The sequence below is a fragment of the Lacerta agilis genome, chromosome 11, assembly GCF_009819535.1.
Source record: "Lacerta agilis isolate rLacAgi1 chromosome 11, rLacAgi1.pri, whole genome shotgun sequence".
Taxonomy (NCBI): Eukaryota; Metazoa; Chordata; class Lepidosauria; order Squamata; family Lacertidae; genus Lacerta; species Lacerta agilis.
The window spans coordinates 54,949,813-55,021,901 of NC_046322.1; the positions used below are offsets into that span (position 1 = coordinate 54,949,813).

At 43.6% G+C, this 72,089-nt stretch overlaps 1 pseudogene; it reads right to left on the reverse strand.

Moving 5' to 3' along the window:
• Nucleotides 1-40,137: 40,137 nt before the first annotated feature.
• Nucleotides 40,138-43,287, reverse strand: LOC117054753 (annotated as a pseudogene).
• Nucleotides 43,288-72,089: the final 28,802 nt, after the last annotated feature.

Below are 72,089 nucleotides of genomic sequence, written 5' to 3' on the forward strand. Positions count from 1 at the left end.
CCCTCTTTATAGCTCCTTTATGGCTTGATTTTGTGGCCTGTTGCATTGGCAACAAAGCCTGTAGACCCAGGAATCATAGTCATTTGCTAATCCAGGACCTAGGGCAGTTCTCCAGTTCCCACTCAGTGCATGTAATCCATGCGTGACGCGAGAAGTGGGGCTCTGCCTCCTGCTCCCATCCCAGTGTTCACATGCCACAGACATCCATGTCAAACAGAATGTGGGAAGGGGGTACCCATGTGTATACAAGTGTATATATTCAGGCTGTGCACACCATCCAGAATCTTGCATGATCAGGATTCCTCAAGGCACAGGTGGTCGATGTGTGCAGAAACTTCTTTCTGATATTCTGCCCATCACTTGGATGTCAGGGTTGAGAGTTCTCCCATACCAAGGGTGAAGTTGGCAGGCGTGGTTCTCCTTTTCCCTCACCCTGTTGGGTATATGTCAGGGGTGGGGGGACATAAGCAAGCCCAGCGTGTGGCTTTGAACCAGTGGCAGAAGCAGAGGTAACCCTCTCCAGTATGTGGCATCAATGCTGATGTGAAAAATGTACTCCAAATAGTTGAGTGGTGTCATGAGGTCACTTGTGTAGGCCACATCCTCACCATGCATGGTTGGTTAAAGGTGCTGGGAACTGTAGCTCTGCAAGAGGTTTCCTAACAACTCTCAGCACCCTTCACAAATTACAGTTCCCAGTTCACAAATTACAGAGCCAGAATGTGGTGCACCACCTTTTGAGGCTAGGATAAAACTTTGGTTCCAGTAGCTCTGATATCTGACCTTCCACAATCACTTCACAGCCCAGTAATATTTCTTTGGTGTCGTTAGGGATGTTCCTAATTAAAGTTGTTTCCGGTATAGAAACAGTACAATGACCACTGGAGTATCTGTCTACAGCCGGCTTCTAGTTTTAGTGCTTAGAAATTAATACAAGCAACACCCCATTTATGCGTGTATACACTCATCACGCCAAACCCGGAAGTGACCCGGAAACGTCATAAAAGATGTCACTAAAAGGGCAGAATGGGGCGTGGCATTCTCAGGCTTTTTCAATTAAATGCATAAAAAGGTAAAGGTACCCCTGACCATTAGGTCCAGTCGCGGACGACTCTGGGGTTGCGGTGCTCATCTCGCATTACTGGCCGAGGGAGCCGGTAAACAGCTTCCGGGTCATGTGGCCACCATGAATAAGCTGCTTCTGACAAACCAGAGCAGCGCCCGGAAACGCCGTTTACCTTCCCGCCGGAGCAGTACCTATTTATCTACTTGCACTTTGAGGTGCTTTCGAACTGCTAGGTGGGCAGGAGCAGGGACTGAACAACAGGAGCTCACCTAGACTCTGTAGTTGAGACACTGTGAGACCAGGTGGAGCTGTGGAGTCCTGTGTTTCCCAACCGGAAAAACAACACATTTTTTTACAACACGTTTAAATGAAACGCTTCATTGATGTGTCTAGATCCAACCACAGAGGGGTTTAAAAAATACAATAAAGATAAAGCCAGTTAAAGCTAACCATAAAATCAGATAAATTACTTCAGATGCCTGCTAAAATAAAAAGGTCTTCAGTTGGCATAGGAAGTTCAAGGGGGTGTGTGGATCTTAATCTGGGAGGAAGTTCCACAGAACTGGGCCCCCAATACTGAACAACTCCTGCTACGGCCATGGCAGACCACTAACAGTGACTCCCCCGGAGGCCACAGTGAGGGGACAGTGCTATAAGAAGTCAGTTGGTTCCTTATATATTTTCCATTTTCCTTTTAATTGGATGGACAAATGGAATTTGTATGCAGATATTTCTGCTTTAGATTCCTTTTAATTAATTAGGTACAAAAAACTACTGGTTATATTTTCTTTTTCTTTATTATAATTTCATTTATAATTTTCATTTATATATATTTCAATAGTTTAACAATAGTTCTAACACTGCAAACCTCGACTTCCTTCTTCCTCTTTCTGCAGTTCCTTAAATTCTTTTATTCATCTGTTTTGATTATATATTCTTTTGAAACTGCAGGTTATTACAACAATCCTGCCAATGTCTTTATCTGTTGTAGATAGTCAATAAACCATTCCATTCTTTTATATGGACATCCGCGCATCAATAGGTAATTGTCCGACTTCAAGGCGGACAGCCGTGTTAAATACACAGGGAGGGATTCCCAAAAGGGAATGATAAAATTTGGTTTGGAATGCCTCCATAGGTGCAAGATTTTTGAAACTGCAGATCTGGGATCCATAAGTAAGTTGCGGTAGTATTTTTACGGCAAAAACCTGAGAGGCTGCCGGAACGTATTGGCCCCCTTTCCCGTAATAAAATCTTATTAGGGCTTTGTTAGCCCTTCCTGCGTTGGCAATGGCAATATTCATCTGGTGAAGCCATGAGCCCCTTTCCTGAAAAGTTATTCCCAAATATTTGAAAGTTGCTACCTGATCAATAGGTTGGCTATCCATTCTCCATTTGTGTTTTCTTCTCTTTTTTGAGAACACCATGATTTTGGATTTGCTGTGGTTTAATGCTAGTTGTTCGGCTTGACAGTAATTGGAGAGTGATCTCAAAAGTTTCCTTAGGCCAACGCAGGAGAAAGAGAGTAGGACGGCGTCATCCGCATATAGAAGCACCGGGAGGGGCACATCTGCCAATTTAGGTGGATGAGCATTTTCTTTCACCATATTTTCTACTAGAGAATCCCAATTTCTTTTAGTGGTAGCTACGTGTGATTGTTTCCTATAAACATTTCTCAGTATTCTTTTAAAAATAAATTCCCAAACTGGGACAGCTATATAATGAAATTGTTATAAGAATTTTAAGGCCACATATATAAAAAATTAAATGTTCGTAACTGTATATATAAACCACATGTCTGAAATCCCACAGAAAAGGTCCTGAACAAACTGACCTCAAATATTTCTCTGCAAGGTCAAAGTGGGAAACCTGCGCATTGTCTCTTTCCTCACAAATCCTGTCTGAAGGGCACACAGTGGCGGAGCTTCATGCTCCGGGACCAGGGGCGGGAAGCAGGCAGGGGCGGGGCTGGCGCGCATTCTGGGGGGGCGTGATGCGCCACCCGCAGAGGCATGGCGCGCATTCTGGGGGCGGGGCACACTGCCCGCAGGGACGGGGCGCACATTCTGGGGGCGGGGCACATGTTCTGGGGGCAGGGCGTGCAGCATGGGGGGGCAGCAGAGATGGAACCCTACCGGGATCACGCTGCCCGGGGCACCCCCACCCCCTACACCCTGCCCTTCCTACGCCAGTGAGGGCACATTCAAGATAAGAACAGGGTGTGAACCTGTGACCTGTGACCTAGATTCAGGAATTAGTTATCATAACAAAAGAGTCGAAACAAAATAAAAAATTCTTCCCAGTAGCACCTTAGAGACCAACTGAGTTTGTTCTTGATATGAGCTTTCGTGTGCATGCACACGAAAGCTCATACCAAGAACAAACTCAGTTGGTCTCTAAGGTGCTACTGGAAATAATTTTTTTATTTTGTTTTGACTATGGCAGACCAACACGGCTACCCACCTGTAACTATAACAAAAGAGTGGCCAGGATGCCATTTAATCCAATCAGCTAACCTGCCAGACAGGAAGAAACAACACACCCAGATTTCTGCTCCTTCTCTGGTGTATTAAGGGAGCTGGTCTGGGCTACACCCCTTCCCTGATGTATTCTGTGATGTATTTATGATGCTTCTGGGGGTGGTCTTGAGCTCCAGGGCAGGGAATTTCAAAATGTCTATATAAAGGCAGGCACACCTTTGTTCTGGGTCCTCCTCCTCTCTCCTGCATGTGAGGGGAGCACCCTGTTGCAACAGCTTTAATACAGATCAGGCTTACTAGCTGCCTTGCTTCTCAATATTCTCTGGTTGGCCTCTGTTACTTTCTCCTACCGATAGAGAACCTAAAAAGAGGACTCTATATGGGCTCTTGGGTACCCCATAAGGGAAAAAGAGCAGGGTTTTTTTTTCTTATAACAAGATATAGGATGCAATTAAACAAATTAAGAATTAGAAACCCTGAATCTGCCATTTTGGCAGAAGGAACTATCATATATTCCAGAACCAACATTAGTGAAAGGCACGAAAAGTGTTGGCGTGCCCATCTTTTTTCCTTGCTTTGCAAGGATACCATACTTCTTGTATGTGATATTATAATGAAAGGGTTAATGAGAGAGAGAGAGAGAGAGAGAGAGAGAGAGAGAGAGAGAGAACCCAAAATACTTGCACAGAACTGGATCCAAATTCATAACTCCATCTGAAGGGTGTTGGTGGGGATCATGGAAAGAGGGGAGGGAGTGGGTTAGATGTTCACACCTTGTTTGCTTGGAAACATCATGCTCTTTCAGAAAGCACATTTCAGCTGGTAAACAAGCATTAGAATTCTCAGCAGATCTTCATAGCTTGCAGGAACAAAACCTCTCCCTGCAGCAGCAGCAGCCTTCTTCCAGCAGATGGGAGTTAATAATCACCTTTCTTCTGTGGGTTTTGTGTGCAACTGAAAAAAGCAGGACAACCCTTACTTTCATTAAACCTCCCCTGAGCAAGAGCCCAAGTGCAAGCCTTGGATTGGAGCACTAAAATGCAAAGTGTCTATTGTGGAACTAAGGCTGTGATAGATGCGATAGATATCTGCCAAATGCTTAAATGCTAATCAATGAAGCACCCGTTCCTCAAATGCCTCCCTGTGGTTATTTATTTACTCACGCAACCCTTTTTTTTGGCAGGATTTTAAAAACAACCCTGTTGTTTGATCCCACAGCCTCTGTAATTACAGATGACTTTAACTCTGAGGTCCCTCCTGCCTGTCTCCTCTGCTGCGCCTGCTGGCATTCACTGTGTGTGGCTTTGCTGCAGAGTCCCCTTTGATGTCTGAAAAGGATGTCCTAAGACAGACACATGGGAATTCAGCTTGAAAAGAACAGTGATGCGCAATGGATGTGGCGTATCTTTAAGGTTCAGTAAACTCCTGCGAGCACACTTTGTCCCTTCTCCAAAATTGAAGGGACTGTTCTGTCATTCTCTGGCATTTGCCGAAGATAAGGAATTTGGTGACTTCGCAATGCATGGAGAGCTCATTGGAGACTGTGATACACTGCACAGTATTCACCGCCCTCTAGTGTTTTCTAAGCCACATTTTCTGGCACTAACAGTTGCTCATCTGTGCTGTCTCAGATGTTACCGTCTAGGTAAAATGAAATGTTCCTTCATTTTGGGAGTAGGAATTACCTGCTGTTTCTACTGGCTGGGTGACATATCAGTTTTTCTGAAGCTAAAATCTGTCTTTCAACTAATCAGTAGTAATTTGAAAAGGTTTTTTTTAAAACCGATTACATTCTGCTGTGCTATGTAATGTGTGTTTGCCAGTATCACAGTATTGGGGTTATCCCATTTCCCCCTTAACTCTTCCTCTGTGCCATTGCTGCCACCTGCCACTGGGTGCCTGTGAACATGAATCAAGGCAGCAGACAAGGAGAAATAATAATGTTATGAGTTTGTGGGTGCTAGACCACTATAATCTCCGGATCAAGCAAAGGTTAGAATTTAATCAATGCTTGGAGTGTTAAGACTGGGTGTAAGACACGTATGCATTAAGCCAGACCTGTGCATATTAAACTTTGTGTTAGACAATGCTAATATCCTGGAATCAACAAAATATCCAGATCTAATTAAGCAAGGCTAACTTCCTCATGGTGTGATAGCCATCAAAGCAACACAACAGATCAAAATGGTGTTTCCTGCTTGGCAGGGGGTTGGACTGGATGGCCCTTGTGGTCTCTTCCAACTCTATGATTCTATGAAAAGAACTCTGCATGTGTCAGAATCTCCCCAGAGGGTTGTTCATGAGTAATGACAGAGCCTTCTTTTGCTAAGACTATTTATTGTGCATAGCTATTTACAGTGTGGAGCTAGCTCAAAACATGACTGCTCAGTCACTTACAGAATCCGGAAGTGCCCCTCTCTTAGTTCCCGCCCAACACCACAGTTTCGGCACCCTAAAACGATGTCTGTGGCACCTCCTGACACCCCCCCCCATGCTGTGCAGGCGCCGGAAGTGGCAGTTCTTCCTCAGATCCTCTCTGGCTGGCGGTGCTGGGCCTTTGCCCAGAGTCTCCAAACCTCTGCAGCTCTTCCTCCCTTGGAGAGAGCTCAGGCGAGAGGCTAGAAGAGGAGGAGTCCATCAACAGAAGCGGCTGGGGTTCCCTGTAAGGTAGAGAGCCCTCCTCTTGTGAAGAGCTGCTCTCCCACTCCTCCTCCTGAGGAGGACTTCTTTCCCTGCCCTCCTCCTGAGCAGGTCCTCCAACCAGCCCTTCCTCTCAAGTAGTCCTCCTGTCCCCCTCCTCCTCAAGAGGAGGCTCTCTCACCCCTCGCTCCTCACAAGGAATACCTTTGCCCCGGCTCTCCTCCCGAGTAGGACCTCCCCTCGCCCTCTCCTCGCGAGGAGCCAGGCAATCCCTGACAGCATGTGATGGCAAATGGAGGGGGTGGCTTCGCTTTACAGAAAAAGGCAAGGTTTAGGGGTGAGAATTTAAAAGCAATGTGAGCTAGAGAAGCTTAGAGAATTAGAGATGTAATGTGGAAGTAAGGTAGCAAGCTGGATAGTGAGTCAGAGAGCACAATGGCTGGTGTCAGTTTGAATCCAGGGCTGCAGCTATAGGGAAAGAAAGACCCTCTTGGGGTATAATGCATGGAACCTCTCCATTGTAGGCTCAGGTTGTATATATGTGCAAATAAACCATAGATCATAAAGACACCACTGTGCCTCATTTCCAAGGAAACCCAGACCCTAGGTAAACATGGCTGGGACCCCTGAAATCTCACACCACTCACAGACTGGGGTGGTGTGCAACAATATTTACCTAGGAGGAAGTCCCTTTTGCACTCAGTGAGACTTATGTCTGAGTAGGAATGCCTGAGACTGAGTTGTTAGTTGTGTTAGGAATGACTGCAGGCTGGATTTTCCTTTATTCACTGGGTTGTGGGTGTGTGCTACTGTGAGTGAGCGACAGAAACCCGCCCCCAAAACGCATAATGTGCTATTCCTCCATCCACGGCCATGTGTTGCAATCTGGCAAAAGCTTTACCACCATAAAGCAGCTGATGGCAGAGCCACTGGTGCCTGCATCTGTCACTGCAAGGGACCGTGGCAGGGCAAATGGAAGTGTGGATAAGTTTGAGTGGATTTGCCTTTGCCACACTGCTTTTCCCTTGGGAAATTCAGTTTTTAGCGCTGAATTGGAACATCCCTTAGATTGGCCAAGCCTGGCTTCAATACAAGGGGCCCAGCCTTCTGGTCTTGCTTGGTCCTTTCGTCTGCCAGGGTGATCAATTACATGTCACAAAAAAAGAGGACAACAGAAGTCGGAGATTTGCACAAGCACTGCATGTGTTAATATGGGTAGATGTCAAGTTGGAAATAATAGCTGTAAATCTAAATGGAAATACGATGCATCTCACCATAGTAGGGAAGACTGCGCCCTGGTGACCTGAATGTCTTGTTCAGTCAGCTGTCCTGGAGCTAACTCTTGCTGGACAGCTTCAAGGGCCCTGCTCTCCCTATTAATGCATTTTTTTATTCTTTAAATCAGACTTGGACTGGACAGCTCCTCAGTAGATGATTGCCTGCTGGTTAGTTGCAGCTAACCGCAATGGAGCTGGGGTAGTACAGGACAGTAGTGAGGGTGGGCTGCATGAATGTACCCAGGGGATCAACCGATTGGCCAATCCCAGTTTTGTGGAAGCATGAGCACCAATGAACATTTAATGGAAATATAAACCACATAACGATTCAGTGCCCTGACTGTTAAACCTGTATGACAGAACAAGATTGTGGAAAGAAGGTGTAACTTAGTGGTGGAGCCAGGGGTGCCATCTTGAATAAAATATTGGGGGGGGGGAGGCAGATAAGTCCCATCCCACATAATTTATCACAAGATGTGCGCGTGCACACACACACACACACACACTGTTTGAATGGCTGGCCCCCTCAAATATTTTATTGGGGTGCCCAAAGGCACCTTGGTCCCTAGGAGTTGGCACATTTTTTACATGGAGAAGATCTCAGTTTCAGCCCTGGGCATTTACAGGTAGGGCTAAGAAAGATCCTTGTCTGAAACACCGGAGAGCTGTTAACACTTGCCAGTCATAGCAGACAATCGTAGTAGATTGACCATCGGTCTGTGCCATTAAAAGGTTGCTTTGTACATTCATAATAATTGGTCAAAATGCATATTGTTGTAGAAATTCCTAGAGTGAAAATTCTGCAACCTAAGAAGGATGGCAAAGGAAAAAAATGCTTGCAACTATAAAGCAGAGAAAAGTGAATTTGGTGTGTGTGTTATCCCTATATACGAGGCATGGTGCCAAGACAGCAGTAAAAAATATATATGCTTCATCTCTTTTACATGGTACAAAACGCTGTAGAAAGAAGAAAACATGGGATTCATTTACTATTTTTAATATCCATGAAATGTATTCTGTTTCTAAAGAGCACCAGTGGGTGTAGAGATGGATCTGAAGTTGATGCTCATACACTAAAAATTCCAGATGATAAACAGCAGAACAAAGAATGCAATCTACAGGAATTATATAGAGCAAAACAGGGTATTATTAATTGTGGCAATTTTGCCTTTCAAAGGAGAGCTGGAAGCTAGTGGGAACAAAAATATACTCTCTCTAGCTTTATTAAAGGATTTCATAAACAAAATCTCATTAGACGGGAACTCTGCTGCAGTTCATCATTCTGTTAATATCCAGCAGAAACAAACGGTTTGGCCTACTATCCAAGAAGATTGTGACTAGGGAAACCTTCCCTGTTTGGAATAGGGTGGCCACTTATATTTCCTCACCAAAGTAGGACAAAATAGGACACCATTTTCTGTCAGCTTTGCACAGCGTGATATTTCTAGAAAAAGGGGTGCTGGAACTCTTCTGATTCTTTCTCTTTAAACTGGACTTGGAGCAGACAGCACTCCAAATAGAGGACTTCCCTCTGTAAAGGAGCCATCTTACTTTGGAGGGACATTTCCCCTGCTTAGCTGAGGAGCAGAGGATCCCACTTCTAATCCCTGCCTAAACTAAGGTTACCAGATTTTTTTCCCAATGAATCCAATTACACTTTTCCACTTCAATGGATTTTGTATTGGGACTGATTTGTAAATCTGGGGACTGTCCCTGGGAAACAGGGGCATCTGGTAACCTTAGCCTAAGCCCCCAGACAGCTGCTGCTAGTTAGTGTGGACCATACTGAGCTAGATCAGAGGTCGGCAACCTAAGGCCCATGGGCCAGAAGCAGCCCATGAGGGTTGCTTAACCTGCCCCCGAACCGAGCCGCCCGCTTGGCAAGTTCACGCGTGGCGCAGGGACTCTCTTCCGCGGCTCTGGAAATCGTTTCTGTACATGCCCAGACGCCGAAAATCACATCTGCACATGTCCGTGGGAGTGATCTGGCTCATGCCCAGTAAGCCTTGCCGACCCCTGAGGTAGATGGACCAATGATCAGACTCAGCATAAAGCGATTTCCTGTTATGTTTAAGCAGCGTGTAGGGCCTGCTTTTTAAAGACACTCACACTGACAGATCACTTGAGGCCTTTGTTGGTTTGGTTCATATGGGATGTTGTTGTTGTTCAGTCGTTCAGTCGTGTCCGACTCTTCGTGACCCCATGGACCAGAGCACGCCAGGCACGCCTATCCTTCACTGCCTCTCGCAGTTTGGCCAAACTCATGTTAGTAGCTTCGAGAACACTGTCCAACCATCTCATCCTTTGTCGTCCCCTTCTCCTTGTGCCCTCCATCTTTCCCAACATCAGGGTCTTTTCTAGGGAGTCTTCTCTTCTCATGAGGTGGCCAAAGTACTGGAGCCTCAACTTCAGGATCTGTCCTTCTAGTGAGCACTCAGGGCTGATTTCTTTAAGAATGGATAGGTTTGATCTTCTTGCAGTCCATGGGACTCTCAAGAGTCTCCTCCAGCACCATAATTCAAAAGCATCAATTCTTTGGCGATCAGCCTTCTTGATGGTCCAGCTCTCACTTCCGTACATTACTATGGTCATTTCTAGTAAAACTGTAGGAAAAATTAACTGCCTGGCAACTAAAAAACATAGCTTTAAAAAAAATGTTTTGTTCATTTTTAATTAAAAAGGCATGGAAGAAGTGTGTTTTGGGAACCATGTGGGACGGTGGGGATGGGTGTGAGATGATCGCCCCCCACCCTGCCCAGACTATATTAGATCAAATATTGAAATAAAAGCTCCAGTCCTGCCAAGAGCACCTCACAGGAATTTTCCATGGCAGCGTCTTTTTCCTTTATGTGAGAGGCAATCTGTTTGACCAAGTGAAATGCTTAATTGGTCCTGGGAAATTGTCTTAAAATAATCTATACTGTTAAGATGTGCTAATGTTCTACATCCTTCCTTGCTGAACATGTCATATCTTATATAAAAAGGCACTGGGTCATATTTACATGGGACCTTAATCTCATTACCCTTAAAACAGAAAAGTGGCTTTATACTTGTGTACAATTTGATAAGTGAGAGAAAACAGTCTTCCTGATTTCATATAATGATGCTTTGTTTATAATCCTTTGGCCTTTTATTTCTCATTTATCTTTCTCCCTTTCTTTTCTGGCAATTTGTTTTGCATGTTTTTCTGGTTTTCCTCTCCGTCTTCCACAGCTCACATTTAATTACTGGAGTCGAATCCAGTTTATGTCTTTGCCAGTACAGTTTCCTTTTGTTTTCATTTCCCACATCATTACATCACAACTTGCTTGCGCTTTCTTGTGGGTGTTTTAACTCTACGCAGATGTAAAAGGAAAAGCTGTTTCAGAATTATCACGTTAAAAGAGTTTAGAAATCAAATCCATTCTCATCAATTGGATCGGTGACAGAAGAGAATAGAGGTTAATTACACCCAGAACAATTTGTAATAAATCATAATGACTTGTATGGAAAGCATGAGTAGATTTCTGAATGGAGTCACGAACCCAGGTTCTGCTCCCAGCTTTTGCAGTTATTTTGAGAGCTAACTAACACCTTGCACTCCAAAAGGCATAACAGAGGCATGGCTCATCTTTAAATCAACCAGTTAGGATAATAAGTTGTTCTTTAGAGGGTGGTAGATGCCCCCTGAATTAAAGCAGATATCTATCTGCCTAAGCTGTAACATCATCATTATTATTATTATTATTATTATTATTATTATTATTATTTTTACAAAATGCAAACCCCAATTTTAAACAAATATTCAACCTTTCCTTTTTAGGGAGGGCGAATGTGCAACTTCATTCATTTCTGGATGAAACAACCTCCCCAAAATTCTTTTCAGCCTAGGTCCTGACCTGGTTATGGGATTGAGATAGATGGCCCAGATGAATAATCTGACTCTCCTCAGGGCTGATAGGGAAATGTTTCCCTGTTGATATGGTTAAACCTCTCTGTAGCTTTTGACATTGTAGAACTGTGGTGGTTAACCTCTGACCTGCAGGCCTGAGTGAGCCCAAGCTGCAAATTTCCCTTCAAGATCTCACTGATTTTTGGCAGCAACAGCAAAAAGAAGGGGAGGGGGTGTGAAGCGGACACAGCACTGGGGTACACTGAGAAGTTTAAATCTTCCCACCTAGCCCTGCACTCTGATGGAGATGCAAATCACCCCTTCCCTGGTTGTCAGATCACTTATTTGATGAATGGTTTCTCAGCTCATCTGCATGGATCAGATAGGGGTGGGTGGGTGGGTTTGGGCATCCTGTGTGTGCATGCAAGAATGTGGGGTGGCCGTACCCACTGGTGGCCACTCTTCCAACTCCCATGTGGACCCTGGAGACCAACAAAAAGATCAGCCACTCTCTATTGTGGAAAATAACCTTCGTTTAGACTGACTTCAGCAACCGATTACCCCAATCAGGCCTGATGCCCCATACATAGCGGTCAACTTTCCCTTTTTTTGTGGGAAATTCCCTTATTCCAGCACTGTTTCCCATTGCAAAAAAAGAGGAAGGTTGAGAGCTCTGGCCCCATATGCATCTATAATTTCTATTTGTGAAGTTAGTTCTGCAAAAGAAGGATTGACACTTAATGGCTTCTTGCCAATGTTGTTTAACATCTGTATGACATCATTGTGAGGGAGCATCTGGATCTTGGGACTTGGGTCTCATCAATAATATGGCCAAATTTGCCCTAAATCAGAGTTTGGAAGTCCTGACAAGTGAATGAAGCTGAACAAATTGGAGTTGAACGAAGGCATGATGACTGCAATGCTAGTAAGTAACCCCAATGTTACCGAGGGAGTTCTCATGCTTGCTTTAGAAGCTGGAAAGGTACTCAAACTAAACTAATGTTGGTGCATTGATGTTTTCTTAAAATTTTAAATTTCCTAAAATTAAAATGTTTTCCTAAAATCCCTTTGCTTCTGGAGAAACAGGTTGTGGCAGCATCCAAAAGTTTATCACCAGCTACAGACGTTCTGGCCCTTTTGAGGGTCCTTATCCAAGTGAGGATTGATTTTATAAAACCGTATGTGGGAATGAAACGGAAATTGACAGATTTGCACACCCCTAGTGGTCAGGGTAGGCAGAGGAGAAGGTGAGATGTTCCCCCATATCTTTCCAAGGCTACCGAATTACATGTTTCCTAAACAGAGGAAAACTAACTGTTTTTCACTTTAAAATTGCTAATCACCTTCAAGCAAGCAAATGGCTATACATATATAAGCTTGCCTCTTGCCTAGCTCTGAAAAGAACTAAAAAACACCCAGCCCACATGGCCAAAAATATATATTTGAAATGTTTATACTGGCACTTCTACCATAGCTAGATCTTCCCCAGATTTTGCTGTGTTTCTCTCCTCTAATGACCCTTCCTTCCTTCCTTCCTTCCTTCCTTCCTTCCTTCCTTCCTTCCTTTCCTCTTGCACCCCTATTCTCTGGCCACCTTCTTTCCCCTGGAAGTGCCTTTTCTTGCACCCCCGCAACTCAACAGGAAGTGTCACCCACTTCACCTTATTTTTGTCTCTTGAGGTGTGGGCAGGCCTACCTGTCCCTTGCTTTAGATAGCTCAGCACAGCATCACTAAGTAATCACTTTTGTTATCCAATCTTTTTAAAGCTGTTTTAAAAGAGAGAGAGAGAGAGAGAGAGAGAGAGAGAGAGAGAGAGAGAGAAGGGGAGGGGGGAAGAGAGGGAGGATGGAAGGAAAGAAAAACATACACACTCTGAATCCTGAATAGCTGTGTTTCTATCATCTGTTGTCATGACACAGATGACGTGGGAGCATTCCTCAGCAACAAGGCTCGATTGTGAGATGGGTTTAATTTTGGTTCAGAATTCTAATAGGAAAGGATGTCAAAAATATATCTGGGTGGGAGAGAAGCAGGTGGGCCCCTGGCTCAGCGAACAAAGGAAACAGAAGTAGCTGGTTAATTGCCAGATTTTGCCAGTGAATAATTACATATTCATTAGTCCTTTGGTTCCTTCTATGCTTAGTGAGCGAGTAGAGAGATTTATGATACTCTATTGGTTTTCCTCCTCCTAGTTTCTTAGCTGGAGAAGCTTCTTATGGACCACACTGTGTAATGAAAGGAGGGGACAGAGCCATTTTGTCTGTATTCCCATTCAGGTGTCTGGCTGCATGAAGAAATGACATCTGCGTGGACACAGTGAATGCAGATGTTCCCATCCTAAAAAGGGAAAGCAATATATTCTCACCCAGCCCACCAAAGGGGGCTGATCATTTTCCCCATCCCCAGGATTAACCCCTCTTTTGTAGAGAACAGGCCTGTTTCCTTTTAGAAGCTTTTTGAACAATCAGCACTTTGGCTCATTTCCAGCATTTTTTTTTCCAGAATGGGTTGAGTAGGCCCCTGAATTTATTTATATTTTATAATTTAGATTTGTATCTCGCCCGTGTATATGAATGCTGCTAAGCCAGCTAACAACAATTAAAAAAAATATACAGAATAAAAAAACACACAATGAGCCCTGTTGTTACATCTCCCTGTCTTGTAGCCAGTGAGTATTGTTTTTTGTAGCATTCCAAAAGGGCAGGATGAGGTTGGAAAGATGATGGTGTAATGTTGCTATGGCTGGCCACAGATAAACATAAGGGGAGCCCTCCTTGACCAGACCAAAGGCCCATAGATAGATAGATATTTATTATTACGGCCATTGGCCCATCGCGCACGATTTTTCAAACAACATATATATACTTAGCCTTTCTACTTAGAACTTCGAAAGGACTTTAAGGTAACAGACTAAGCAGTAAATTTACAACATAAAACATCACCCCCTATTTATAAAATTATAAAAAACATCAATTAAGGTAACACATAATTACATCCTGAGTCATGATTTAAAAGGAATGTCCAATCCGCCCAGAAGTCCGTTTTTCTTCTTTTGGGATAGGACGGTGATCAGAAATCTGGCAACCGTAAGTGATCTTGAAGGGTCTTCATCATTCAGTAGGTATCTCAGTTTGGCTTCATTCGAGTCATCGGCAATTCCCTTTACATATGGAGCAAGAAACTTACTCCTGGACGATGAGTGAAGAGCACAATCAAAGATTATGTGATACAACGATTCTGGTGCTCTGCAATTACAGTCACATAAGAGCGATATTTGTCCATTGGAGAAGCTATTTCCCAACACGAGACCAAAGGCCCATCCAGCACAGTATTCTGACCACACAGTGACCAACCTGGGAAGCCTGCAAGCAAGACATGAATACAAACCAATATGCACCTCAACAATTAGCTCTGGTCTGTCAAGCAAGTTATGAAAGGCATGCACACAGCAACCCAATTGTAGTGGGATAGCATAGGCTGTACATGATGGACTTGGGTAGGTTTTAGATTCAACCCTAGAGCTCAGTTAGAGCTCAAGATCTGCATGGAAAAGATACTGGGTTCAATTCCTGGCATGCCCAGTTAAAAGGATCTCAGGAGGCTGGGAAAGACTTTGGCTGCAGCAGAACTGCTGTAGACATGCGCTAAGAGCTAGGTGGGCGTGAAAGTCACATTTCTTCTAGAGGCTTTCAACATGGATGATGAGCTGTATCATCTTCAGAATGTAAATACTGAAATATGTTCATAAACCACTTTCTAGCACATGTTTGAACACAGTTCCTTGAGGAAAAGTTTCTAGTTTACTGGGCAGTGTTGTTTCGTAACAGGACTCCGCAAAACATGTTCTTTTGTTTAAAACATAGTATGGCTTGAGTAAATAATGTACCACAAGCCATTTTCATAGAGCGTGCAAAAAAACTGTGCACTTAATTGCACAAATAAAAAGCTTTTAAAACGAGTGCTTTGAATCTTGCTTCTACTAGCCACGGTTTAATAACCTGTCAGATATTTTCTCCTAGTAAGAATGAGAATGGCGGGCAGACAAAAAAAAAAAAAGTTCAATGTCAACAAAATGCTCTTAAGTAATAATAATAAATCAAATATCCTCCTTCCCCTTCTTCTCCTTCTTCTCCTTCTCTGTATTTATGCCCAACCCAGGTTGGTTACACAAACAATTCATTAAAATACGGACCATAAAACCCATAAACACCATAAAACAGCAACCCAGAAGCAGAAGAAACTATTTCTTAAATCACGCATCTCTTTAGGCCTAAAGAAAGAAATACATCTCAACCTGATGTATAAAAACATATTATGTGGGGAACAGGTGCATCTAGCAGAGACTGGTAACCTATTGACTTGGGAGGGCTGCAGTTTTCAACTTTGCTGTCTTCTTCACAATAGGACTTGTGCAGCACTCATTTAGGAAAGTATGCCATTAGCACATGCACAGAGTACCACTGTGTCCTCCTCTCCAGCAACTATGGGATTTGGTGGTACTGTGCTTCCTTGGTTGCCTTTCCCGAAATGCCTCTAGGGCTCCATATGTTCAACAAATGCGCACAGGGCAGAGAGGGACATTGTGGCAGCTGTGTGTGTTCTCATACATGTCTGAAACATGCTTATGCATGCACAAGCATAAACACAGAAGCGCCTCTCTTTTGTCGGATATATACAGGTGAAACTCGAAAAATTAGAATATCTTTGAAAACTCCATTTATTTCAGCAATTGTTTTCATTAGTTACTGGAGTTTAATATATGAGATAGACTCGTGACATGCAAAGCGAGATATGTCAAGCCTTTGCTTGTTATAAATGTGATGATTATGGTGTACAGCTGATGAAAACCCCAAAGTTGAAATTGTTAATTTGGGGTTCTCATCAGCTGTACGCCATAATCATCACAATTATAACAAATAAAGGCTTGGCATATCTTGCTTTGCATGTCACGAGTCTATCTCATATATTAGTTTCACCTTTTAAGTTGAATTACTGAAAGAAATGAACCTTTCCACAATATTCTAATTTTTCGAATTTCACCTGTGTATTTATTATTGTGTGTGTGATCCCACTGTATCCACACAACCATAAGAGGTAGCCCCAAAGACGGGAATTTCTTCCACAAGCCGACCCAATGAGCTCCCATGGCTAAATAAGAATTTAGAACCACAGTTTCAATGTGAAGCTGCATAAAAGCGGGATATAAACGGAAACAAACAAGACAATCACAACTGAGCCAGATGGTGTTGCTTTGAACGCTGACGGTCCCTTAATGAAAGGAGTGAAGGCACAGATGCTTCAGGAAGGAGGAGGCTGGAATGCCAGCTCAGGCTAAGTTGCCATTGGTAACAACATCTTAAGTATGCAATCCTGAGCAGACCTAAATGACAATGAGTCCAATGAAATAAACAGCACTTGCTTGCGTACACACATGCCCTTAAAGCACATTCGACCCTAGCCCCCGAGAATCATGGGAACTGTAGTGTGTTAAGGGTGCTGAGAAATGTAGCTATGTGAGGGGTAAACTGCAGTTCCCAGGATTCTTCTGGGCATGTGTGCTTTAAATGTATGCTGTGTATCTAAGTTAAGGGATTTTATGAGTTAATGGGTACCCCAGTTTGAGTGGCAGATATCCCATGGGAGGCGGGCCATTCCGCTCTTTAAAAAGGAAGGAGCAGCCGTTAGAGTGTGAGGAGTGGTGACTGGAAGAAGGAGGGCGTGGGGCCAGGATAGTGGTGGGTAGGTTAGGATAGGTTGAAGATGTGTATATGATGCTGAAAGAAAGAGTTTACTCTGTTATGAAACTAAGCTTATAAACCATTACTGAAACCGTTATGTTCTGAAAGAAATAAAGACTTCTTATTGTTGAGCTAAGAAAATATCGTCGTTCATTTGGTCCAGCGAGTTATGTATGCTCATGAGGAGGTGAACTCAAGGAAAGGACAAAACTGACCTGCAGGGTGATAGTTTGTGTCTTGGAGTTCCCTCAGGAGGGGCTAGCGGGCGGAAACCCTGGTATTGCCACAGAGTTGCTAAGAGGGCTTAGCTAACTGATATAGTGAGGGATCTAATGAAAGAGAGACCCCGAACTGTAGGCAAAGAAGAGTTTAACCCCTGAAGCCCAGAGCAGAGGATATAACCGGCCACGGCTGCTGGTCAGGAAAACTCCCGTTACTAAGGGATCCCCAGATTATAAATAAAAGGGGATTGACATAACAGACGGACCTCAGAGGGACAGGTGGGGTGGATTGAAATTTGACCCAGAACACCTGATTAGAAATTCACTTAGTAACAAGGGGAGAGTGTGAAGGGGAGGTTCGTCACAGTCCGTCTTTTAAAAAGCTGTCTTCTTGTTGCTTTCTGAAAATTCAGGAATGTAGCATTTATCGTCGGAAACGGGATGGGAAGTGTTCCATTGCAGCTTTCACGTGACGTGACTCTCAAATAACCATCCATTTTTAAAATATTTTTTTAAAAGGACACATCTGATCAAACAAGTTCTTCTAATGGTATCACATTTGGTAAAAGGCAATGACTAGGGGCGGAGCAAGGGAGGGGCGTAGGGGGCTGGCCGCCCCGGGTACCGCCCTGGAGGGAGTGACACTCGGGGCCCCGCCCTTGCGATCGGTGACTCCCAGCCAATCCCAAAACCTTGTTCGGTGCGCGGCGGCAGCTGGCTTGTGCTTGCTCTCTCTCTCTCGCTCGGCCGGCTCACACTTTCCTTTATTTATTTATTTTGGTGCTGGGATGGGCCCTGGGCGGAACCATGCATGGAGGTGAGGGGCGGGCCAGTGAGGAGGGGTGTCACTCCAGCCACAAGCGTGACGCCTCGCTGGCCCACCCCTTGCCTCCGCGGTGCATTTGTCCTGACACGTGCGTCATGGTGTCATGACGTACGGCGCACGCGTCAGGACGCATGCACACTGCGGAGCAACGCCCCGCCCCCCGGGGGTGCCTCCGCATTGGCCGCCCCCGGTAGCCCCTGGCAATGACAGTTTAATTCCTGCATAAACATACATGCAGCTCCTGGTTAAAACTGGCCATTCACTGGAGAATGAAGCAACTGACCAGCAACTGGACTTGGAAAGTTCATCATTAGCAAGCATGGATTTCTTCCTTTGGGGTCATTCCTGAGAACTAAAACCATCCAGTGGGCTAGAGGGCAGGATCACCTGTTACTTTTGCTTCTGGAAACAGCCTCCACTTAGTGAGTTATCCCACCATGTAATACCTCTTCATGTTCCTGCTTGTATATTTGGCTGTGGGGGGACTTGAACATAACAAAACAAAAACTCATAGCATGCTGATTGTTACCCACGTGAAATTTTCTTCTTAAGAAACACCTGCTTATTGTTTCATGGTTCTGGCTTTATGCCCCTCCCAACATCTGTACTGAACTTTAAGAGATTTCAAGTATGCCATGGAGGCAGAAGTGAGATGTGCATAACTGAAGTGATACATGCTGAAATCATAGGGCAGTTTATTCCGTTCTCCTGATGTTTCCCTAACTGTTAATTTCTGCATTATATTTGAGCTTTCACATGACTTAAAGGCTTAGCTCTCATTTCCGTGTTATTTGCTTCCAGAAAAAAAAGCAAATAATGCAGACATGAGAGCTAGACTTGAGCTATATTCTGCTTTAGTTCTGGAACTGACCTTTAGGTTAGCTTGAGGGAAAGTGGTGAGCTTCTCTCTGCCTGTCCTTCAGATCAGATGCAGGCTGCTTCAAGTCCCACTTGGTGTTTTGTCTTGTTTTTTTAAAAAGCCCACAGAGGAAATAATCATACCATGTAAGTTTGAGCATAAGTGTCTTTAGGAAAGAAATGATAGTAAGATAATGTCATTCAGTAAGGTTAATGATAATGTCATTATATGACAGCATATTTCCAATAGGGCCCACTATAGATAAGCCTGAAAATTATCCTAAGTACATTTAACTGCAATAATTGCCCATTCATCTCCCGTCTACTCCTGCCTCCTCTGTCCTCTGTTGTTTCCATGTATTGAATTTTACATTGTAAGCACTTCAGGGCAGGGACCTACTCTCTTGTTTTCTGTAAAGTGTCATGCACAATGATGGTAATAGCAGCAGCAGCAACAGCAGCAGCATATCATAATACTGATAGATAGAAAGAAAGAAGAAAGAAAATGGAATTGGCAAGAAGCACAGAAAGTGAAGGCATTAGGAGAGAAAGGGGGGGGATCTGGTTCTGTATTTATAATAGGAAAAGAGTCTACATATCATGACGCAGCTGGAGATTGCAGGTTGGAACAGGCAACACAGGAAGGAAAGCATGGCCAAAAAACAATGACAGCCATCCCTTATATTACCCATTAAAATATCATAGAATCAAACAAGTTGTAGAGTTGGAAGGGACCCTAAGGTTCATCTAGTCCAACCCCCTGCAATGCAGGAATCTCAGCTAAAGCATCCAGGACAGATGGCCATCCAACCTCTGTTTAAAAACCTCCAAGGAAGGAGAATCCACCATCTCTGGAGGGAGCCTGTTCCACTGTTGAACAGCTCTTACCATCAGAAAGTTCTTCTGGATGTTGAGTAGGAACCTCCTTTCTTGCAACTGGAAGCCACTGGTTCGAGTCCTACCCTCCAGAGCAGGAGAAGACAAGCATGCTCCCTACTCCATGTGATGTGACAGCCCTTCAGATATATGAAGATGGCTATCATATCTCCTCTCAGTCTCCTCTTTTCCAGGCTAAACATACCCAGCTCCTTCAAGCGCTCCTCATCAGGCTTAGTTTCCAGACCCTTGATCATCTTGGTTGCCCTCCTCTGCACACGTTCCACCTGGTCAACATCCTTCTTAAATTGTGGTGCCCAAAATTGGACATGGTATTCCAAGTGTGGTCTGACTAAGGCAGAATAGAGTGGTATTATTACTTCCCTTGATCTGGACACTAGACTTCTGTTGATAGCATTAACCCTTTTTTGCTGCTGTATCGCACTGTTGACTCACATTAAGCTTGTGGTCATGCAATATTCCATTCTGGCTACTTAAACCAGTTAATCACTTGGTGGCACTGCTCTATAGCTACGCTGGCATCTCAGCTTGTTCATGTACAAGCAGACACAGATTTTTGCTTTGTTGTGCAGAAATGTAGGGCCAGCGCAGGTGGAGGCATGCATAGGTGGAAGCAGGCTTCTGCAGAAGTGTCCCTAGTTGTACAGGACAAAGTACAGAGTACATTTAGGTAGGGATGGATCGCTCACAGATTAAGGGTTATAACTTATCTGCCAAAGACTATCGAATAAGCTCACGGCGTGATTATTTTCTGATCTCTACTCCCATTATTTGCTGTGTTACTTATAGGGCCTTATATAATATCAGAAGATCACACCCCAGTGACTATCACAATTAATTTTCAGAATATGGGAAGTGAAAGATCTTCACACTAGAAACCAAATACATCACTGCAACATGAGCTACACTTTCAACAAACAATCAAAACAGAAATCAAGGGTCTCCTGCCATTTGATGACTTGTCTACTGTCAGCGGAGCACTTCTGTGGGACAGAATGAAGGCATTTGTGGGAGGCCAAATCGTATATTATGATGCCCATTGGAAAAACAGTACAGGCTAAGCAGGTGCTAGCTTAGAGCAGTAGAGAGAAATGGATCGTGTACTATTGTCTTGGAGATCAGAATGTCTGTTCCAAATCTATAATACACATTAGGTATATGATATGGTCAAACCCCTGGTTCAAACGGGGCGGGGGGGACGGATGGGACTGCATAGGTTTCTCATCAGATCTAGGCACTTCTTTACTGGGGAGGGATAGCATGATAGCTTTACTGACCTAGAAAATGGCAAAGCAGTGACAGCTATTCTATGTGGCATAGCTACATGAAAGCTGGAAAGTCTAAGTTCTTGCATGTTAACCCTAACCCACAGAGGGTCTACATCTTAAGGTGTGAAATGCATTAGCTAACCTGGATCCCCGAATGGGTGATGTATGAAATCAACAGGGGGCGGGGGGGGGGAAGGGTAAATGACAATGCTTTGAGGTTTTTTAGGATTAAACAGGACAGTATATAAAGCCTGATAAATAGATTGTCTTGAGGACTTTGTTGGTTTGGTTCATATGGGATGTTGTTGTTGTTCAGTCGTTCAGTCGTGTCCGACTTCTTCGTGACCCCATGGACCAGAGCACGCCAGGCACGCCTATCCTTCACTGCCTCTCGTAGTTTGGCCAAACTCATGTTAGTAGCTTCGAGAACACTGTCCAACCATCTCATCCTCTGTCGTCCCCTTCTCCTTGTGCCCTCCATCTTTCCCAACATCAGGGTCTTTTCTAGGGAGTCTTCTCTTCTCATGAGGTGGCCAAAGTACTGGAGCCTCAACTTCAGGATCTGTCCTTCTAGTGAGCACTCAGGGCTGATTTCTTTGAGAATGGATAGGTTTGATCTTCTTGCAGTCGATAGCTAGCTAGCTAGCTAGCTAGCTAGATAGATAGATAGATAGTCCTGGAAGCAATTGTGTAGTGGTAAATGCCCAGTCTTGTCATATGCTATGTGTGTTGAAGAAAACTGTGGGAGAGATCACAGTATTTAAGTACGCTTTGAAGAGCCATTTGATTCCACCAGTTCATTATGTAAATGGGACCAAATCTCCCCCATTCACATTTTGTCCTGGAACAAGAACACATCCTGAAGATATAACGGAGGGTGAACGGGTTTCACACCGTACTGCTTTTGTCAATCAGCCTGTGCACGTCTTCGCTGTGCCTGTTTATTATAATTGAATTGGTGGTTCGAACTCCTTGAACTTTGTATTCCATTAAAAACTGCACTGGGGCCATGCAAGCAAAGAGGAGCCTGCTGGAAGGGTTGCGAGAGGGGGAGGGAGGGAGATCACGAAACAAAAGGCTTTTAACTTGTGCTGTACATGATAAGGATAGACTTCCTTCAAAGAGGACTGGGGCTTTCAAAAATCACAGGAGTGCAGAGAGGTCACCCATAGATATTTGAATTATTAACACGCGTTTAAACATTAAAGAAAGATGTATTGATAGAATATCAATGTGATTAATTATTTACATACTGAAAGTGAAGCATGGAAGGGAGATTAACTGTTCATTGCTCCTTGGTAGGGGAAGGCCTTCCAAAATGCCTCATAAAAGGATTTGTTAGTGCTAATAAGCTTGTTAATAGCTTCCACAGGGCATGGCCACAAAGGCATGGAAGATGGGACGCTCTCGGTAAAAAGGGTGGCAACCTTTTCGTTTTGGACCGATGGCTCTCATCCAGTTCAGGGCTTATGAAGGTTTTTCACTGCCACAGAACCTTTATTGGGCTGAAAGGGGACACAGCCAAACATCAGTGTCAAGTAGGGGGAGGATTCTGAAGCCGCCATTTTAACTCCCCACAGTGCTCTTCTGTAGCCTAGTGTTGCTCTGGGCTGCTGAAGGAAATGCAAATGGTATCCCCAACATTGACTCATTAAAAAAAAAACACCACATATATCCAGCCTACTTTGATAAAACACAAGGTGGCTAACAAGTCAAAAAAACAATATTTCAGATATTGTTAAACAAAACCTTGAGTTTGTTTTGCCTGGTATAGAACGTGCCATTGAACTCTCAATGGAGAACAAAGAGGGGTATGTAAGTGTATGTGGAAACTAGATGAGTTTAAAATTTATATATATTGCTCAGCCTGCTTTGGCCTCTGGCCTCCCCAATCACTAGTGGGAGATGGTCCCCCACCGCTGTGCTAATCCTATTTCTACCCTGACATGTCTACCTGCAGCATAGCGGGGCCATTCCATGAAAAATGAGCCTGATAAGAATGCTAGATGAGCGCTGGACTTTGGTGAGGAAGATTCCAAACGTGCAGTCTAACCATTTTTTAAAAAGCTAAAGACAAAAGAAGTTCATTTTATGGACCTTCTTTTCAAAAGTCCACCCACGTAGTCTTCACAGAAGTGTTCAAGTTAAAAGTTTTCTGATGATTGTCCCACCCGTGACAGCAATTTTTCCTTAATTTTGTATTGTTAAATTTCTTAAACTTAATTCCTGATTGCATAGTTGTAACCAATAAACATTGATTTAAACAGATATGCTGAGTTTATCATTGATTCACCTCCCAACTCACAGAGTTTTTCCATAAATCAAACTTATCTCAAGCTCCATGTCCTTTTTTTGTCCCACCCTAAAATTGTCAAAAATATCCATAATAATAATAAAAAAATTAGTAAAATGTTCAGTATCTTATTAAGAACATAGTTTAAATTTTGGTTGTTAATTTTTATGTATATTTACATTGTTACACATGTGTGAATACCAAAAAACATGGTCAAAGTGTCCCACCCGTGACAATGGAATGGCCCAGCGGTAGCATGATGTCAACAGCTCTGAAAGATCATTGTTAGGAATGATGTATTGGTATAGCAATTACCCTGCTTTACCTTGGACACAAGGCTCTTTCTGTGTGTTGGACGAAGCAACAAAGCAGGAGATGCCTTCTACACTGCATTATAAACTAGGTCAACCTGTTCCCTATGCCTTCATGGTAAGGACATATGAGGCTGGCTGGAGGGAAGTAGTGGCTCCAGGCACTTTTATCCCTCTCATCAGGGCTCTTCTGAAGGTTACTCATTCTTAATACTTAGATTGCACTTTGCATCTTCAAAGCACTTTACAAGCATTATCCTTGGAGCACCCATGGGACAGGCCTAAGTATGTTATTATTAAGTAGACTCTTGGCCTTCTAGCAGAATAGGTCTCTGAGGAGGCTGGCCTCTTGCTTCTCTTACATGCTGCAATCTGACCTTAACATGCATTAAACAAAAAAGCTTTTGCCCCTCTGTTTGCAATTCAAGCGCATCAGGATTTGTAAACCACCATCACTAAGTACACAGACAACAGTTTTGCTTTGGTTAGGGGCTAGAGCTAAAACAACGAACATTCATTCATTTGAAAGTTCTTACTCCCAATATGCTATTTGACTCTTTATATTTTCTTCCTCCTTTGATCGCTCATTCCTTTGGAGGGCTCCAGTGACAATACTGTTTTAAGGCCTAAAAATACACACATGTACCAACTTCAAGGGATGGTATCACAGCTTCTTCTTCTTCTTCTTCTTCTTCTTCTTCTTCTTCTTCTTCTTCTTCTTCTTCTTCTTCTGCGATCACTCATAGCCGAGTAAGATTGTCTTCCATGAACACAGTCTTAACAGTGAGTCCATAAGTGACTGGGGAGCCAATTCTGGATCCACACACCCTTCCATAGTTGGGATATAGGTTTTAGGGCAGGAGTTGATCACAGCGAGGGTTTGCCAAACGTGCCTTCCTCTTAGCATGTTTCTCCCTTTCATCCTGAATTCGAACATCTTCAAAATCCATGACACCTTTGGTAAAGGCTGTTCTCCAACTGGAGCGCTTGTAGGCCAGTGTCTCCCAATCGTCGGTGTTCATACTAGATTGTTTTGATTTGCCTAGAGCAGGGGTCAGCAAACTTTTTCAGCAGGGGGCTGGTCCACTGTCCTTCAGACCTTGTAGGGGGACGGACTATATTTTGAAAAAAAAAATATGAATGAATTCCTATGCCCCACAAATCACCTAGAGATACATTTTAAATAAAAGTACACATTGTAATCATGTAAAAACATGCTGATTCCCGGACCGTCTGCGGGCCGGATTGAGAAGGCGATTGGGCTGGATCTGGCCCCCAGGCCTTAGTTTGCCTACCCATGGCCTAGAGAGAGTCTTTAAACCTCTTTTGTTGACCGCACATGGAGAAAGACTGGTCAATGAAGGAATGAGGATATAGAGCTCCTAGTTTTTATTCTAAAGTCTGATCCTATGTCACTGTAGATCTTTGGATTAGACATGGGATCCTGCCCCAACCCAAATGTTTCTCTCTTAGATTCCTGCCTTTATAGAAACAGATGCCAGGTAATATGGTTGGCATACTATGGGCTCTGGAGCACACCGGATAGGAATACAACAGGGTATACTCTCTCACCACACCTGTTGCTCTTTGTTCCCTTCCCATGTAGCTCAGAAATATATTTCACCCCCGTCTTATCTTTCCACCACCACCTGACATAGTCCTAAATGTGGGAAGCAGCTCCAAGTCTGGTAGTGACAGGTTTTCTCATTTATCTAATAAGCTGGCTATGAATGTGTGATGGAGATAAAGGAGCACAAAGTATGTGTCTCTAAAACTGAGCTTCCTTCTGAGACCATAAGCGGGCCTGAGAATTAGGTTCAATGTACAAGGACAAATTTAATTAACCGGTTCCCTTCATACAAGAATTGGGAACTTTTGCTTAAGCCTAACCCCACCCTAAAAGATGTTAACAGGGATGATGCATGCGCCTAGCTCTGAGCAATGACTGAAAAATATGGTAGCATTTTATTATGGGATAATTGAAATAGACGGGGGGCTGTGAAATCCCACAATGCAATGGCAGGCCATCTAAAGAGCTATGCCAAGAATTATCATATCACATGAGGACTGGGTACAAAGGTTACTGTTCATAGTAATTTGTCACCTCATGTGGAAGTGTTTGGGAAGTGTTTCCACAAGAGAAGCATCAAAGGTTGTCATAGCACAGGCCGATACCAAGCTGGAGGTTAGGTTAGTTCATGTCAAAGGGCGGACCACCAACCCCTCCATTCCTGAATAGGGAATATTGTATAACACCACTAATGGCAGCTCCCTCTGAAATTTGCATCCTCAGATTTTAAAAGCTGCTCAAGGGAGAATCCCGTGAGGGTCTGCGTTTAATTTTTTACAGCCATTATAAGGCTGTTAGTATAGCCATGTGAAACAGACACTTTGCATCTTAGAGTGAGGGAAAACAGAACCGACAGCTGTTCTGCCCATGACTTTCAATTCTATTCTGTGCAAGATGGCTGGTTATGATTATCGCTTCTTATTTACCATTTAATCTCATCATTTCAACAACAACCCAAAGAAGTGTAACATGGCTTCAGTGGTGGGGGGGGGGCAAGTGAACCAGAAATGGTCTTTTGGGACTTTGGAAACTTTCTGTGGTCACAACAACCGTATTTAAGCTTATGTTTTCCAATAAATATGATTACTTTCTCCTCCTGCCACTTCAGATACCATATGAAAGCCATCAAGTTGACCACTGATTCACTAAATGGAAATATGAACTCACTTAGCCTTTACACCACATAAACACCAAAATGAGATTTCTTCAATTCCAGCATTTGTCACAAAAGACTCCTTAGGCGGGCAGTAAGTCATTTAGACTTCAATCTGTGTTTTCATCTCATGTTAAAGTATTCAAAGGCCAGGAAGGAAGATGGTTATGCGCTTGCATTTCTTGGTGAGAAAATGCCTAGAAGCAAATGGGAGTCCTGTTTCGTTAAATGTGAAATGACCGGGGAACCTGGCCCAGACCCTCTGACACACACATGTAACCATTTAAAGAATGAGTGAGCAACTTGTTCAACACTAGAAAAATAGATCAGTTTGATCACCATTTTTATATTCTATCTCCACAGCACTTCTAGGTGAGTTTAGGGGGTCTTTGTAATTTTATTTAATTTCTTCTGTTTGTTTTTATGCTATGCCTTTGGCTCTTAATTTATTGTTCATTGCTTAGAGACACTTTTGCAGCGAGAGACTAACAAGTTTAATACTACTACTGCTACTACTACTACTACTACTAATAATAATAATAATAATGTGGGAGGCAGCAGTTACTATAATAACCATTATGCATGGTGAATATGTGTGTATTGGGCAATTGATGGTGATAACGCTAGATTTATTTCAGTCATTTTTTAAAAAAATGAAAATTGCAAAATAAGCCGATATTTCAGTCTATTGAACTAAATAGGATTTCTTTATAGATAAACAACTATGCCACTGGGATCTTAGAAATAATATGTAGAAGGCATTGCAACTATACAGGGAGGGAAGCAAATTTCATCTGGTCTGTGTTTTTAAGTGAGCAGGCAAAACTCTTGCTTCCCAGAACAAATTGGAGTTATTCTTCAGATTTCACACTTCTCTGAAGGGGAGAAGGGGACGACAGAGGATGAGATGGTTGGACAGTGTTCTCGAAGCTGGTAACATGAGTTTGACCAAACAGTGGAAGACAGGAGTGCCTGGCGTGCTCTGGACACGACTGAACGACTAAACAACAACTGAAGTTTCCAGTACTGGCTTTGGAAATCTCTATTTTGGTATAAAATCAATTATTTGTGATAATTTCCATACGAATTTTTTTAAAAAATAAACAACAGTTCATACTTTAATGTGGAAACAGGATGGAATAGACATTGAACTAACACATGCGAAAGTGACATGAAGTGGAATCAGATTGGTCTGTCCATCCTTACAACAACCATAATGACACTAAACAGGGAGCACCGAAGCTGTCTCAACCTGTGGACCAAAGGCCCACGGTGCAATATTCTCAGCCTATGCCAGTCAACTATGGCATTCTTCTGTAGCCATGTAGACAGGAGTGCCAGTCATAAACCAATTGGATCCTTCAGCCTGCGGAGCAGAAACTTCCAATGCAGGGTGTACGGTAGACATGGGCATGGAAGAAGGGAAATGTGAAGACTGGAATGCAAAAGACGTATCTTCCGCAGTACAACTATCTCACATGCAAGGTGCTTTAAAAAGCAGCAATGCTCTACTTGTTGTTGTTGTTGTTTAGTTGTATAGTCGTGTCTGACTCTTCATGACCTCATGGACCAGAGCATGCCAGGCACTCCTGTCTTCCACTGCCTCCTGTAGACTCATGTTGGTAGCTTCGAGAACACTGTCCAACCATGCTCTACTAGTGGCCATCAATAACAACTAAGCCATGCCAAGTACAGGAAGGATTTGCATAAAAGGCTAACCCAATTCACATTGTGCTTTTTTACAGCATATCGTGGAATGAACTTAAACAGAGTCCTCACAAGAGTAATTGTTCTCAATTAACACGGACTGGGAGAGTATCACACATCTTTTGCAAGGGTGCCATCATCTATTACTATTTTCCGTGAGAGTGCGACAGTAATTTGCTCACCTTCCTTTCTCTGCAAACATCTCTTTTTAGGTGAGAAGTTAAATATTTATAAGGTTTCACTAGAGATTATTCCCTTTCTTTTGGAGATTTTTTTTTTCTGCCTGTAGGAAACACACATCTGTCTAGTGCCTGTAAAAGACACTTGCCCAATTAGTGCAAAACAATTAAAAAAAGGTCTATTCTAAACTCTTAATTGATATTTGTGGGATTCTCTAATATGGATTACTCAGTCCGTGAGCTGCCATATGAAGCCTCGTCTATTAGCAGGGTGCCATTCTTAAGGACACTGGGTTATTCCCTCATTGCTGCATGCCAGAAACTGGTACAGTAGTGCCTCAGGTTAAGAACTTAATTCGTTCTGGAGGTCCGTTCTTAACCTGAAGCACCACTTTAGCTAATGGGGCCTCCCGCTGCCGCTGCGCCGCCAAAGCACGATTTCTGTTCTTATCCTGAAGCAAAGTTCTTAACCTGAAGTGTTATTTTTCGGTTAGCGGAGTATGTAACCTGAAGCGTATGTAACCTGAGGTACACCTGTATAAAAATGGCTGCCAAAGATTCATGTGGTTAGTAGGCTCCCTGCACAATGGGCATTTATTGTGGAATAGCCATGCTTCATTCACTCACTTTTAAACAGGGCATCTGCACGACATCACAATCAAAACCAGTGGCCCTGTTGGGGCAGGACTTTGAGGCACGAGCCCAGGATCCCACTGAACAGAATGAGAAGGAAGTCCCTCAAACAGAGCAGGAATAAATGACCACACCTTGAAGTGAGGCAGCAGACATTACCAGCTCAAGAGGGAGCTCCCCATAAGACCACCAAGTCCAGATTCCAAAATTACTTAAATACAATGCTCATCAAAACATCCTCCTCCCATGTTTTATTCCCGCCACTCAGAAAATTTGACTTTATGGACAATTTGACAGAAGTGAATTACTGCACAATTACTTCTCCCCCCCACCAGCTGTTTTATGAGGATTTGACTAGTTATAACCTGCATTTCCTTCCTCTCTGGAAATCGGCTCTATCACTTAACCCTTCCCCTTTCTAACTAACTGCCATTGCCTTTATATTTGTCCCCCTCCGGGGGGGTATCATGATTAGGAGTGCATTCCCTTATATCATGGTCCCCACCTCATATCATTAAAATGGCATTATTTCAACATTTGAGGCTTGGGGATGAAGAACAGCCCACCTGGCTACAGAACAGATTCTAAAAGCAGAGGCTGGGATTCTTGTTCTAGATCCTGGGTAGGCAAACTAAGGTCTGGGGGCTGGATCTGGCCCAATCGCCTTCTAAATCCAGCCTGCGGATGGTCCGGGAATCAGCGTGTTTTTACATGAGTAGAATGTGTCCTTTTATTTAAAATGCATCTCTGGGTTATTTGTGGGGCCTGCCTGGTATTTTTACATGAGTAGAATGTGTCCTTTTATTTAAAATGCCTCTCTGGGTTGTTTGTGGGGCATAGGAATTCATTCATCCCCCCCCCAAAAATATAGTCCGGCCCCTGAGGGACAGTGGACCGGCCCCCTGCTGGAAAAGTTTGCTGACCCCTGTTCTAGATTAAAGCAGAACAGCATTGCTTGGAAGCAGCCCACAGGGAAAGTGGTAAAGAAATGAAAAGGGTGAAGATGTGGGGAGTTCATTCCAAAGCTATGGAAGCAAGATAACAGCATCCTCCGGAGCTATTTTAAGAAAGCAGACATGCATTAAGAGTTAAATTTCCACAGTTGGACAGTCATTCTGTAGCCTAGCAATATGTGTCCCTTTTAATGGTGCCAAGAATCTAGATTTCCTTCCTGTCCTATTGATTCTGTATAAAGCGACCGGGCAGTTGGAAAGCTACACTGAAGCGGAAAGTGAGAGTACTCTGTGCCCGGGAGGAGGGGGGGCTCTGAACACCCTGTAATTCCCCACTTAATGGTTCCCATATCTGGCCATTTACACAGGGAATGTGAGAGGCTTGAAAGGCATGCAGATTGGGGTTGTGAAATACGGCGCCCTGTCACAATTGCTTGTCTTTTTAATTCATTCATTAATTCATCAAATTGCTGCTACAGTTTTGCATCCTGTTCCCAGACAATGTAGTTCCCTGTTTCCATAAAAAACCTGTAAGAAGTTTCTCTAATTCTCTCAAGAGAAAGCAGAGGAAAAAGTTCTCAAAAATGTCGCCATGTTTCACCCATTCAGATGGAGGCTGCCCTAGTGAGCTATTAGGGCTAGATCAATCATTACCCTAAGTACGCCAGAGAGCACAGCGCCAGCTAAAAATAGGGTCCCTTCATTATCCCTCTGGCTGGCTATCACATATAAGATTATAACCCACAATTTCCAGGGAAAAGCCTACTGACACATGTATTTTTCTGTTATAAGTACGCCTGATTCCTTTGTGTCACAGTCCCTTTGTGATTGTTTTGGCAGAGTAACTTCTGGGCTGTTACAGACTCTTTGCCAACACGCTCAACTATGAAAACGACCCTATTCCAACAACCCTCTTCTTAAGACATCTTTATAGATTGATTTGGTGTTAATTAAAATTGTTAATCTCTACCCCCACTCCGGGAACAAATAACCTCACAAATGCTCAGTGCAGCTGTTTGTTCTCAATTATCCCCTTTCTTGCAAATCAGATTTTTGGAGATCTGGCTGTTCTACAGCACATGCCAAAAAATGATATGCACGATGCTGAATGCACAAAGTGATCAATCTCGGCTGCAAATAACTCTGCTGAATTTAGCTGTGCCCTCAGTTTTCGTCGATATACTCCTCATTTATTAGTGATGTCTCACAGTATAATGTTAAGTGGTCATAACATGTACCCCATTGGCAGAAGTGGGGGGGGGGGTTGGCACGTGTTATAATTTTAAGGTCTTTCACACACACACACACACACACACACACACACGTGTGTGTGTGTGTGTGTGTGTGTGTGTGTGTGTGTGTTAGTAATGTACCAAGCAAATAAGGCCACATGTCTGAAAACAACAGACAAAGACAGGCCTCACTCCATTTTGTCTCCTAGCTGGCCAAGTGTTTTCATCTGCACGGAGGGGGCGAGAAGTCTCTGCCTGAGGATGGGCCATTCCCCTCACAAAGGACAGCCATTAGCCCTACCGGCCAGGGAGGAAACCTTTTGTTTTGCAGAAATGTGTGTCTGGGAGGGGTCAAGGAGAGATGGCATAGGTGTGGAAAATTCCCAAGTTACCTCCTCTGACCCACCCACCCCCATTTGTGATGTAGCTCTGATGTATCTGGGGTGGTGGTGGTGGTCATGGGATAACCTCTTCTGTGATTGGATGCTGTTTCTGGGGGTGGGCTAGACTCCAGGAGGGATTTTGAAATGTCTTTATAAGAGCATGCCTGCATTGTTCTGGGTCTTTTCCCCTGAAAAATCACTGCTGTTGCAACAGCTTCAATAAAGATCAAGCTTACTGGCTGCTTTGCTTCTCAATTTTTCTCTGGTTGGCCTCTGTTTTTTTTACTCCTACCAATGGAGAACCTGCAAAGGACTTTGCAAGGGCTCTTGTGTACCCCATAAGGGAATAGGGGCAGATGTTTTCTTACAACACATGCTTGAACAGAGGATCTCTGGATCTAACTGTGGCATAAAGCTAAGCCTGCAGTTCTGCTTTCCTCTGTCATGGCTCCACAGTTCATGCCAGAATGGGGACTCTCCTGATTTTGGACTTGCAACTCCCTTCAGCTCCAGCCAGCATGGCCAGTGATCTGGTATTGTAGGGCTTGTAGCAGGGGCAGACTTTGGCAATCTTTCGTTACATAGCACCCTATGCATGGTCAAAATTTGGCACACCAAATGGATCTTCTCAGTTATGGGTCTTCTCAATTTTGTGCCCCCTGGTCTTGGTGTCCTGTGCAGTGATGTGAAGACCCAGGAAAAAACCAGAAAAAAACCATCCCGCCCCCACCCCCGTTTTTCCCCCTGAAGCCTTTTTAGTTTTTTTCCCAAAAAATTGAAAAAAATGTTTCAATCCGAGCAAACATTCAGTTTTTAAAAGTCCATCATAACTGTGATAATGACAGACACAACAGAGTAGATGCAGAAGCAGAGACTGAAACTGATACTAATCATTACAGCTCAGAAAATAATTCTGGTTAAATTTCATGCCCATTCATTGAAATTTAGTCCTACCGGTACTTCCTTCTTCAGTTCTTTTTATGAGAATGTTTTTTTTAAAATACTGTGGAGAGGAAATATGAATAATTGTTACTTCTGGATTTTTAAAAATTGTTTTGTGGAGTTTTTGTTGTTGTTGTTGTTGTTGTTCCACATAAACTAGTAAACAGTTCAGGAGATTGTTGCTCCATTTCTTACAAATACAAATAAAATATTATTTTAAAAGTAAATTCTGTTTGTAATAATTGTTTGGATACACTATATTTTTAATATGCTAGTTGTGATAATTTTATGCCCATTAAAATTGTCCATAGTTATATTTTATGTTTCTAAAGTAACAGAATGACTTTCAATCTGGAAAAGAAAAAAAGAAGAGATAATGTAGCATTTTTTCTGAAAATTTCCGTTTTTTCCAGAAAAAAACTGGTTTGTTTCCGAGCTTCAACATTTTCGGAAATTTTACATCTCTAGTCCTGTGTGGGGAAACCACTTGCAACAAATTTTGCAGCATCTGGAAGTCCACTGGTTCCCTGTCCCTGTACTAGCGGCACAAGCAATTCCAAGACGGAGAACTCCATGTGGACTCGAGGTAGCGAGTGACACCAATACTTTGGATCAAATCTATCTTTTGTTTGTTTGTATTCTATATTTTGTCTTGCACGGGGCTCACAAAGTGGATTGCAGAACACGCAAACCTTAATACAAAGGCAAGAAAATATCCAACCTTTGAAATGATTAATAAATCAAATATACATTCCACACTAAAGCTGCAATAGAACGTTATAATGAATAAACTAGCTGTGAGGAAAAATCAGCCTGAATCTTCGCATCAGCTAAAGGCCTATTTTTGTCACCCTTGAAGAAAAGGTTTGACATCAATGTATCAAGGAAATTAAAAGTCACAGAATGTTTCCAATCTCTCTCTCTCTCTCTCTCTCTCTCTCTCTCTCTCTCTCTCTCGGAAGGGTCCAAAATGCATAATTCTCCATGCAGTATGGAACTCCCTAGGACCTCTCTAAAACTTGAGAAGGAACGCTTGTTTTCTTGTGATAAATGAGAGGGCATATGTGTACCATAAATGTAGTCCTATTTAAAGTGATGGCGTGTTTCTCATCACAACCTCCAAGGAACACAGGGAGCAAGAGCTTTCACGAGGGTCCTCAGGATTCTCTCACAGAGGTCCATAACCCTGTCTCAGAATGACACTTCCTAGTTCTCCTCAGGGGAGAGGGCCACAAAGTGATGTGTTTCAGTTTGCAGGGAAGTCGTGCCCTACATGGGCGAACTTTACTTCCAGACAGAAATACATACTCCAGGGAGCCAATACAGATCAAATGTGAATCCTTGGAGCACATCTACACTAGGAAATGAAAAGAGGTTTCAGTTTTGCTTTAAGCATCTGCTGTAACTTTGAAAAGTGTCAACTTGTAGGTTTAAAGCATTCTAAAGTTTTGGAGGAGGTGTGGTGGGAGTTCAGGCCTCATTACAATACCCATGAACTTAAAAGAGTTTCCCAGTCTGCTTTAATTCCTTTTATTTGGGAGCATTCACGGTGAAGACATTAGAAAGCCTTGTGAGTAAGTTCTGTTTAAATACAGTATTTGGTGTCCATTGCGTGCTGCAGACCCTCCAAATGTCCCTATTTTCCAGGGACAGTCCTAGATTTACAGAAACCATCTTGATTTCTGATTTAATCCCGCAACGTTCCATTTTTCCTTGGGACGTCCCTATTTTCACCGTAGAAATATTGGAGGATATGGTAGGAGGCCTGTATTTTCATCAGATAAATGTTGGAGAGTATGCAGTTATGTGACCCCTAAGCCATGGAGATAACTAACTATACAACCTTTAGAAGACATCTGAAGGCAGCCCTGTATAGTTTTATTATGTTTTAATGTATGTTGGAAGCCACCCAGAGTGGCTGGGGCAATCCAGTCAGATGGGTGCGGTTATTAGGTATAAATAATAAATATATGGAATAGGACATCCCTATTTTCATCAGAGAAATGTTGGAGGGTATGATGCTGTCAGGTGTAAACACCCAAACTGCGGTAACTTGTTACAATTTGTACGGTTGCATTTATATTGAGATGGAGCATGACTCCACCTAGATCCGGCGTGCCGAACTGGATCCAGTCAGTAGGATGCCCTCCGTTCCCTGTGGGCCAAATGTAAAAGCTGGATGAGGCCACCCATCCACAATGATATCAGGTGACTGTTTTTTTTGTCGAAGAAGAAGATCTATTGATCATCAGGGCTTGCAGAGAAGATGGAGCTATGCAAGCCCTGACAATCAGCTGATCATTGGAATTTGCATAGCTCCATGTGTAGGGCTTTGCAAGCTCTCATCATCCTTGTTCACTGTTGCAAAAAGCTTTGCAGGTGCTGCTTATCCGCTGATCAGTGGTGCCTGGAAACCCCCATTGGCCTGATGTCAGGTGTAGGGCAGGTGGGGCTGACTTGGCCCCAAAGGCCTCACAGGCCCAGTTAACTGAGCTTTTGCAAAAAGAAACTAGGCAAAAACAAGACATTTAAGTGAATGGATTCATGAATGCAGTGGGGGGCAGGGGATTGCAAAGAGAAGTGGAATAAAGAAGGTGGCAAATGTATGTAAAATATCCTCCAAACAACTGCTCTCCAACTTTCAGAGAACATATTCAAGTAGAGAAGTGTGGGGAGAACACTTAAATTTTACACGGCGCCTCTTTACATAATTAAGTGACTTACATCATTGTTCCATTAACTTTCACAGCATCTTGAGCAGGAAAAGAGGCCTGTATATTATCCCCCAACCCTCTTTCTAGCATTGAGACATGAAGAGAAAATGACTTGCACATGACCACCCAAGAAGCATATGAATAATCTACTACATAGATCTCAGTCCTTTATTGTCTCCTTCTCTTCCCAGCCCAACAATCACCCATGCAGTTTTCTTCATTTTACAGCTGGCGTTTCTAGAGTGAGAGCCAATGTCTGAGAAGGAAAACCCTCAAATGGTTTTCCAGCAAACTGAATCCAGAAGAACAAAGCAGATCCGCATGAAGGACATAAAATTATGTTTTTGGTTTCATCCAGAAAAAAGTGGGCGTAGTCGATTTGTGAAAGGGTATAGGATGCCGAAGCCATGATGGCAAGACCCATAATAAATCAGCTTCAGAAAAGAATCAACTGGAATGTTCTCTTGCCCAAGCCTAGTGAGATAATTGGAAGCAATGCAGGAACACAATCTTGAACCTGCTCATTTCCTATCCTTTTCCATACAGCTTCTACACAGGGAACTTATAGGAATACTTTTCAAGGGATCTTTTGTGTTATGTATTGAAGTTCTCACCCTAGGCCACTAGGGGTGTTGTGTATATAGTTTCACTCTGCCCACCGTGACTGCAGTTCTCACTCAGGTCCACATGCAAATGAAGGATTGAGAGTGCCGTTCACGGATTCGGTAGCTAGAGAGAGTTGTTGCTGTTGCACGTTACTGAGTACTATATAAGCAGGCTGGCTCAGCCCTTCAGTCCAGTTCTGTTCCAGCCTGAGAATAAAGAGAGCTGCTTGGAGAATCACTGTGTCGTCTGCTATGTCCAACCACTGCTTAATATTTTGAGTTCTTCCTGGAAAGCAAAGTGTGAGAGGTTGCGTGCGTCTCTCTTTGCTGCTCCACCTGTGAATGCTGTATTACAAAACCCATAAGAAAGAAACTGAAGGAGGCTGTACATTCCCGAGCCTGAAATTCAGTTCCTGAAATTCTAGGCAAGCTATTGATTTGCTGCAAATGGACGTGTTTTGTTAGGAAGCAAACTTGAACGAGGAAGGCACGTGAAAGGAGAGTGGCATTCTGAGGCGCAGCAGTGCTGCAGAACAGGCCCCAGCTTTGCCTGTCCATTTCCTCCCTCTGAAGCCATGCTCGGTCTTCTGTTTCAAAAGCAGTTACTGCATTATTGATTTCCTAAATACATTTTTTAAAAGCATTTAAAATTGGGCAATTAGTTACTGATTAATGCAGAATGTCAAAACAAGAACAATTGATTCGGCCAATTGATCAATTGATTCATAATTTCCTTGATAGTGCTGGATGCCTTTTTGGTTGTTGTTGTTGCCATTACCCTGGTCCTCACCTAGGGGCTGGGGAGAAGGGATGTGAGAATGACTGCAGAGGAAGATTTACAGGCCTCCGAGGATTATGTTGGGTATGAAAGCCATTTCCAGTAATTGCTTGTTTATTAAAAGTAACCCGCTCTAAGAAAAAGCTTGTAATAGAGGAAACGGCAATAAGGAATAAAACATAATGGAGACCAAGTGTTGGGTTTAGTAGTTTTGCTATTAACCAGGCTAATAATGGAACCACAAACCACAAACCTAGAAAAGTCAATGTGAATAAAGGAAAATGATTTTGAGGAATCGAGAATAAAGGGACTCTTCAACCTTTCCATGCTACTGCTCTCCATATTACCGTATTTTTCGCCCCATAAGATGCACTGTTTTCCTCCTAAAAAGTAAGGGGAAATGTCTGTGCGTCTTATGGAGCGAATGCATGGTCCCTGGAGCCAAATTGCCTAGGGGCCAAAAGCAGATCGTGCTCTTTTTTTTTACAAAGAGAGAAGGGGGTGTTGAAAGGAAGCTGCTGAACAGCTGTTCAGCAAGTGATCGGGAGAGAGATAAGGCTCCCTTTCCAGCCCCGCCCCCTTGCCCAGGCCTTCATTGTTGAATGCAGAGGGAGGCTGTTTGTTTCCCCAGCGACATGTGACTGGCTGATTAGATTATCTGTCTGGAAACTGTAGAAATGGCTGTAGGACTAGAAGCTGCAGAACTGTGAGTTGGACCCCATAAAAACAGGGCTTTTCCTCTTCGCAAAAAAAGCTGCACCACTTTAGAGGGGCTTCCTGGACTGCAAATTTCATTTGTGAAAAGGGGGAGAAGTTATAGGTGTTTTAGATTTTCCATTATAATAAATTGTGGGTGGGTGTGGGGAGGGAACAGTGTTCCAGATTTAATTGATCTGATCGGGACCCAATAATAAGTCAAATCAGGTCAAATCTAAGAAAGACCAGGTTGCTTCCCAATGTTACAGATCGAGACTGAAGGCGAATCTTGTGACCTGTGCATATTCCCAGTTTGTACCTAAAATCGTATTCCAAATTATAGTAAAAATGCTTAGCCTTAGTGGGGAAAAAAATACTGAAAAATAAGGCTATATAACTAGTACATTGTTTTCTCGCTCAAAACATTCCACAATACAGAAAAGCAAGCCAGGATGTTAGCATCACAGGAGGCATTTCAAATCATGTTAAATATATTGCTGTGGTTTTCACAGCTGGTAAAAGCAGGAAGCCCATCAAAAGCCATCCTGTTAACTTTCTATTTTCTTTCAGTTCAGACAGAAATCTGATACATTATTCAGTTTTAATACGCCAATTCCGACACAGATGATAGAGTACATTCCCAGCGCCTTTGCAAGATATTCTTGCTAGGCCTGACATCAGAAGCAGAAGATGCGCTCCTTTGTGTGGTTACTTGGGTGTAAGGACTATTGAGCGGGGTGCACTGGGGACTTACTTCTGAGTAACACTGCAGAAGTTGGAGTCCTTCTAGCTTAATTTCAGAGGAGCTTTTATTGTAATGAGTGTTAATCTCTTGTTAGTATTTATATTTATATGCTGTATTTATATACTTCCATTCTGTTAAAGCATTCGGTTTAAATTTACGATTTAAAATGTTACAAGAAAAATATAAGTTGCAGTCAACCAAAGCAGCAGCATTCATTGCTGTCCTCTTCAAGTAGCCCTATCAAATTAGCTTTTGCCCATTTGGTGCTGCTACTGTAATTCTGTTTTATTGTCGTTCTATTTTCTTTTTATGGGAGTTAATTCTATTCTTAATTGGCAGGTGGGGGCCCCTGTATTTTAAACAAACAAATTATTTAATAAGTGATTTATTGATTCAATTATAAAAGTGATGAGTTAGTCACCTGATGTCTTTAATCCTGCTCTCCTGTTAGTCCCTACTGCAAAGTTTCCCAAGAGCCTGACCGCCAGCTTGTTGTTGGATGCTAAAGAACTACAGCTTTCCCAGCTCTGTGCTCAGCGAAGCTACTTCCTGCAAGGAATCAGCTGTGTGATCAAGTTCCTCCTGGACAGCTCAGACACACAGCTGCCCCACACATTGTCACATTTGGGTGGGGACAGGTGAGTGGGGTTTGGGAAAATAGCCTCGTGGGTCAAATTGGCACCCATCCCGGGCCAAATTTGGCCCATGGTTAGAGCTTCCCTACCCCCCCGATTTGTCAGAATATTTCTAAGCCACCAACTCATAAGAAGATCAAGGCGGTGTACAATAAAATCATGAAAACATCATAAAACTATTCTGTTATGAAACTATAAAATCATAAATTACAGAACAAATGATCAATCCTGAATCAAATTAATTCTCCAAAAATTGTTGCTGAAACAAATAGATTTCCAGCAGGTCCCTGTTAATTAGATGATTGTGCTCATTGCATATCAAGATCAGCAATGAGTTAATTTCTGCAGTGCGGCACTTTGATTAAATCTGCAGGTGTTTTGAATCTTTAAGCTGATAACTGGCTACTCTCTACTATTCATTCATTCATTCATTCATTCATTCCAGAGAAGTACTTCAGTGGTCTGGTCCTCATTCAGTGCAGTAAGCAGCTTGTTGATTGATGCCATTGTTGGCCTCTGAAGTTAAGGACAAATACATTGAGGATCATTTAAGTCTTTTGGGTTGTGTATGTATTTTGTCACCTGGTTATCATTGCAACTGAATGATAAATCAGAAACAACCATCATCATTTCAATGAGATAACAGGACATGGTAATTTCCAGTACTGAAAACTTGCATCTTCCTGAGTAATTTAGATACAGCTGCAGATTTTTTAAGCTGAATTGCTCTAGCAGATGGAAGGAGCCTGAATATTCAAGGAGGACAGTGGCATTTCAATACAAGGTGATTGCTCAGGAAGTTTCCCATGCTGCTTGCAGCATACAGATCTCCCTGCACTTGTTTACAACACAATGATCACAAACAAAAGTCAACTATGCACCTGCTTATGCGGCTCATGAGAGTAAGAACATAAAAGACATTGAAGAGCAATTTAAAAATTGAGTGGAGGAAGGGAGAGAAGAATGTTTTCTTTCATGTGCTCTGAGAGCTTTCAGATCACTGTGAGAAGTAGATATTTGTCTGTTACGGATGATATACTTTTGCATAGTATATCAAATGCAATTTTAGCATTGAAAAGATGGAATTAGAGATTTAGAGCAAAAGATTATCATTCTTGCTGTCTTGTTACATTTCAGTTTAATCCAAAAAATGCAACCATAATCTTAATGGAAAAAGTCAGCCTCTGAGATTTACAGATTGGCATGGTGAAAATGTTTGGAACCATTTTCCTTTCCTTTCCTTTTTTTTTTTTTTACAGACTGTGACTGCGGTCCTCAAACCCACTTTATGGCATATCAGATGCTGCTCTCTTCCTCTCTCTCTTTTGTAGTTTTGCCCAGAATACACTTTTAATGCACATTAAAAAATGCTCATCTTGCAAATTGTTTTGCAATCCAAATATACAATAGCTTGGAAAGCAAATAGTTTAGAAAAGGAATGCAAATGTAAAAAGGCTACTTAAACCTATAACAGCAGAGTTTCTGCATGGCTCATCTTTACTGGGTTTTTTTTTACTGCTTCATCAATATCTGTAATCTGTTCCTTCAACTGGCTCCACTGTTCTGGATTTAGAGAGATACCTTTTCCGCCAGGTGTCATTTCACCTTCTTGATCCATCCAGTATTCTCTAATATCAATTAGGACTTAACCTTTAAAATCACAAACACTGACATACCGGTATCTCATTTTACCAATCTGAAACATATTCTCATCTCTATTACTACTTTGCTTGTAGGTGGCAGCACCTTTTAGCAGTCTTCTGTTTCTTTACAGGATTTTCAGGCACAGCTTGTGCTTTCCTTTTCACCTTTTTGTCAACTTCACTGTCTGAATCAGTGGCAGTTGAGCTTGAAGACACAAGTTCTTTTGATTTCAGCACTGTTCCACTCAGCGCCCGCTGCTCTCCAGATGCTGGTCTCTTAAAAGGTAAAGGTAAAGGGACCCCTGACCATCAGGTCCAGTCGTGTCCGACTCTGGGGTTGCGGCGCTCATCTCGCTCTATAGGCCAAGGGAGCCGGCGTTTGTCCGCAGACAGCTTCCGGGTCATGTGGCCAGCATGACAAAGCTGCTTCTGGCGAACCAGAGCAGCGCACGGAAACGCCGTTTACCTTCCCGCTGGAGCGGTCCCTATTTATCTACTTGCACTATGATGTGCTTTCGAACTGCTAGGTGGGCAGGAGCTGGGACCGAGCAACGGGAGCTCACCCCGTGGCAGGGATTCGAACTGCCGACCTTCTGATCAGCAAGCCCTAGACTCTGTGGTTTAACCCACAGCGCCACCTGGGTCCCTGCTGGTCTCTTAGAGGGCCAGAATAGGGATCTCCTAACCTCCTGTGGCATTAAACCACAGAGCCTAGGGCTTGCTGATCAGAAGGTTGGTGGTTCAAATCCCCGCGACGGGGTGAGCTCCCGTTGCTCGGTCCCAGCTCCTGCCCACCTAGCAGTTCAAAAGCACGTCAAAGTGCAAGTAGATAAATAGGTACCACTCCAGTGGGAAGGTAAACAGCGTTTCCGTGCGCTGCTCTGGTTCACCAGAAGCGGCTTAGTCATGCTGGCCACATGACCCGGAAGCTGTACGCCGGCTCCCTTGGCCAGTAACGCGAGATGAGCACCGCAACCCCAGAGTCGGACATGACTGGACCTAATGGTCAGGGGTCCCTTTACCTTTACCATTAACCTCCTGTAGTCCAGAGACTCTGGGGAGTAGATGGAGTCTCCCAACTTAGGCACTGATCCAGAAGACTTCTGTATCCAGAGAGAGACCTCACCAGGCTTGTCTCCAGAGTTTGCCCTGGAATGACGCACAGCACACAAAAAACCCTTCCAAGTTAGAGGGGGAGGCTGAATCTTCACCCAGCCTGAGAGAACAGATTTCAGAAAGCCCAGGCTGAGGTGGCCATTTGACAAGGAAGCTGATACCTGGGATCAAAAAGGAACAGAGTGTTTTGTTAGTAAATGGCTCCTTGAGACTTCTGAAACGGGAATGTTCACTTGCTTCTGCTGAGAAAACAAGCGACCAAGCATGCAGTAAGACTCCTTGGGAAAACATAGCTTCTCTGTCCCAAACAGAATTCTGGAAGAGTGCTAGAAGAATTGGTCTAAAACCAAGACTTTTAGAGCGCACAATTATCTTTTTCCACCTCCGACTCTTCTTTCTGGAAGTCCTTGTGTGTTCAGTCCAAAAGAAATACGAGTACAACAAAAACTGTACACGAAGTATACATGACCAAATATGTTGGCGGCTGTCATTGCTAAGATTACAAGTTGCATACAGTAGAAATGGAAAGAATACCAAAGCAGAAACAAAAGGACAGGGGAACGATTACTAATTATCCAAGCAAAGAAATGAGAGTAAAAAACCCATGTCAGATTGATTCTTTTCTCCTTGGCCAAGGTCTGATACTCTCTTTATAGCTGCTCCCTGCTTTCAGGGTCACTGTATATGCAAGCCTTTGACATAGATCACCTTCCTCACCCAAGCATAATCCCCTCGCCTTTTCTTTTAAAGAAGGCATTTTTAAAGATAATGCCATTAAGGCTATCTCTATGTTCCATAAGCTAGTGCTGAAAATCCATTTCCGCCCCTTAGGAAGGAGGGGGAGTTGCATTCGGCACGATCCCAGCACGTGCGCAGGGGATGGTTTCATCCCCTGCCGCTACTGGCTGAGTCCTGGGTGCGGTGCCCGGCTTGCTGGCCTATCGGCTCAGCTGTCGGGCGTGGCTGGCTGCATTTAAGCCAGAGCGCGCCCAGGACTCAGCCTGCTCTTTCCCTGCTCCATTCATCCTGGACTGCCAGCGCGACGTGCTGGAGTCGGATATTGTTAGTTAGTTCCAATGCCTAAAGCCAATACCGCTCAACATCCGTAACCAATAAAGTTGTGGCCGTTTATGCCCATTAACCTTATTTCCGGTGTCCTGTGTCGTCATTTCACCTCATGGGGGGATCGGGTCTCGATATGCAACGGATCCTCAGCGATGGTCCTCAAACTGTATTTTGTTTCTCTTCCCAGAAATGGGCAGCAGAAAGGGAGTCATTGGGAGTCTCTGTAGAATTACTTTTGTGATTTTCTGGTTACTTTATTCTGTTCTTCTTGATTCTATATGGGTGCAGACCCACCCCCCACCCCCATTGTATGCTGCTTTGGACAAATGCTAAATGGATTTTTTTTTAAAAAAATAAATTTTATTAAATTTTCAACAATATATCACAACACAACAATAACAAAAGAAAAACAAAACAATACAAAAATACAAAACAAATTGACAACAAACACAACTATAACACTATAATCATTCTCTTCCTTAACATTGTTAGTTGACTTCCTCACGTCCCCTCCTTCTGCTTTCATTGTATAACATCGTTAGTAAATTCTTAACATTATATAATCATCAATCTATGCTAATCTTATTCTAAATCTAATTTCATTATCAAACTTCTATCTTTATTTAATTTTATCTATTTTCCATAACTGTAGCCTAGTATGTCTTCTAGTTCACTTCTTAAATACTAATCTTAGCATAAGTTTTTAAATACTCTTTAAATTTCTTCCAATCTTTCTGTACCACTTCATCCCTCCGGTCTCGGAGTTTACCGGTCAGTTCTGCGAGTTCCATATATTCGATCATTTTCATTTGCCATTCTTCCACCGTTGGTATCTCTTCGGTTTTCCAGTTTTTAGCTTGTAAAATTCTTGCAGCTGTTGTGGCATATATAAAGACTGTCCTATCCTCTTTAGAGATTTCATAGTTTGGCATGCCCAGTAAGAAGGCCTCTGGTTTCTTACTAAATGTGTTTTTCAACACTTTTTTCAATTCATTATATATTTTCTCCCAGAAGTCACTTACTTTAGGGCATGTCCACCACATATGAAAGAAGGTACCTTCTACTTGCTTACATTTCCAACATTTATTGCATAAACCATGATATATCTTTGCTAGCTTTACAGGTGTTAAATACCATCTATACATCATTTTCATAACATTCTCTCTCAACGTATTACATGCTGTAAATTTAATACCAACTTTCCATAATTTCTCCCAATCCTCTAACATTATATTATGTCCAACATCCTTAGCCCAGTCAATCATTACCGATTTAACCATTTCATCTTTTGTATGCCACTCTAACAATAAGTTATACATTCTGGAAAGATTAAATGGAAATATTTTTAATAAACCAACATAACAAACAGGTAGCTAGAAGTGAAATCCTGTGCATGCTACGCAAAAGAGCTCCATGGGACTTAGTCCCAGGCAGGGGCGGAGTGAGGGTGGTGTAGGAGGCAGGCCGCCTCGGGTATCGCCCTGGGGGGTGACACGGGGAGGCGCCCCGCCCCCACGATCGGCGCTGCCAGCGTGCGTGGGGCATGGCAACTTTTAAGGCTGCAGCGCGTGAACAGCAGCACAGCGTTCACGTCTGTGCTGCTGTTCGCGCGCGGCAGCCTTAAAACTTGCCATGCCGCCGCACGGTTGGGAGGGGTGCCGGCGCATCCGGGATGCTGCGTGCGCACCGTGACGTCACAGCGCATGCGTCGTGATGTCAGGGTGCGCATGCGCTAGGGAGCGACACCCCGCCCCCAGGGGGGTGCCCCCGTGTTTGCCGCCCCGGGCGGGCGGCAAAGCGGCTCCCTACGCCCCTGGTCCCAGGGAAGAATGTGTTGAATTGTAGCATGCAAAAATGAGTGAATAGCTCTGAGCTTTAGTGATGTCACTTTTCGAGTAATACAGACCTTGGAATTTTGAGTCAGCTTTCATGACCTCCGGGACCACACATTATAATGCCCCGACATGATGCCTGGACTGACCCTTTGAGCAACTGTTTATCTAATAAACAAACATTTCCATGAGTGAAGCACAGATAATGGCACCATCTTCACAACTGGACATGTCAAGGAAATCGGAGCTATTATACAGTTCTGGGTTTTTCTCCATCGGTGGAGGCATTGTTCCCTTTCAGTACTTCTCTTTCAACAAAATCCAGGTTACCCATATGTTTTCAGACTGTGTTTGTTTTTCCTTTTTGCACATCAGTTGTTCTCTATTTTATTTTAGTGTGAAACAGCAGACCTTCAAGTCCATCCAACTAGTCTGTCACATTTCACTCGCGCTGTGCATCACATGAGCATGTGGACAAAATGTATCTCTGGCAATGCATAGAAAGAATGGCAATAAAGTTGCCAGATTGCTCCGTTGTGTTTGGTTTGTCTGTTTCTTGCTTTGGGATCTGATTACCGTCTTTGATCTCATTTTATTAATATTTTCTTGGATATAAAAATGGAATCTGCAAATAACATCACAGTTGGCAAGACGATGATGCTCTCAGAAAGGAGGAGACATTTGGAGACTTTTCAGTAATTATTGTTATATCAAAACATCAAGGTGCAAATTCTTTCCTTGTTACCTTTATAGGATGGATGAATCTGTCAATTTTCATTTCTCCCTATTTCTTTTTTCCCAGTCTTCGGTTCAGTTCACCTCATTTTGCATTAGTTGGCCTTTCTTTAAAGTCCACATTAAAATTTATACATCTTTTCATTTGCATGTCTCCTAGTATACATTTTTTTGCAAGCATTTTCCCCTAATATAATGCATTTTTATATTTTCTTCCCCACCTTTTGTTGGCATCCGTCTGTCTCAAGAGTGTGCCATTTCTTTACTGTACGCATTTTCATATTTTTTTTTCACTTGGAGAACTGCATCACCACATTCAAAGAAGTGTGGATTTCAAGTACAGGTAGGTAGCCGTGTTGGTCTTCCATAGTCGAAACAAACAAACAAACAAACAAACAAACAAACAAACAATCCTTCCAGTAGCACCTTAGAGACCAACTAAGTTTGTTCTCGTTTTGAGCTTTCGTATGAGCTCTTCAAGTGTGAAGAAGTGTGCATGCACACGAAAGCTCATACCAAGAACAAACTTAGTTGATCTCTAAGGTGCTACTGGAAGGATTTTTTAAATTTTTATTTTGTTTCGACTGTGGATTTCAAATTAGAGATATGCTTCAGTTCATATATTGGCTTGTGGAAGTGCAAATTAGGTGGGTTTGCTTGCAAAAGAACCAAACAAATACAGGTATATCCCCATCTCTGCTCCCTTATTAATTCTCCTTCCTTTGTTTGCCCTTCACTGTCATATTGTTCATTGTAAGATTCTTGGGGAAGGACACAGGAGCATTTCCGTCCGTGGTCACACCTGAAAATTCAGCTGAGGTTTAAATGTTGACCTATTTAACCAATACATATTAGCCCTGGGAGGGCCAATGTTTTCAGCTCAGATCTTCCCATACGTAATTGTTCGGGGGGTTGCACCATGATGTCATCATGGAGAAGTCCTGTATTCCCTGGGTGACATTGTTTGTTGTCAATCTTGGGATTGGGGGGGGGAATACCTGCAGAAAATGAAATGACACATCATGCTGTGCCTATTGGTGCGCAATGAGCAAAAGCATCTGAACTCAGCAGGCCCTGTTTGAAATGACAGGACACTCCAAAAGGCTCTGAGATAACCGAGAGACCTCTGGATTATCCTCTTTCACAGAAGCTGTGCTGAGGGGATGACCACTAACTTTGAAACACAATGTCAGGGCAGGGGTGGGAAACTCCAGGCCTCAGGCCAAACAAAGCCCTCTGGGCCTCTCTATCTAGACTTCAGGAGTCTCCTCAGATCACACCTCCTTCCCATGTGCCTCTTGCTTGCCTGGATAGAGTCCTGACCTTTGTGTAACTGGACTGCAGCCTACTGGACTCGCATCTGTTGCTGCACCCATCACTGGCATCATGTGCCCCCACCCCAGAAAGCTGTTCATGAGGAACGGCGGACCTTGGGGAGAAAATGGTCCCCCGACACTGTTTTAAGGGGAAAAGAAGAACCATGAATAAGATGGTAGGACAATGCCATAGGCAGAGCGGCATTCTTGCTGGTGCTCTTGACATTGTTGGTTTGTTTAAAGGACCACTTCAAAGGCCCGTGAATGGCACAGAGGGAGAACAGTCAGCCTCTAACGTATTTTGAAAAGGGAAATAGTACACAGGAGTGGGAAGGCAAGGTCAAAAATGGTCTGGGCAGGGAAAGGGACTTGCCTTGCTTGCTCCAGTGATGCCACAAGCAGAATCTAATAGGAGCTACTCAAAATGCACTCAGCACTTACACCTGCAGATGGGCTGAGGAGCTAATTCTGTCCTGTTTCCGTACTGCTGGTGCTCAGCCATAGGTCTGTTCAGTCCCATTTTGTGTGGAATCTTTGAAAGAATGTGTGGAAAATTTGCACTTAAATCGTATGCGTTCTTTCAATCATAGAATTGTAGGTTTGGAAGAGTTGAAAAAGACCACGAAGGTCATCTACTCCAACCCCCTGCATTGCAGGAATCTGTTGCCCAGTGTGGGGCTTGAACCCATGACCCTGAGATTAAGAGTCTCATGCCTTACCCACTGACCTATCCCAGCTATATTCTGTCCACATTTTTAACATAAGTCACTTTTCAATGCATGTCCACAAAATGCGTACATTGTACACATATTTTATGTCAAAAGCATATTCCTGTGAACACTTTCCCTCTACTGAAACTGAATTGCGAAACCTAGAAAAGCACGTCTTTTGAATGGGTGTTGCTTTCCACTCTGCAAGAAGGCTCAAGAAAGTCGGATTGGATCAGTGTGCTGCAAAATGCAGACCCAGCTAATTTCTCCTCCATCCTGAAAGTTGTTTCAGTTGCTGGGATGTGTGTGTTGATGTGGGATCACATTTATTAGCAAGAGGATGCTAATAAGGAAAAGGATAAATAAATTTCAAGTGCTAATGCTGTCCTTTAGAGGAAAGTCACCTAGATTCCCTGTTCCCAATTATTAGGGAATTGTGCACCTATGCAAACAAGAGGGGGGGGAGGGAGTTAGAGGGAGAGAGACAAGTAGTTCTTTTTAGTTATATTTCCAATTTTAAATATACTATATTTCGTGTTACACATACAACAGCATTTTCTTTATAAGGTAAATGTCATCGTATCGGAATTCTGATGGCAAAAAGTAATTTTTCAGCATATTGCATTCTTTCAAGCAAATGTTTAAGAAAACATCCATTATAGATTTTTCTTTTGAGAAGGGGACTCAGCCGCTCATTCTGTACAGTCTTTCTGAGGAGATCAGATTACCCCTCTTGATAGCACTAACAGAATGTGATACCCTTTCTAGATGCATCCCATCTTACACTCTTAAAACCTTAACAGCTATCATCCTGCGATGCTTTCTTCAGTAAAAGATGAAGTATTGCCACGATGGGTACAGAGGCAAAATCTTTCCCAAGATAGATATACCTATGATTTGTGACAGTCTTCTACAGCTTATTTTTATGAAGCTGCTTCCAGATGTTCAGTATTTAGTACCTTCTTCCTATCAACCTTTCCTGTCAAAGAGCCTCTTTCAGGGCTGATGATGATTAAAGACCCCTCAAGTGTGACCTGATTTAATTGTGACATCCCAAATTTACAGAAGCTGCCCTGGCTTCTGATCGCAATCTGGGATGTCCCAATTTTCACGGAGGCCGCTCTGGGCATCGCGGCATCTCCCAAAGTCAGATGGCCTAGGTAGGGGGGGGTGCCCTTACAAAATGTTGGAGGGAATGCTATTATTAATAAATATTATTATTTAAACCCACTCTGAATGGCTTCCAACCTAGTAAAAACACAACAATGTCAAGCATTGAAAACTACAAGCTAGACACAGGCCTACAGATTACCAGTCTTCAGGGACGACTTAAGCATATCCGGCGCCGTGGTGCAAAGCTCCCTCCGGCGCCCCCCCCCCCCGGTTTCCCAGAGTTGTCCACCTTTTTTTAGGGTGGACGGTGCTGCCGGCGGGGCTGGAGGAGTTGGGCAGAGGCTGGAGGGCGGCTCCTCTGGTGGGGAAGAGGTGGAGGTTGGACGCGGCGCCTCCCGGCTCAGCTGGCCGCTTCATGCCGCGGTGGTCATGGCAGATGGAGGCTCCAGGCGCAGCGCTGCTTCTACGTGGCATGGCGGAGGCGGGCGAGGGCCGCGAGCTGATCCTGGGAGGCGCCGCATCCAGCCTCCGCCTCTTCCCTGGCGCCCTGCATCACTAGCCTCTATGAGTAAGACGCCCCTGCCAGTCTTCGTTCCTTGATTTTATGCATGGCAGAGAGTGTTAAGTGCTTGCTGGGAGGCGGGGAAGATTGACATTGGAATCCACTGCCCCGGTGGATCCTGCTACCTGAGCTGGTTGCCTCAACATGCCTCTTGAGTGGGCTGGCCCTGGGCACCAGATTGACTCATCGAGTGTTTCCACCGCACTGACCTTGTTGCTGCCCCAACCCTTCCCCCTCTCCATCCCTATTTGCAGCAGCAAATCAACCAGTGTGAGCTCAGGTGAGCAGCACAGCCCCATCTGCTGTTGCATGGGAAGCAGCCTTATACTGAGTCATACAAGTGGTCTGCTTAGCTCACTATTGCACACACTGACTGGCAGTGGCTCTCAGACCCTGGAGACGGTGGGAATTGAACCCAATGCCTTCGGCATACGAAATGGATGCTGGACCTCTGAGCGATGTGGGAAGTCAGCCTTCTTTTAAGGCTGGTGTTAACGGGTCAAAGTGGCTTACCATCAAGCCAGGAGTGCGGCAAGTTGTTTACGGAGGAACCAAGGTAAAACATGTCTTATGTCTTAAGTGAGCTCACAAAGAAGATAAACTGGAGCTATATAGCCATGACATCTTAAATCGGATGCTTTCGACTGAAAGAGCATAGCCCAGATAACCAGGGTGTAACAGCAGAACAGGATTATCATTATTCCCACTTGGGGACTTTCCTAGTCAAAGAGAATAAGCAGAAATTCAAGAGGTTGCAGTCTTCAAAACATTTAACTCCAGAAGTGTCCACAGGGAGTTCCATGGATCCAGGAGTCTCCCTGCTTCAATCAGTTGCTCTCCACAAATGAGGGCAACTGAAATAGCGGCAGAGAGGCGGGGAACTAGCATCCCCATCCCCACTGCTCAACCCCTTTGTGTGTTTTCAGTAACTTGGTGGTAGGCCTCCAATGGACTATAGGTATCCAAAAATCTGGTAACACAATACGTTTATAAAGTGGATTGAATTTCTTGTTTTGATACAACTAGAATATCTCTCTCCCTCCAGTTCCCAATTTATGTCTATTTTTGTCCACCAAATGTTGTCGTGCTTTGAAACCATTGTTTAATTTAAACCTGCTAAATCATTTCCAAACTGGTGTACAATCTGTTTTTATTGAGTGCTTCGTGAAAGGAACGCTGCTTGGGTACACGAAAAGTAAAGCCCACTTTTGAACAAACATGTCTAATCCGTAAATCGTGTGTGTGCGTGCATGCGTGCGCACGCATCAGATTCAATTTGAAATAATTTAAACACAACTTTCTGATTTGTATTCCCTCTTAAACGAGACTGAAATTCAAACCAATGAAGTTTTCCATCTGAATAATATTATAGTAACTTGCTGTATTGGATGAAGTGATACTCCTCAAACATTACTGTTTACATGATGCTATTGTGCCCATTCTCTGCACTCAGCATCATTGGGCCATTGCTAAGGCTGCAACAGGATTCACTGATTTTTATCGCCATTAAGTTTTATACTGCTTACATGCCAGAATGGATTCTATGTGGTTTACAAGTATCACATCGATTATTAAAAAATAAAACCACACATAATTAAAATATACAACAATTCCGTAAAATGTTAAAATAAACACCCATAATTAAAATATACAGTGAAAAGGCCCATTTCACTGAATGCTGAAATTGGACACCCTCCTACCACCACCCATTTTTAACAGATATACATAATTTTTTTGTGAGTGTGGCAGTGGCTAATGTAGGTGTCCATGTATGTGTGCATGAATGTGTGTGAATTGGACCATAAGCACTTAAACTTATTCTACTCTCAAAATATTCTTTGAGGACTTGGAACGGATGGCGCCTTCCCCGGGTCCAAAGAGTGACAACTAAAGACTTCTATGGATGTTTGCCTCCAGCTTAGCATTCGGCAGGTCATTAAAACCAACTGCCTCACACCCTTTGACAAGGGAAAAGTTGTTACAGCAATGATACCATTTAAACACAAAGCCTGTCATTCTGGGCTTGACTAATTTCCTCCTGTGACCCTAGGTCGCTCTTTTCTGCCTGGAGGTAAGACCTTATGATGTGGCTGCAGGACTTTCGATACAGCCGTTTGACAGGCAGTTGTCCCTTGAGGTTTGGCCGAATGAGTAACGAGACCCACTTCCTTCTTGAAAGGATGCAGATCCTTTTCTAAACAGAACAGCCCCTTGGGAAATTCTAAAAATGTGGAAAGAAGGAACGATATTACCTCTAAGGCCCTGAAAGCTTAGTACCAGTATTTTTATGGTACTGTCAGTGCGCTGAAGAAAATGAAGGTTTAAGACAAAGGGACCCTGCCATGAGGAGCTTACAGTCTGAATTTAGGCAGTGAGGGAGACAACCGAAAAGCGGGAGAAAAAAGTGAGGTGATAGCAGGAGAGGTGAATATGGGCAGATGTAGTTGCGCTTAAACTCTGCCTCGCTGGGATAAGGAAGGAGTGGGGAACCTGTGGCCTTCTAGATGCTTTGGACTACAAATCCCTCCAGTCTCAGCCAAGCTGGCCAGTGGACGGGGCAGAGGGAGTTGTAGCTGGAGGGTGACAGTTTCCCTCTGGATAATGACTGAAGGTCAAGCCAGGGGCATAGCAAGGGGGGGCGTAGGGGGCGGTCCGCCCCAGGTTCCAAAATGGAGGAGGTGACAAATGATCAAGGAACAATTACTGCCCTACTAGGGCGGTTCATTTAAAACGTTTTTCTTTTTGAAAATGCCTGCTCCAAAGGTCTTATATGAAATTTCATGCATATCGGTTAATATCTTGACCCTCCTCCACCAAAATAGCTGTTTACTTGGCTGTTTTCCTATGTCGTGAAGGCTAGAATTTCATTTCAGTGGAGCACTTACTGTTCCCAACCCTAACCCTGTGGAAAGGCATGTAATTAGGCTTTAATTTGATTTTGAGATGTTTTTAGGAGGTAATTTAATTATTGTTTGATTTTATACCAATGTTATGTATCTGATGTTAGCCACCCTGAGCCCGACTTCAGCCGGGGAGGGCAGGATATAAATAAAAGTTTTTTTTATTGTAATTACTTGTTATTATTCCTTTGTAAGAAAATATGAAATAACGTAAAACCATTTTTGCAGGGGGGGAATCAATGGGGGGGGGCTGACAAGAAATTTTCCACACCGAGTACCACCTGACCTTCCTACGCCTCTGTGTCAAGCTATAGGTTGAGGCAAACGACACACTCCAATTTCAGAACTAATATTAGAAATTCTCACTGTTAAACTGGACGTGAGGAGTGGAATGCAGACAAGTGAAAGAACAAGAAAGTATTCTCTCAGCCCTGAAGTACTGGGAACGTGTAAAATGTTTGTGAGGGGGGGGGAGCAAATGATACACAACTCTAAAAGCATCCTTCTGTACAAGAGGTGCTTGGGAACATATGTGGAAAGGACCTATTGCGCTCATGTCCAGCTTGTGGCCTTCCCATGGGGGCTGGGTTGGCCGCTGTGAGAACAGGGTGCTGCACAAATGCACCTGCAGGCTGATCTAGGGGGGCTCCCATTCCGCTTTATTAAAAGCACCACCACTCCATGTAACCTCTTGGCGCAGTGGCAGTGGCATCAAAAACATGCTGAAGACACAAACAAACAAATTCCTTCCAGTAGCACCTTTTTGTTGTTGTTCAGTCGTGTCCGACTCTTCGTGACCCCATGGACCAGAGCACGCCAGGCACGCCTATCCTTCACTGCCTCTCGCAGTTTGGCCAAAGTCATGTTGGTAGCTTCAAGAACACTGTCCAACCATCTCATCCTCTGTCGTCCCCTTCTCCTTGTGCCCTCCATCTTTCCCAACATCAGGGTCTTTTCTAGGGAGTCTTCTCTTCTCATGAGGTGGCCAAAGTACTGGAGCCTCAACTTCAGGATCTGTCCTTCTAGTGAGCACTCAGGGCTGATTTCTTTGAGAATGGATAGGTTTGATCTTCTTGCAGTCCATGGGACTCTCAAGAGTCTCCTCCAGCACCATAATTCAAAAGCATCAATTCTTCGGCGATCAGCCTTCTTGATGGTCCAGCTCTCACTTCCGTACATTACTACTGGGAAAACCATAGCTTTAACTATACGGACCTTTGTCGGCAAGGTGATGTCTTTGCTTTTTAAGATGCTGTCTAGGTTTGTCATTGCTTTTCTCCCAAGAAGCAGGCGTCTTCTAATTTCGTGACTGCTGTCGCCATCATGGAACCCAAGAAAGTGAAATCTCTCACTGCCTCCATTTCTTCCCCTTCTATTTGCCAGGAGGTGATGGGACCAGTGGCCATGATCTTAGTTTTAGTCTTAGTGATGGGACCAGTGGCCATGATCTTAGCACCTTAGAGACCAACTAAGTTTGTTCTTGGTATGAGCCTTCGTGTGCATGCACACTTCTTCAGATACCATGCTGAAGAGACAACAGGATCCAATGACTAGGGGGTATGTGAGACCAAGCTCAAAGTTTTCCTAGGTCCTTGTAGGTGAAAGAAGACATTTTGTAAGGTGACATTCGGGAAATGTCAGGAGAGAAACAGTTGCTTATTTATACTGGACCAATCTCCTTTGAAATAGACTTCTGTGCTTCACAGAGAGATCCCTTTAAAATGTACCATCTGGAGTAAGAATTTCCAAATACTTTCCTGCTTTTTCGTAATATTCATTAAGGAAGAACAAAGTGGCACTGTAAGATGTTCTTGACAGGGCTTTAGAAAAAGGCTTCGTGGCAAAAAGGAAAAAAAGTCACACATTCTAAAATATAATGTGCTTCGCCCCTTTTTTCTGGCTGATGCAATGGACTCATCATTTGCATTAATATTCAGTATCACTCTCTTAGTTTTGGTCTCTTAGCAATGGAATGTTGCTTGGACCATAATCTGTGCACTCAGAACACTTGAAGAACTAATTAGGAAATGCATATCTTATTTTTGTTGTGTGTGTGTTAACAGCTGGGTGTTCTGTGTCAATGTACTTATTTGCTGAAGTTCCAGCAGAAGGCAAAGCCACAATGAAAATCAGAGGAGTGAAAACCCGCTAGAACATTCTGTGCCAGGGCAAGAATATGCACATCAGTTGATGTGCCTGGTTCTCTTCTAAAACAATATTATTATGTCATCAAAATTGCTACTTAGAGACTCAGCAAGCAAACACTCCTAAGTGAGCTAATATTATTTATGGTAAAGGGACCCCTGACCATTAGGTCCAGTCGTGGGCGACTCTGGGGTTGCAGTGCTCATCTCGCTTTACTGGCGGAGGGAGCCGGCGTACAGCCCTAAATCAGATTGTAGGGTCATGCTATTATTTGATGGGGATCTTGCCAGCTTGGAGAGGGGGTGAAAGAGAGAGAGAGAGAGAGAGAGAGAGAGAGAGAGAGAGAGAGAGAGAGAGAAAAGGAACAATGCAGAGGAAAATTTGCCCCATTGATAGCAAGAATGCAAAATGCTAGTGTGCTCAAGTCTCATTGACTCCGGCACTTAACTTTTCTGGATTGGATCCAGGTTTTTTGTTTTGTGTTGTTTTGTTTTTGTTTTACACAATGTTCCTTTAGTATTTAACATTTTTATTGGGGTGGCAGTTTTGTAATAAATTACAGCAGGAGGTTTCAAGTGCCTGTTGAAGGAGACATTTATCTCCCCTCTTTACAAGCTGCAGCATCAAGGTTAACAACTCCAATTTTGACAGATAAATAGTATTCAGACTGCTCCTTTGATGATAATAGAACAGAGAGGAATCCGTTATCAATGATACCAGGGCAGTTATTGGCCTAGCTTTCATGAAGAATAATAATGAGGTCTGCAATTTATCCCCAATATACCTTCATGATCAGAAAGGCTAATATGAACATAATTAGAAGTCTTCTAAGAAGTTATTATCAATCAAAAACGTATGATTAACAGGTGTACAATTGAACATAAATAATGGCATCATGTAGACTAGAAAAAAAAAATCCAAAAGAAGGATCAGAATTCAGTATTGACTGAATGCATATTTATCTTTAGCTGACGATTGGCAAAGGTGTTTGTGCATGTTCAGTAGTTCATCTCCATCTATGGAAAGTGAATGTGGCCATCTTGAGTGGGACCATGTCAACAGAATGGCACATGCGAGATTTTACATAAGGGCAACTGTTTACAGGAATCCAAAGGAGAATGAATATTTATAAAACATCACCATAAGTCAGGAGCCATTTTCAGATGTTCAGGAAGGACTCCACACATTCAGTTGACATGCACAGCACAAAGGGTGAGAGCACAGTGGCAGGATCATCTTACCTGCATGTCCACACAGTGTCTACACCAGGGGTAGCCAACATGGTGCCCTCCAGCAATTGTTGGACTCCAACTCCCATTAGCCCCAACCAACATAGCCAGGGGGGCAAGATGGTGGGACTTGTAGTCCAACAGCAGCAAGAGGCCCTGAATTCAATGCCCCTGATCTACACACTGGTGCTTGCGTACTTGCACATTACCCATATGCATTGAAATGTGCCTGCGCATATTTAGAGTCTTCCACTTTTGAATGTCTCAAAGTGGGGCAGAACATTTCCGTTTTTTCCCCCATAGCAATTTTCAGGACAGTGTGGCTGTGTACACACTATACCTTTAAAGCACATTCGAAGCACATTCTTTCCCTCAAAGAATTCTGGGTACTGCAGTTTGTTAAGGGTGCTGAGAATTGCAACTTTGTGAGGTGAAAACTACAGCGCCTAGAATTCTTTGAGTGAAAGAATGTGTTTTGAATGTGCTTTAAAGGAATAGAGTGCCCCCAGCCTATAAAACGGAGCTCTGTTTGACCCATATGCATGAAGGTGTATTAAATAGTGGACTAAGTCACTTGACTGTCTAGTCCAGGACCAGTTGCTCTCACAAGCAGCAGCCCTTCCTTGGCACATTCCTTTCAACATTCCCTCCCATTCACTGTAAGGCACATCTCTGCCACATGTGGACCATTTTCTGGGTTAGTGGAAGTGCTTGAAGTTGGAAGTGCTTCAAAAAACGCAAAGCTGGTGGAACATTGCTTTGGTTTTTTTATTTTTAAAAGGAGAGTTCAGAAAGGGAGTATTAACAAGCAGAAAGGCACAGTTTGTTGCTTTTTATACATGCTTGATTATGGGTATAATTTGCTGTGAAATTCTCCTGAGCAACATACTGTGATCTTGAGCAACTTGTTTCTATTCATTCTAAAAGGGCTGGATGCAGAAGCTCTCTGTCCATATAAAGTTATGTGGGGTTGTGGTTAGTGCTGGCCTTAGCCTAGGTATGACTGTGGCTCAAACCCCACTTATTTATGAAGCTTGGCAGGTTTCTTTGACACCTCTCTCCCCCCCCCCACTCATAGCTGTCAAGTTTCGGATTTGAAAATAAGGGATCAGCACCCTCACCTGTCCCGGGGACAGTCTACGGTTCTCAGGGACAGTCCATGCCACAGTAATCCCCCCAGGCTACCAATTAATCTACACCAGGCTACACACACCATCATCTTTCCCCACATTAATATGTGGGATTTGACTGGAGTAACACATGACTGGAAAGGTTTGCAGTTCCACAAACATAGGTATGCACTGCCTTGAAATAAAAAGAAGTGAACAAAAGAAGGCTCACCAGGGGGGCATTGCTAAAAAAAAATGTCAACATTGTAACCAGAGGTTCAACTGAATAGAATGTGAATCACATGCACCACAAGGCCTATGCAGCCTCAACTTAAGGTGGCTCCCGGCCTGGCTTTTTACAGGCCTCAGCTGACTGCACAACCTGGCCTTTGGAAAGGCCATATAGACAGATACCTTTAGCTTCTGCACCCCCCCCCCTTTGCACACCTGTCAACACAACCACATAGGCATTTCCCACAACAGTTCCGCAGCACAAATCCCTTCTGCAGGCAGGCACCCGAACGCAAGAAATGCGCTCCGCTCCCCACAGCGGACCCATGCTCCCTCGCCCTCTCGAATTTCCCCTTTGCAAGCTGCATCCATGGACAAAACATCGCACCTAAATATTTCCATTCTGCACAACGCGCAGCATTTGCACGACCCCCTCCTGACAGCACCACACACGGAGGGATAATTCCCACACACAGCTTGATGGGCACATGTGGCCTCTTTCCCTAGCATCGTCCTCCAGCTGCGCGGGCGGGGTGGTGGGTGGGTGGTGGACTCTCCTCCTCCTCCCTCAGCGGCGCTCTAGGGTTGCAGAGGTGGAGAAGCTCTGCTCTTCCGGACTCCAACTCTCCTTCCCGGACACTTGTCGCCCAGCCCTGGTTCCCCGTGCCACTGGCGCCACAGGGTACAGACTTGCCTAGGGAGAGGAATATTTGCTTTGAAATAAGGGAAATTTAATGGATATAAAAAATCAGGGATAGCAGCGGGAAATGGCTTGGAATAAGGGAGTTTCCTGCAAAAAAGGGAGACTTGACAGCTATGCTCTCTCTCTCTCTCTCTCTCTCTCTCACACACACACACACACACACACAGGCCAACCTAGCACACAGGGTTGTTGTAGGAGTAAAGTAAATACACCACCATAAGCTCCTTAGAGGTAGAGCAGGATATATTTAAGATGCATTTTTAAAAACACAGCTCGCTCATGTTCTGATTTTTTCTTTTGTCCCAAACTGGAGCACACACATTGAAATGCCAATCCCGCTTATTCAGAGGAACAATGCTGAAATCTTATTCCATCAAATATTATCTAATTATCCCCGCGTGGCGCCTTTCCCACTTGAGATCCATTATTACAAAGGCATGTGTGAGTTAAGACAAACCCCGTGGTTTAAGTGCATTCGACAGTGTTGGCACCCTCCCTTCATAACTCTTAGAGACTGGAGAAAGGAATGTTACTTGCTTTAGAGCTAATTGTGCCAGCTTGGCAGAATGCAAGATGTCAAGGGTAGTGCCGCATATGTTGATGAATAAAAGGATTTATTCAGGCCGGGCATAAGTAGGAGCCATTCCCAAAGCTATATCTGATCCACAACATCATTTAAAATGATATGCGCATAGAAGCTTTATGATCTCTGGGCGACCCTCATATACCTCAGCTCCCCTTCACAAACAAGGAGGGGGGGTTGTTGATGGTTAAACTCTTCTTTGGGGAACTCTTATTTTTCCTAGAATCTGGGTATGCACTCAGAACTTTGTCCAGATCGTGAGAGAGTCAAACCCAGCTCAATAGGTTCTCTTAGTAATTTGATTAGGGATGAAAAATCAACCAATTTTTCTGCTCCAAGTCACTTCGACATGGGTTCTCTCATATGTCCACTGTGTACCATTTCCTCAGTAATCTGCAATTACTGATGGGAGATGGAATACAATGGTGTAATAAAAATTAGGTTCGGCCCCAGAAGGGAGTCCACGAACCCGAGGGAGAGCCTCAGCAGGGCTCCCCTCCTGTCAAGAGCACCTAAGAACAAATAGAGACGATACAGAATCTCCCAAAGCAAGGTGATAGCCCTTTATTAGAAAACTGCTGCAGCAGAGTGTTTTGCAAGCAAAAAGACCTCCAACAAAGGCGCGCAAGCTCCTATATAGACTTTTGAAATTGCCCCCCTCCAGCTCAAGACCACCCCTCCATACATTAGAATTACATCACAAATTGGGAGGGTCTGGTAGCAATGATCTGAGCATCTTGGACCCTGCCCCCATGTCTCCTCTTGCCCTCCACCAAAAACCCATCAAGTGAAACAAAAGATATTTACATTTCCCTATTTCCCAGCCAAGTTAATCACAACCTTTTGTCTGGCACTCAGGTATCAGGATGCCAGGGATTATCACTCAGGCAGAGGGCTGCTGAGTAGCTGGAGGGGCAACCCCCCTTTCGTTCCTGAGACAAAGAAATACTTGGTCAGTTGGGAGTCAAAATGGAGTGAGGCCTGTCTTCCTGTGCTGTTTTTCAGACATGTGGCCTTATTTGTTTTGGTACATTAATAACAATTATTATATATAAATAAAATACCTTAAAATTCTTACAACAATTGCATATAGAGAGCCACAGGTTAGCCAGCCTTGGACTGTGGGCGCATTGCTATTAACAATGCCTGGAGCTTAACACCTCTTATCTCACCTCTGGAGCTTTGAGGGGAAGAGCAGAGCAGCTTGGAATGGTCCAGTGGTTGCAGTGGGCCAAAACGGATCAGTTCAGTCCAGACTCCAAAGGGCTCTCAATCGGTTTCCAATTGGATCTGGGTATGGACCCATGAAATCTAATGTAATCCCTCCCATTTTCAAACTCCGCTGCATCACTGTGCAAACTGGAGGCAGACACAGAGGCTGTGTCTGTAGGCAAATGGAAGCTGCAGTCTTCAGTTACAGATTTACCCCCTCCATCACTGAGCTGTTGCCTTTCATCTGTCTTTCATCCTCCTTCCCCTTCCCCTTCCGTCTTGCTATCTTTTAGGCAAAAAAGCAAACAAACAAGTGTGAAGAGTTGTAAAAGAAGCTTTTAATTCTTGGCAATCTCCTTTTACTATCCTGTTTTTCCACTTACATTCAGAAAACATCAGTGTCAGAACCTGGAGGACTCTTCAGTATATTTCCATCAGTCATGTGTTAGCTTAGCAAATGGAGTTTTCATTCTTGTTGTTGTTGTTCAGTCGTTCAGTCGTGTCCGACTCTTCGTGACCCCATGGACCAGAGCACGCCAGGCACGCCTATCCTTCACTGCCTCTCGCAGTTTGGCCAAACTCATGTTAGTAGCTTCGAGAACACTGTCCAACCATCTCATCCTCTGTCGTCCCCTTCTCCTTGTGCCCTCCATCTTTCCCAACATCAGGGTCTTTTCTAGGGAGTCTTCTCTTCTCATGAGGTGGCCAAAGTACTGGAGCCTCAGCTTCAGGATCTGTCCTTCTAGTGAGCACTCAGGGCTGATTTCTTTGAGAATGGATAGGTTTGGTCTTCTTGCAGTCCATGGGACTCTCAAGAGTCTCCTCCAGCACCATAATTCAATTTCATTCTTAGTACCATAAATAATATGGGATGCGGGTGGCACTGTGGTCTAAACCACTGAGCCTCTTGGGCTTGCCGATCAGAAGGTCAGCTGCGTAGCTGTCAACTTTTCCCTTTTCTTGTGAGGAATCCTATTTGGAATAAGGGAATTTCCCTTTAAAAAAGGGAAAACTTGACAGCTATGGTCGGCGGTTCGAATCCCCGCGACGGGCTGAACTCCCATTGCTCGGTCCCAGCTCCTGCCAACCTAGCAGTTCAAAAGCACATCAAAGTGCAAGTAGATAAATAGGTACTGCTCCAGCTGGAAGGTAAATAGTGTTTCCGTGCGCTGCTCTGGTTCACCAGAAGCAGCTTAGTCATGCTGGCCACATGACCTGGAAGCTGTACGCCGGCTCCCTCGGCCAGTAATGCAAGATTAGCGGTTCAACCCCAGAGGCAGACACGACTGGACCTAATGGTCAGGGGTCCCTTTACCTTTACCTTTTACAATCTGATTTAGAAGTCAAAAAAGTGGGAATGATTAGGTTGTCCCACCATGACTCAGACCAATTGCACTGATGTAGAAACACAGGACAGTGCTACTACACCAGTTGGACTGCAGGGTGCAAAACAGTTTCATCAGGATAGAAATGAAAAAACGTCATGGGACAGAATGGGAGTGGCAGCACAATCCTATGGCATCCCTCACACTTCTGCAAGGCTGCAACTGCAGTGAAGAGCAGTGTACTGCCTCTTGATCCACACTTGGGTGCAGGCAGCAGTGGCCTTCAAGGGAAAAAACAAAATTGCATGTTTAGACCTTTTAGGTAAAGGTAAAGGGACCCTTCACCATTAGGTCCAGTCGTGTCTGACTCTGGGGTTGTAGCGCTCATCTCGCTCTATAGGCCAAGGGAGCCGGCGTTTGTCCACAGACAGCTTCCGGGTCATGTGGCCAGCATGACAAAGCCGCTTTCTGGCAAACCAGAGCAGCGCACGGAAACGCCGTTTACCTTCCCGCCGGAGCGGTCCCTATTTATCTAATTGCACTTTGATGTGCTTTCAAACTGCTAGGTGGGCAGGAGCTGGGACCGAACAACAGGAGCTCACCCCGTCGCAGGGATTCGAACCGCCGAACCTCTGATCGGCAAGCCCTAGACTCTGTGGTTTAACCCACAGCGCCACCTGGGTCCGTTTAGACCTTTTACCTTTCCCCAAATCAATAAAGTTGTGGCCTAAATTTCTGCCAAAAAAACAAACCAAATATCTGACTCTCGTGTGAATTAATTTGGGGAAAGGTTAGACCTTTTACCTTTCCCCAAATAAATTCACACAAGAGTCAGATATTTGGTTTGGTTTTTTGGTAGAAATTTAGGCCACAGCTTTATTGATTACAACCAAGTGAGTGGTTGCATAGGTTCTGGTTCGACTAACTCCCTGCACCCTTGCAGGCAGTGCTGTCCCAGAGCCACATTCATAGGACAGCCAAGGATGAACACCAGGGACAGCTGCTGGGAGGAGCGCCAATCAGCCGCCCTGATGTCCCCTAGACAGACGACACACGGCGGCATAGCAAGGTCAAGCACAAGCCCTTAATATAGGGAGAGGTGGGCGGGTGTTCCGATGCAAAAGCCCCAAAGATGAAGCTCAGTAGCCTCGCATGGGCTTAAATAGGTCCCGTGTTGCTGCTTTTTGCAACACCCCATTGGTCAGATTGCACCCCGGCAACACAGGACCGACCTATCAGGGGTTGTGACTGATTCCAGATTACCCCCCACAACACCGGGTCAGGTGGCCAGGTGGCACCGCAACACGTGCCCTCTTTTATGGAGGACACGCTCTATCCAGCTTGTCAGTCTGATAGCTCTAAGGGGACAGTCACCTCCATTCAAGGCAGCCCCACCACAAATGGAAATGCACAAATGGAAGTGCAGCCCCTTTCTGCTCAGAGCTTTTTGCTGGAGCCAAGAAGGAGAGACACTGTCTCTTTCTACCTGCGGTAGCTCTGAGACTCTGCAGAGAGGACCAGCTGGCTGGTCTTTTCAGGTCTTTTTCGGGATCTTTTCAGGTCTTTTCCAGGATCATTTAAAACTCTGAAAGGACCAGGAGCTGAATGTTAATTTGTGGCCATCCTTCTCTTCATTTTGAGTGTATTGTCTGATATTACCCCTCCATACATGAGGCATTGAGCATAATTCATGAACTGTTATGGAAGAGTGTTCCCACCCCCTCTCTGTGTGTAATAAGCATTTGACATTGTATATTAAAGGAGGGAGGCAGTGAGCTCTCTATTAATCCACGAGGAACCACTTACAAGCAACGTACTTATTGGCTAAATCCCAGGAATGCAGAGACATTGGGTTGAGAATGAAACTATTTACCACTTAGGTCCAATTCTTCCCTTTCTTTCAAAGGAAATTAGTCTGACTCATTTAACACTTAACAAATGTTGATTCCAAAGGATCAGAGAGGTGTCTAATACACAGTTTAGGAAGTTGCCTGACTGAATTGGATTTTTACACATGCTAATTCCAGAGGATTAAAAGCATTTTAAGGTAAAGGTAAAGGGACCCCTGACCATCATGTCCAACTCTGGGGTTGCGCCGCTCATCTCGCTTTACTGGCCGAGGGAGCCAGCGTACAGCTTCCAGGTCATGTGGCCAGCATGACTAAGCCGCTTCTGGCGAAACCAGAGCAGCGCACGGAAACGCTGTTTACCTTCCCACTGGAGTGGTACCTATTTATCTACTTGCACTTTGACGTGCTTTTGAACTGCTAGGTTGGCAGGAGCAGGGACCGAGCAACGGGAGCTCACCCCATCTCGGGGATTCAAACCGCCAACCTTCTGATCAGCAAGCGCTAGGCTCTGTGGTTGAACCCACAGCGCCACCCGCGTCCCACATCTTAATACACATGGGTCCTGAGTGCAATCTAATACTTGGAAGTCTAACACACAGTTTTAACACACAATCTCTTAACACCTATTGAACCCAGAAATCTAGCACCTACCAACTCATAATAATATAAATTAGCAAAAGCAAATTTCATGCAGATCCCTGACCTCTTTAGTCCTCTTTTACAGTGATGGCATCTCCCCTTTTTGCTTATGCATAAATGACCATTGAATGAGATGACATCTATATAACTGCTGGTTTGGCACATACAAACCATTTGATGGGCTGCCCATGTAATGACGTTTTGTAAAGCACTTAGGATACCAAAAGGCTTTATAGAAACTGGTAGCACTACTAAAATACACACACGTTTTGGTGAGACACTGTCATCCAGACAGCTGCCTGAGAGAAGAACTTAGTGGCAGGAGCTGCCCTCTCCTCCTGGCCTGCACATTGGCACCACCTCTGCTCCTGGATCTGATCTGGGTGGAAGAATGAGGGAGGGACAACCAGAAATGCTGCTCACATCAGCTGTGCTTTCAAGAACAATAACTTTAAGAACTCGTGCTTGATCTTGATCTTCCCTGCTCTCTTCAATTCCTTTTTCCTTGTGTGTCTTGCCCTTTTAGATTGTGAGTCTGAGAAACTGATTGTGTTAAAACTGATTTTTGTAAGCTGCTCTGGGAGCATTTTTGACTAAGAAGTGAGGTTTAAATGCATCACGGTTGTTGTTGTTGTTGTTCATTGTGCATTATGTTGAGGCAACACTGACAAGTGTTCCCGTGGCCATGAAATAAAACCAAGGGAAATACCATTTTTATTGTATTTAACATTAGACAACAGTTTGATTTCTTTCCTTCCTTCCTTCCTTCCTTCCTTCCTTCCTTCCTTCCTTCCTTCCTTCCTCTCACAAGGTATTGCTCCAATTGCACATGTCAGAAAATTAAGGCCAAATTAATAAAGCATGGACTGCAAGAAGATCAAACCTATCCATTCTTAAAAAAATCAGCCCTGAGTGCTCACTAGAAGGACAGATCCTGAAGTTGAGGCTCCAGTACTTTGGCCACCTCATGAGAAGAGAAGACTCCCTAGAAAAGACCCTGATGTTGGGAAAGGTGGAGGGCACAAGGAGAAGGGGACGACAGAGGATGAGATGGTTGGACAGTGCTCTCAAAGCTACTAACATGAGTCTGACTAAACTGCGAGAGGCAGTGAAGGATAGGCGTGCCTGGCATGCTCTGGTCCATGGGGTCACGAAGTGTCGGACACGACTGAACGACTGAACAACAATAAAGCCGTGACAGACTAAAACTGAGAGTGCCAGAGAAATGATATTGTATCTAGTAAATGATATAGTATCTAGCTTTATCAATATTTTAGAATACCATGGTGGTATGCACTGGTGACCTCAGTTGGAGGTGGAACATAGCACTTTTTGTAGTTTAGCAACCTTCTGTACAAGGATGACTTAAAAGAGTTTGCAGAACAGTAGGGCTGACTCTTTTGCTCTGTTACTCTATTTACTTTTGCAAGACGCTTCAAATGGGTACGGTGGAGTTCCACATTTTTTACAACCCATTGGCTTCTTCAAGTTGATTCAACTAGCAAATTGTTTAAATGAGTGGAAAGGGCACAGCTACTGTACTCTCGTTGAAAAGCATTGCCATTTTGAAAGGTTGGGTTTTCCCGCTAATCAACGTTTTGTATTTAGACAGGAAGGAAGCAGCTCTGGCAGCGTTGATAAAATATGGGACATATTTCGGGATCATATTATTGCCATGGGTATGACGCAGTTCTGGAGTTCTGTTTCTGTTAGACTAGAGCAACACAGGGTTCTTAAAGGACACAAACAAGACTTTTAACATAAAGTGAAACCTCTGTGCTTTAACTAAAAGCAATCCAGAGCACTCTAGGGCTCTGCAGGAAACATTTTGGACAGCCTCAATTTTTGCATAGCCCATGGACCTAGGAAAAGAGAGAGAAATAAAAGAAATGCAGTGCAGAAAAAAGCTCAGAATGAAGGGTTTAGATACTTTGTGGTGGCCTCAATCTAATTCTGGGTTTCACCTCGATTCACCTTGTTTTTCAGCTCTCCACCCGGCCCGTGCATGCAACTATTATTTGTTGCACTTGTTGTACCCTACATTTCCCCCATCACTGTACCCTACATTTCCACCATCACTGCAGATGGTGACAGCAGTCACGAAATTAGAAGACGCCTGCTTCTTGGGAGAAAAGCAATGACAAACCTAGACAGCATCTTAAAAAGCAAAGACATCACCTTGCCGACAAAGGTCCGTATAGTTAAAGCTATGGTTTTCCCAGTAGTAATGTACGGAAGTGAGAGCTGGACCATCAAGAAGGCTGATCGCCAAAGAATTGATGCTTTTGAATTATGGTGCTGGAGGAGACTCTTGAGAGTCCCATGGACTGCAAGAAGATCAAACCTATCCATTCTCAAGGAAATCGGCCCTGAGTGCTCACTAGAAGGACAGATCCTGAAGTTGAGGCTCCAGTACTTTGGCCACCTCATGAGAAGAGAAGACTCCCTGGAAAAGACCCTGATGTTGGGAAAGATGGAGGGCACAAGGAGAAGGGGACGACAGAGGATGAGATGTTTGGACAGTGTTCTCAAAGCTACTAACATGAGTTTGGCCAAACTGCGGGAGGCAGTGAAGGATAGGCGTGCCTGGCGTGCTCTGGTCCATGGGGTCACGAAGAGTCGGACACGACTGAACAACAACAACATTTCCCCCAAGGTGGTCCACGTGGTAGTTGTGAGAATAAACTGCCATTACCACATAACTGGCCTTTGAAGTAGGGCTAAACTGAGAGACTCTTCTGTAAGCTTCATGTGGATGAGTAGGGCTGGTCCAACATGTAGACTTTGTTATTCTTTGGCAAGAGCAGTCTGTTTGAAGACAGCTGAGGCAGACCGACATGCAGCATTTCCAGCCCGAACACGGACGGTGGTTCACTCAATTATACATCTGTGACAAGGATGGCTTCTTCTTTTTAATTCCACACCACTAATTGCCATTGAACTGTTAGCCGCCAATGCTGCTAATTGCTATTTGTAGTTGTTTTGTTCTTTTTAAGCGGAAATCTCAATCGAAAGTTAAATAATAGCAAAGAAAGAGGAGTTCTGTTCGGCAAGGGCTTCAGGCGCCGTGTGGTGATGGGCGATCGTAACAATGGCTATATATCTCCGTCCAGAATTAAAGTGGCATATAAATGGTTTAAATAAACAAATAAAATAAAATTTGCCAGGTAAAGTTATTTAATAAACTTTCTGAGAATTTGGAGAGAGCGTGGCAATTCGGAATGGTTGCTCCTGAAGATTTGGGGTGGGACCGTCCTACCTCATCAAAAGAGAATAGAACTTAATCAAGTTAAGAGATTTCCCAACTTTTCCCTGAATAAACTCCAAAGACCAGCCCCAACGGGTAGTTTTCCTAGCAAGGATGTTGACTTGTGAACAAATAGGTTAGTGTTTTTTAATGACAGCTGAGAGAGGTATGGAATCCTATGGTATGGTATGGTATGGTATGGTATGGTATGGTATGGTATGGTATGGTATGGTATGGTATGGAGACCTAAACATTGATTTTGTGGGCTCTGTTCAAATAGATTTTTGAAACAATACTTTTTAAAAACCCAGTTTACCAGAGGGAAAAGTAGAAGAAGTGAGCACACTACAAGCAGTGATCTTTATTTCAAGCTGCCATTGACTCCCAGGGTGGGGGGGGGGGAGAGAAGGGAAGCTATTGTCTGTCTCCATTCCTAAAAGGCCCTCCCATCACGAAAGCTTGATCTATATTTATTACAAGTGGCACTGTTCTGTCTTTTGAGAACATGTCCATGTTTATTATAATGCTATAAAAATGGCACTTTTAATAGCGGCTTCAAAGAAACTATTTCCTATTCTGTGCTCTTCCTCCTCCTTTTTGTCCCAGACAAATGCTCGCCAAAATCTCCCTTCAAAAATGATGTCTTTTTCTCCCCCACGCTGTACCATATGGTTGATTGAGACCAGTTTTCTCTGGCCTACTTGCCTCTCATTCTGGAGCCGATTTATCCAAGAGACTAAAATAGGGCTAACTTTGCTGGCAAGAAAAGAAAGCTCCAGCTAAAATGAAAATTGTGGCGTCTAGAAACCAAGGGCTTCTCACAAATGTTCAGATCAGATTGAAGTGCATTATTCATTTCTGTATTTTGATATGGTTCTCCCCATCACAAAAAAAGATATATTGCCTCTTAGAGAAAGGTGGACATACCTTTTTGTTTTGTTCTATAACTGAGTGAGCTTGGGACAACAGCCAAAACTAGGTTAATCCAGAAAGTTTCAAGATTGTGGCATGTGCAATAACCCAAATGTAATCTTAAAATGACAAGTAATCTGGTCAGTTATTTTAAAAAGTCTAGCTTTGCCAATACCTAACGTTTAACATCTGAAAGCTAGATTCTTTGGTCTATGGAACAGCATGCTAAAGACCCAAGGATGTGGGAACCACAGTACTTTTAAAACATTTGCCTCATAAGGCAGGGTAGGGCATACTCCACATGTAGCAGGAAGGTGGGATATAAGCCTTTTAAATAAGTAAATACTCCTTTCGACAGTCTCTTCTCAGAATGCTCATAATTTCATCTTTTGCTTTTCAAGCAAAGTCATGTTTGATCCTGGCCCAAGACGTTTTGCTATCTGCAGCTAGGAATGGATGGATCTGTCTATTTTAGTTCCTCTTGGTTTCTCATTTTCCAGTATTAAAGTCAGTCATTTATATTCCTGCAGTGTCTAAATGGTAACAAAGTCTGCCAGCCTCACCTCAGGAACCCTTATACCAAGTTTGGCAATGATATCTCAAGAGACGGCTGAACCTATGCCAAAAAAAACAGGTGAAATCAGGCAAGTCATGTTTTGTTCTGCCATCTTGATTCAAAATGGCGACCGGCATTCAAAAGTTAATCAAGGACCCTGCCCCCACCTCATAAACCCTTGTGCCAAGTTTTGTGAAAGAAGAGGGTGAAAATCTATGCCAAAAAATGGGTGAAATCACACCAAAGTCACATTTTTGTCCCCCATCAAGAATAAAAATGGTAACCAGCATCCATACATTGACAACAACCTCCACCCCCCACCTCAGGAACTGTCATGCCAAATTTGGCAGGGATATCTCTGAATGCATAGAGAGCAAACAGACAAACCACTTTCCAAAACATTATATTGTCTTATAATATAATCATATTATATAGTATCAAAAGCCTTTCTATGTCTTACACAAAACATAAACATTGATTCTACGTCCCTTTAAGGGATTTTCTTGGCAACAGAGGGATGTGAAGTTTCTCAGCCATTGTTCCATCAAGAAGGCAGAAGTTAGAAAGGACTCTCTGTTCTTCCAGCCAGTTTCTTCTTGTGATAATATCATCCCATAATGAGAATGGTAGAAAATAAGTGAAAATAAAACCCTTAGGATCTGCTCGTTTGGTTACCCTATTCATTTGTATGAAGCAAAGACAAACTCTCTCAGACTGGGTACTCAGAAAAGCAAACATGCATGCAAAGAAAATAAACCCCAAAAGCACATTTGGTTGTCATCTGCTGCACAAATATTTTGATAAACGTTACAGGAAAACGCTACTGCTGAATTATGCCAGAAAGTCCCTTGTAAAGAAGCTCATGCCCTGTCGGGCATTTTGAGATGTATTTATTTCTATTATAAAGCTGGCAAAGCTGTTCAAATAATGTCAGAGTTGTAATAGCACCAGATTATGAGGAGGTTTGACAATGGCATGTCAATGGAAAAGGCCCTGGGTGCAATGAGGCAGCAATCACTTGGCAGTTATGCAGAATGGACAGTAATGGGCTGTGAATGAAACTCTCACTCACTCAAAAAGCTCTCCTTCCATCCCAGCCTTGTGTTTTTGGGGCAATCAGACCCCTCCACTGAGAAGTATCTCCCCCCCCTCCAGCCCCACAATAGCCCACTCATTTTCTCTTGAGTAAAGGAGGAAATGAAAAGCTCTTGTGTGAAATTTCATCTGGCAGCCTTGGTTAGCTTATACAAATAGTCCACTTCTCTAAATACAAGCAGACACTGGGAAAATCTGAAACAATGTCCCTTTCCCCATGTAACATTTATACAGAAAAAAGGCACACATATACAGTGAGATTCAGTGGTTTGGTCATATTTTTTCTAGTCTCCACATGCCATTATAAATTCAGAAGGAAGAATATGAACAGGGCCGTCTTTAGCATATGCGCCACCGGGGTGCAAAGATCCGCCCAGCGCCCCCAAATCTAATTAATTTTGCGTGCACGGTGCCATTGTGAATGACAAGCGCCGTCATTGAGTCTGACAAGCGCAGCCATTGTGAATGACAAGCACCGCCGCTGGCGCAGCGTGGCTTTGGTAAATGAGCGCACAAAGTCGAAAGTCCTTTAGTGAAACATTAGGTATACATTTCGTTAATACCTAGGTATAGGCTATATGTATTTTGTTTTTCTAGCTTGATCAAAATTATTTATTTCATAACAGGTAGATAGTTAAGAGCTTAGGCAGTTCTGGCGCCCCCCCCCAAAAAATTGGTGCCCTGGTGCCCCACACCCCCAGGTAAAGACGGCCCTGAATATGAATGCCTTGGGGATCCTGCCTCCATTCCTTCCTTGGATTGAGCATAGACATTAGAGCACCCTTCCCCAGCCACAGTGGACTATTAATTCCCTGTGGGGGTAGCCAGCAGATGGGACGACCAGTAATCCCGGAGTTCCTGCTCCCACTGCGTCGTGAAAGGGTCCGCTGGCTATGATCTGAAGGTCGTTTGTCGTGAGTTCTGGAAGTTTCTGAAGGTTTTCTGCAGGTATCTGGAGGTTCCGAAGATTCCGGAGGTCTCCGGAGAAGAAGATAGGCTAAACTAGGTAGCGGCCAAAACTTAGAAGGCCAAATAAAAGTTTTTAAATAAAATGAAATAAATGCTAAGAGACTGCAGTCAATGGTGAAGAAGCTCTCAACTGCTCTGTGCGGCTGGTTTCGGTTTCGGTTTCTCTCTGGCTTGTCACGCTCTGATGTTTTCTCTGGCTTGTTCTCCACACCACTACAGAGAGCGGAGGCTATTTATTAAGGAATCAAACATCGTCATAACATTTACACAAACCAATCACAACCTTGTCTCTATGCTAGTTTCAGGGCGGGAAACCATCTATTGACCGTTACATTGACTAAATTGGCGCGCTTTAACCAAACGCGGAGGGATCCACACAGCAAACTCCCTGCTGGATCTTTTGCCCTAAAGCGGAAGGATACTTTAAGTAAATACAAACAAATAGGTGCAGTAGCACCTTTAAAACATATTCCCACAATTCCCAATGTCCCTTGCTGGCTGGGACCGATAGGAAGGGTATGCAATGCTACAAAATAAAAAATAGTAATGTTCTTCCAATATTAAAATACTCTCGTAACAGTGATGGATTTTAGCTTTCAGACTCTCTAATGTAAGAGGAGATAAGTGTATGCTCCTAAATCTATCTCTTGGGGAATTATATGCAATTCCGCTTTTTCTCCACGGTTGCTGGAGTAGAGCACCATTGCTATGCCCTGTTGGCTTCCTTCAGGCACAACATGTTTTGCTGTTGCTAATGTCCTACAGGAAAAATGGCATTCTCTTTCACAGCTAATATCATTTGAGAGTGGAAAAGTATACTTGTTGACATTCTTCCAGATGTACACTTTCTTTCTTCTATGAATCATGGATTCCACTTTGCTTCACAGACGGCGGAGGAAGTTCTCATGTTTCCTTACTTCTTGGAAGACGATATTTACCTCATGCGAACATCTCCTTGAACATCATGTTTTGTGAAATCCACTTTTCATTCCTGAAAATACTGTTGGTGGTGGGTAGATTCTGGGTGCATTTTTATTTTTAAGCACCAGGCAAAACAATTCCAGATAACAGAGCAAAGAAACTAAATCTGAATTTAAACCAAACAATGGCCTATTGTGATACAAAAATCCAATGCAGCTGAGCACACAGGTGTTTGGAACATGGACCTCAAAGGTGGTTTCATCTGAAGCACGCTTACTGGCGCTATTACTACCACATGAAGCAAAAAGCTCCATTTCACTGCACAGATTTAGCCTCTTTTTAGAAAATGGAGCATCTGGGCAGCTGAAGCACCCCCCCCAAAAAAATAGCCAACATGGAACTGTCAGCCTTTAAAACTTACTAAAAATGTATAATACATAACTGTTTTTCCACCCAGCGCCAAATGACACTGCATCCCTTGATGCTGAAAATTGTTAATCGTTAAATACGTATGGAAATGGGAAGAGAAGAGAAGCAAAATTTATCACAAGAATAAGAAGACTTTTAAATTGGCGTTTCCCAAAGTACCCCCAGGGGGTTTGCAAAAAGGGTTTCCAAGGGTCTAAGCCAGAAATTTTTATTTTTCCTTTATCATAGGTCTTATTTTACCTGCAGAAAACAATTCAAAGATAAAATAGTTCAGAAGCTATGCCCTTACAACTTGAGCCAGAAGTCACACAGTGCTGTTCCCTATGCAGTTCTTGTAGCTGGTCTTTCCGATGGTTCCAATCTTTTAACCTCTATAATGGTCTGGATTCCCATGCTTTAAATACTTCATATTTATCTTGAAAGGAAAGCTTTGGGTGGTTGAATACTGGGATGAGAGGAGACTTAATTGAACCTAGGGTGGAACTCCAGCACAGTCGTACCTCGGAAGTCAAACACCTTGCAAGTCAAAGGTTTTGGCTCCCGAACGCCACAAACCTGGAAGTGATTGTTCTGGTTTACGAATGTTCTTCGGGACCCCAACATCCGCCGCAACTTCCACAGCTTCTGATTGGTTCTAAGAGCTTCCTGCAGCCAATCAGAAGCTGTGCCTTGGTTTCCGAACCATTTTGGAAGTCAAACGGACTTCCGGAACGGATTCTGTTCGACTTCCAACTGCACTTCCAAACCCAAAAGGTCGCACATAGAAAGGCACTACTAAGCTTATGTTCCTCTTCCTTTTGTTCTACAGCAATTTAAAAGCTGCTACCACTTTAAGATCCACTTATCTGGAATAGTGACGTGGAGGGTCTTGAAAAAGTACAGGGACTTTGGCAGGCTCCACAGCTGCCATTCTGCCAAGCCATGGGGCTAATAAGCTTTTACTCTAGCTTCGGACCAAACTGGCATATTTTCCCAATTTTTATTTTTATTTTCATCAGAAAACAGACGAGACTTCAGCTGCATTTTTACAGAGACCACATTTTAAACCAGAGATCTAATGATGTTATAGGATTGGAACATAGACTGGCTTTTTGCATGGAAAAGACGAGAAGACACGGAGCTGGATTAAGGCTGGTGGCGAAGATTCAAGGAGTTACATCATTTTCAAAGCCTCCTAACTTGCATAACTCCCCCACCGCCAGCTGGAGAAAGAGAGGCTTCTCGGCACAAATGTGTTGCTAACCTTCCTCATCTGCAATGCTTGCGTCCC